At 35.5% G+C, this 60,948-nt stretch overlaps 1 protein-coding gene across 1 annotated transcript; it reads left to right on the top strand.

Annotated features, from left to right (window-relative positions):
• The first annotated feature begins 714 nt into the window (after positions 1-714).
• LOC125664611 (neurogenic locus notch homolog protein 1-like) lies at positions 715-45,344 on the top strand. Its single transcript, XM_056142087.1, has 16 exons — positions 715-1,039; positions 13,788-13,898; positions 17,140-17,247; positions 21,104-21,214; positions 22,138-22,245; positions 23,227-23,337; positions 29,620-29,727; positions 31,313-31,423; positions 33,610-33,717; positions 33,882-33,989; positions 35,120-35,227; positions 36,155-36,262; positions 37,681-37,788; positions 38,069-38,824; positions 40,169-40,216; positions 45,065-45,344. The coding sequence occupies exons 1-16, from the start codon at positions 715-717 to the stop codon at positions 45,256-45,258; spliced, it is 2,631 nt and encodes an 876-aa protein (XP_055998062.1). The 3' UTR covers positions 45,259-45,344.
• Positions 45,345-60,948: the final 15,604 nt, after the last annotated feature.

Raw genomic sequence — 60,948 nt, 5'->3', positions numbered from 1 at the left:
CGTGTAAGTCCTGTTTATCTTGCAGAATAGTTTTTGTCTATTGTATGGCATACTCTAACAAGGATTGAATGAAAACCAGGGAATAATGTGTTTTATTCTGGTTCAGTTTGGAGATAGATGATGTCAGAGCGTTTGTTTAACATTGGATAACTGCTAGAGTGAGCTTGGCATGAATACATTAACTCGTCGTTATGTCACAATATTAAAAAAAAAGTTACACAATTGGCTGGACTTTGACTATTTTCACCCTAAAAGAAGACACCCCCCCCCCCCCAAATATCGAAAGGTTGGATTTTTATAATTTATATTTCTTGAAACGTAAACTTTGAAACTCTTTTACAAATTATGTTAGAGTTTCAAGAAATTTATAAGGTGTAAACTGGAATATATAATTATGTTAGCTACAATTTTATGAAGACTCTAATATTTATATATATGTCCAATATAAAACTCCATGATGTATAGAAGGTGAAGAATCCTCTTTAGAAATGAAAGCATTTAACAATGAAGATATTTGGTGACAAAAGTATTAATCTTTGTTATCAGAAAATTGTCAATATTCATGTGTCAAATTTGAAATGCCTTGAATTATTAAATATCCTTACTATTGATATTTAAAATGAAACAATCATTAAATAGATGTCTACGTACTTTCTGTCCTTATGTAGCAATCTTAGATAGTAGCGCATGGTGAATATCTTTAGGCGGAAATTGATGGACCAGGCTGAGAAAATGTGTTTGAAGTTTACAGTAACACTCGCTGTAGTTTTTATAATATTCCCGTGTGTATCCTCAGCGTCACCTACAGGAATATGTCGTAACGGTCTCTATAAGTTTTGTGAATGGGCGAATTGGTTGTCCTGGAGTGGGTGTTCCAATCTCTGTGGAACCGGCATTCGCACCCGAACAAAGATGATCTGCTGCCCCAAAGATATTAAAGAAAGCAACATCAGCAAGTGCGTGGTGGACTTGTGCAAGTTCTCGATGGCCCAGTACTGGGAAAATACTACTTGTACCTCTACCAAGAATTGTCCAACAGGTAGGTATTGCTGTATGATAACAGTTCAAATTAGTCCGACTTCCAAAATCTACACAATTATCATTCGCTTGTAGTGCCAGGTGATAGAGGGGAGAAGTAATTGATTAACTATATATTAAATAAATAGTTCTATACAATATCACAAAGCCGATTGAATATACCCAACTACTTTCTTTCTTCGTCAGGAGTATAATATCATATATCATAATTCTGATAAAGAAAGAAACTAAAAGTATGTATGTATGTGTGTGTGTGTGGGGGGTGGGGGGGGGGGGGGGGTGGGGTGGATGCGTATGTATGTATGTATGTATGTTTGTATGTATGTATGTATGTATGTTTGTATGTATGTATGTATGTATGTATGTATGTATGTATGTATGTTTGTTTGTTTGTTTGTTTGTTTGTTTGTATGTATGTATGTATGTATATATGTATGTATGCATGTTTGTTTGTATAGACTTAAAATCTCAAATACCTTAAAACTGATCAAAACATTATTCTTGTGATATTGCACTTAGAGAAGGAAATTGTACATTATTTCTTGGCTTTTTTAATTTTTTGTTTTTGTTTATTCTATTTCATTTAGATTATTATTATCCATTTTCCCCTTCTTTAAAGTTTTAGACATTTCGGGTATTTAGTGTATTCATTAAAATGGCAGATCTTGTCAACAGTTGATGCTGCTGAGGAAAAATAAGTCGTGTAACGTCTACACGAAGAACATTATTAAAATATGAGGAAGTAAGTAGCGTATAATTGATGTGAAATTTTAATTGACAGGTCCGAAATCTTCCATATTAGTCTGAATTTCGTTGCTGTCATAGGCGAGAAATGTCCTAGTAAAAATAAACAAGTGAAATCGAGAGAACGATGACGTATATCTTTGTTATTTTCAGAACCAGCGACTTGAAATTTGGCATGCAAGTAGTTAAAACATTAATCTATGCAAGGAAAACGACAAACTACGCATAGCTTACCTAGTTTAAGATTTTTTAGGCATTTGAAGCGAGTGGTTAGTTTTTTTTTTATCTGTCAGAGTTAGACCCCTTTCTATATTTATGGTATCAGAGAGTTCGGGCCCAAAACGGGCTTAGCCCCTGTGAATCTCCTATTATGAAAGGTGAAGATAACGAAAAGTGATCAATCTCATAACTCCTACAAGCAATACAGAATAGAGAGTAGGGCAAACACTGACCCCTGGATTAAACAAATAACGAGATATGCACAGGTTTGCATTCCCAATGGTTTGCGTTTGATGACTTTACTGATTAAACTATTAACCATTTCCTCATGAATGTGAACGATGTGCGTATGAATCTTGATAAATATAGTACACTTGAAGATTTTTGCACCTGGATTTTTGGCAATGTCAATGTTTTAAAAGTGTATTTTTGATTTCTACATTGAAGGAAAATTAGGAAGTTAAAATAGAGAAACTGGGGTCACAATACTTGTTATTGAGCTACAGTGTTTTAAAGATAACCTTTTTGCACTTGAAATTTACTCATGATTTATTCGTTTAAACTTGATTTGTCTGTTGGTGTCAACAAAACATAAGCAACACGAATCAATCATTGCAGAAAATAGACACATGATCACGTCTTCTAACAATACAGATATACGATGTTTAATACTAGTAATGGGAATATATATACATTTTTTGCATTTGATATACGGAAAAATGCATGAGATCGAATATCTAATTTGAGAAATCAGGAGTAATGTCCATTTTTAAATGTTCGCATTTTTTTTTAAAGTTCTGTCTTGAAAATTAATAGGGAACTAAAAATTGGTTTATAAATCAAATTGTTGAAAATCATTCGCCAAAATACTGAATTTTTATATAAAATTGTGAGTAAATTAGTCTTGATCGTTTTAAGATTCGGTGTTCTGTTCAGGAAAATGTTTAACCAAATTAATAAACTACATCTGAACTAGTCTAATCACTTGTATCGTAAATTCGAAAACTAACATACACGTATAGGGGTAAAGAATAAAAGATATATTGGATGAAACAGAAACTGTGAAATCATACAAATTTGGAACTGTTTGATTAATCAATCCTTCCGCCACAAAAGATAATCTCGGCCAAACCCTTTCAACATTTAAATTGACACAGAATTTTCAGCTGGATAGGGTTCAGTAATAGATGTGTAATATGTTTGCACCACTGAGATCAGTATTGAACAACTATATACTTAGTTATATCATCCTGCGCAGTTGTGCGCAAAAGCTAAGGAGCTAACTTTCTGGGGGACAAAAATAAATTTAGTAGCTGCAGGGATTGCCAATAAATGAATAAATAAGAAAACAAAATAAAATAAAAATCCGGTTATGTGTCAAGTCTCTGTAATTTGCTAAGTTCAAGGTCCATTATTCTACCAACAACAAGTGCACAAAGCTCATACGTAATCTGTACATGTATCCCATTGATACACAAGTTCGTGCGTAAAGAACAGAGGCTACGGATAGCCAATTTGGCCCTGTAATATTGAGTAAAGTGTGTTCATTCCAAAATTTCATCACAGTGTGGAAGACCTTATAGCATGAATACATTTAACGTTGAAATGCACATACATGTAGCTAATTAAAATAAAACGTTATGTTCGCTCGTGCTTTTAAAGTGAATATGACATTTCATTTTTTCAACATCGGACCAAAATGAATTGGGATTTTCCATGCTAACAATATTATCGATAAATATTTTTCGTCGTCAAATAAAAATGTGTGATACTGTCATTTATCACTTTTGAGTAGATCTTGCACTCTATCACTTTATCGTCTAGAACCCGGTTTAGATGATTGAAATCATTTAATTTTATATCATGAAATGAACGCCTCCTCACAACAGAGCCTCTCTTACGAATTCTGTCTCTTCGGCAATACTCGGATTATTTCTCTTCGAGCGACGCGGCACGTGCTCTCCGAGTGTCTTTTTTCATCTACAACAATTGTGGGAGCTATAGATCTATAATATACACGGAAGGTGAAGATAACGATTGATTGATTGATGTTTCCGCCACACCCAATAATTTTTCAGTTATCTGTGGCGCCCAGTTTTTGTTGGTGGAAGAGAGGACCCAGATACAAGTACCTGGGAAGAGACCACCGACCTTCCGAAAGTAAACTGGGAACCTTTCTCACTTACCGGCGCGAGCGGGATTCGAATCAGAGCCGACAGAGGTGAGAGGTGTGATTTTGAGCGCAATGCTCTAACCACTCGGCCACGGAGGCCCCTGAAGTTAACGAACGGTGATCAATCTTATAATTCCCACAACAGATACAAAATAAAGAGTTGGGAAAACACGGACTCCTGGATATACCAGAGATGGGTCCAGGTACATAGGAGGAGTAAGCATCCCTTGTCGACCGGTAATACCCACCGTGGGCCCCTTACTTGATCATTTAAACGGAATTATCCGTAGTCAAAATCGGTTTGCCAAGAACGGCCTAACAATCGGTATGAAACACGTAAGACAGCATCTGACCCAATGATAGGTTGTATTGGCAAATTGGAAATTACGAAATGCTGATTTTAAACGAAGCTGTTGAAAGCCCTGCACCATCAACTTGTTTGTCAGTAGGTCATTAAGTAGTGTGAATGAAGACAATGGGTGTGGTTTATGACGATCGTACAATGAAAAACACAAGTTTAAAATGCTTGATATTGTCAATGAATTATTTTGATATGAGTAGGTAATGTTGAGTTATTTTGATATGAGTAGGTAATGTTGAGTTATTTTGATATGAATAGGTAATGTTGAGTTATTTTGATATGAGTAGGTAATGTTGAGTTATTTTGATATGAGTAGGTAATGTTGAGTTATTTTGATATGAGTAGGTAATGTTGAGTTATTTTGATATGAGTAGGTGACCTTTGTTTAAGTGTTGCATTATGTTGATATTAGTAGTCGGCCTTTGGGCAGAAATTGACATGGAATACATGTGAGGAATATATTATAATTTGGTAATGATTGAATTAACAGATGAGGTACCGGGCGTTAGGATAATTTGTTAATGATTAAATTAACAGATGGGATATCGGGTATCAGGATAATTTGGTAATGATTGAATTAACAGATGATGAGGTACCGGGCCTTAGGATAATTTGTTAATAATTGAATTAACAGATGGGGTACTGGGTGTTAGGATAATTTGATAACATTTGAATTAAGAGAAGAGTTACTGGGTGCACAGGGACTTCTTATCCATTTTGTTCTCAATCTATATATAAATATCTAACAAGGGATGACACGAAAATAGGATACCGGTTGTAAACAAAGCTCAAAATCACCTTAGTTCCAAGAAACATATCGAATCTTCCTATCCAAAGGGTGTTAAACATCTCATAATACAAGTCCAACGTAGTCCGATCCTTTCATATTTAATTAAATGAGTTTTATTAACGAAAATAATTCAAGCTGTCTGCGTTGTCGTCGATCACGAAAATGTCTTACACAATACAGTTGGCCACACTGATGCTCTGTGCCAAATATCAGGGAGTTCCCCCATGTGGTTCTTGAGAAAAGTGTGACAGAAATTTTTTTGCTGTAAAAAATTCTAAGTCCCGGCAAACAGGAAGTTGATAAGCGACATATTCGAAAATGTCTTACACAATACAGTTGGCCACACTGATGCTCTGTGCCAAATATCAGAGAGTTGCCCCATGTGGTTCTTGAGAAAACTGTGACAGAATTTTTTTGTGACGACGACGACGCCAGACGACGACGCAGGACGACGCAAGACGACGGATAGTGATCCCTATATGTCGCCACTACGTGTAACGCAGGCGACACAATCATCCCATAATAGACGTCTATGAATAGACCCACGCGCGTCAGGGGAATCCCAACATGATGTATTAAATCATACGCAACTGTCTAGTTTTAAGGCTGAAAGAGCGTAAAACAACGAATTACTAAGAGGTATTTGATATTTTTATTTCTATTAAACTTATGGTACGGTAATGTTATAACAAAATACACAGCTTTACACAGATAAGACCACCGATGATCTGAAAGTTTGAACTGGTCACGTGACTATCACTTGAAATGGCAGAGTGACGCGGTTAATTGTAAACATCGATTTAACGTAGTTCCACACTCCTGTGAAGTCATAGGATTTTGCAAAGTCAATGATTTAATGATAGGAACATAAATTTTGTTGGAATCTTTTTCAATAGTTATTAAAATATTTCAAAATTCTTAGTTATATTTGAATAGTCAATGATATGTTTCAAAATATTGAATCCAAGGACAATAACTCTGTTTTCATTCAATTATTTATCAAGTCCATAATGCGATAGATTTCCTTTATTTTTGACAAACATTTTACCAAGGTGATAAGGAATCATTATCTGTGTCTTTTCATGAAATTACATAAAATTTTAATCCCGAGTGATTTTAAATAGCTCAGCTGTATTGTGTCAGACTTCAGTTTTTGATGGGGGTATACATAATCTGGAAGCTATAGATTTGAAATTATTAAGGAAAGGTATGGATTTTCGAATCTGTCGCTTATCAACTTCCTGTTTGCCGGGACTTAGAATTTTGTACAGCAAAAAATTTTTTTGCTGAAGATTTTATTTTATGATTAACTGAAGGACAATATTTTTATGTACAAAAGGACAGTATTTGTAATTCCCATACTGAAGGACAGTATATTTGATTTCAGAACAGCACTAATTATGATTTTTCTTGAGAAACAGTAAATTGGATATATAAAAAGACAACAAGACAAAGCAGTAAACCCAACAGATAATTACTTATGGTTATTACCATTGTCTTGAAGAGCACAGTAACAGGTTGATACATATTTTCAAACATATGTTTTCATTCAGTCTACATTTAATAAATGTCTTAATTTCAAACAGACTCTCCCACAAATTCCATTGCATAATAATGTCTCATCTTTCAATTTCAATTAAGTTATCGTTAAAGAATGTTTAGTAATTCTCAAAACCTTTAAAAGGAGTATTAAACTGACAAAAACCATTTGAATAATTTACTTTTTCAACATTATACGTGATATATTACATATAGAATCAACTAGCAGGCGACACATGTCTTCCGGGGAAGACTTAATACTGCGTTTATATATGTAGCCACTATATTTACTTTCTAAATAATATTCTCGCTGTTTTCTTTTACATGCAGATGTTTTCAAGCATGTAATTAAGGGAAAGTTAATAACTTTATAAAGTAATTAATCTGCTTTAAAGTAATTATGTACAAAAATAATACATGAACATCAGGTCATACAGCTTTAATGCTGGTATACATGTAGTGTGAAAAACCTTTTGATTTAAATGTTTTAAGATTTTCTAATTAGTGCCTTTAATACAGGGCATGTATGTAATAAACGGATCATTAGACCGCCCATCTCTGATAAGTACACGTGACAGTCATTCAATCTGAACGGGCTAAAGTTTTTAAACAACCCTGCAGAAGGGAAATATGTAACTGGTGATTATGTTTACATTACCCCGAGCGAATAAAACAACACGCTGATTTGTCGAAAATCAAGTACCGCTAAATTTTGAGGATGCCTAGTAACTGACTAATTTATCTATCTATAGTCTAAACGTTCTCCTTTGTCTCTATGACTTCAAATGTATTCTTCGACTGAATGCATTCTACCGTCTTAAATTGCAGAGACAAGCTCAGAGAGGATTAGAATTGACTGTAGAATCTTTTCAGGGACAGTTTTGTTTTGAATTCAGATAGTAATAATGTTTTCTGAAGCATTCTTTCTGATTCAACAAATACATTAATATTCCTTGGAGAAATTGATTTTTCTATCTAAAATAATTCATATCTGCAAATGACATGCTCATTAAATATCCACGTGACATTGAAATACGTGATTTTGCAATAGTATATTTGTGTGAGAGAATGTCTATGAATCAATAAAAGTCAGATTTATGATTTGTGTGGAGGTAAGTATTGACATTTGGCGACTTGTACGAATATGGAAGGCGGGGTGTTTAAAGCCTGTGTCATTTTGTATTGACGAAGTTGATGTATGAGGTAATAAATTTTAATAATCACAGCAGAGCGCAGGACCCCCTACCCAGACACCGAAATGCATTTAGTCATAAGATACAAATATAGAAATAACATGCAATACAATTTGGCAGATAATAGGGGTACGCCCTATGTTAATGAACGTTTGACAGGTTTTTTTTCTTCGAAATTAAGTAATGAGGCATTGCCTATCTTCAACAATACCTATTTATTTTAATTTTTTCTTCGTATCAATTAATGATCGGCACAGTTAACAACACTTGCTACAAACTTTGTGATTACATTAATGTAGACGACAAGTTTCATCTTATTTTAATATGCCCTTTATATGGTGACCTGAGTAAAAATATACACGTTAAGAAATTTCATTGCAAAAAACCTAGTGGTTTCTAAACTTATTAAATTACCTAGTGTCAAAACTACTGTAAACGTATTAAATTTGGGATTGTTTTACAATATGTTGCAAAATGACAAAACTCTCACAAATTATGATATCGTTTGTTTAATTTAGAAATGCGCATTGTTGTAGCATTGTTATTTACTTACTCTTCACAACATGTTTGTTTATCTACAAGTAATTGTATTCATGTTTATCCGATGAGCACGTGGCTCAAGGAAATAAAGCGATCTTTAAATAAGGAATCATGAACACTAAATTTATGTTTTTATAAGTAAAAAGAATACAATTTATCGTGCGAAATGTACATGCAATTTATTCCCATCATTTCTCAATGAAGTCTAAAAGAGTGAGCAAATTTTGCATGAAGTTATGCATGTATAAGGAGGGGTAACATATCTTAATGTTGACCATTATAGGTCCCTCAATTTTTAGGAGTTTCCTACGCCGAACTGAAGCAATAAAAAGAAAAAGAAAAGAAAGAAATCATTGATACTGCTTAGTACTGATGTTATTTCTGTTGCTACTGTGAATGTAGAAATCATTGATACTGCTTAGTACGGATGTTATTTCTGTTGCTACTGTGAATGTAGAAATCATTGATACTGCTTAGTACTAATGTTATTTCTGTTGCTACTGTGAATGTAGAAATCAGTGATACTGCTTAGTACTGATGTTATTTCTGTTGCTACTGTGAATGTAGAAATCAGTGATACTGCTTAGTACTGATGTTATCTCTGTTGCTACTGTGAATGTAGAATGGGCACACTACGGCACTCTACAAACAATCACTGTGTTCAGCACATGGGCTTCGTATCCATTGGTATGGAAGGCGTGAAGGTCTGGACATCTATATTACGAAACTGTTTTTGGCTTTAAATCCATGTTTCTCTGAATCCTGCTAGAGAGTTGCGGAGAGTGCAATGTCTTGTTTTTTATTCGTCCATCAGTCAGTCCGTCAGTCCTACTCTTGTCAGCGCAACCTCTCTGAAACTGTTTAATAGAATTTCGTAAACCTTTGTACCTGAAAATGACACTGTAGAAACGAACTTGGGTAAAATGCGTTACCCTAGTCCAAGATGGCGACAGGCAAGTACGCTTCTGTTATTTTGCACTTGATATACAAATATAAGAAGTATGTATTGTAAAAGTGGCGGTTAATGTTGTAGTAGTCTAAATAGTAGAAGGTAAATATTCCATAAAACTTGCATGATCAGCGTCTGTTACAGCGATACAGTGGTTTTAAAATTTGACCATGATTAGGGTAAAGCAAATTTACGACTGGGGTAATGGAAACTTGGTCAATATTAATGACTAGGGTAACGCATACAGAAATATCTTAGTGAATGAGTAAAATATTGAATTAATTGGTTGTTTCAAGGTCTACCCTAATATGTTACTTTTGTGTAAAATCTTTGGAACAATCAGATGTCGAACCAGGGCTACCCAGGTCGATATGAACTACAGGTATTTGGTAATGTTACTATAATATGAAATCTAAGCCTATTTCGGAGATCATACAAACTCTTCATGTGGAGCAGATGAAAAAATAATTTTGGAGAAAATGTCAGAAACTTCGTGAATGTCCTGAAACATCACAAAAATTAAATTCTCCTTGTGTCGGCAACTTTAACATCACAAAAATTAAATTCTCCTTGTGTCGGCAATATTAGCATCACAAAAATTAAATTCTCCCTGTGTCGGCAATTTTTAACATCACAAAAATTAAATTATCCCTGTGTCGGCAATTTTAACATCACAAAAATTAGATTCTCCCTGTGTCGGCAATTTTAACATCACAAAAATTAAATTCTCCCTGTGTCGGCAATTTTTAACATCACAAAAATTAAATTTTCCCTGTGTCGGCAATTTTAACATCACAAAAATTAAATTCTCCCTGTGTCGGCAATTTTAACATCACAAAAATTAAATTCTCCCTGTGTCGGCAATTCTAACATCATAAAAATTAAATTCTCCCTGTGTCGGCAATTTTAACACCACAAAAATTAAATTTTCCCTGTGTCGGCAGTTTTTAACATCACAAAAATAAAATTCTCCCTGTGTCGGCAATTTTAACATCACAAAAATTAAATTATCCCTGTGTCGGCAATTATTAAGTGAACACAATGGCAAACTCAAGCAGATAGTATATCTTATATAATTAAACAGTGTCTGGAAAACAGTGTACAGTTGATAAGAATGCAGCGAAATATGTATACTTTCAAACATCTATAGATCTATGAAAGGTGAAGATAACGAACAGTGATCAATCCATGTCTCATAGCAAACATTAACACTTTTGAACCTGAAATGCCTCAAGATGTGAAACAGAATCGAAGAAAAGCTGTCAACTATTGATGAAAACGAGGATAAAGAGCATTTTTCAAGTACACGATACTAGCCATGACTTCTGGTCTGTTGTATACAGGATGCCCCATGGTGTTTTAGAGGGACTTTGTCATTTCATAAAACTAAAGTGAAGCTAATGGTATAAATATACAGTAATACGATCCTCAACTTAGCAGGAATGGTGAAATTCTCCGCCTTCATCACACCAGAACAAAACTACTTAGTGGTTAACAAAATTCATCTGCGGAGTACTTATTTCGCCGGGTTGAAACACAGCTTTCATCGGATCCAGTAACGACTGAATCGGGGACTATATTACAAAAATATCTGTATATTGAGAAGAATTGCGTTAGGCTGCATGTACTAGTAATTTGTTGAGAAGAATTGCGTTTGGCTACATGTACTAGTAATTTGTTGAGAAGAATTGCGTTAGGCTACATGTACTAGTAATTTGTTGAGAAGAATTGCGTTAGGCTACATGTACTAGTAATTTGTTGAGAAGAATTGCGTTAGGCTACATGTACTAGTAATTTGTTGAGAAGAATTGCGTTAGGCTACATGTACTAGTAATTTGTTAGTCATCGTAATGGGATTATTCATGGAAATAAAAGTATTTTTTTTTTACATTCTCTAGTTAGAAACATAACGCATATACACACTAAAATTATAATACAAATATTTTTAGTTTGAATAAGAAAAATGGTAAATATGCAAGAGCAAAGTTACAAATTGCGAAAATTTAGATAGATAAATAAATAAAAAATAAGTAAAACAAACTTAAACTTCTGTAAATTTGATTAAATAAAATTAGAATATGCAAATCATAGTCGTCCAAAGTATAGTAGAAAGGGGCTAGGTTCGTTGATCAGGACACTTTTGGCTGAAAAATGAACGTAATGGGAAAATTCGTGGTGAAGATTAAGCCCCCCCCCCCTCCCCAGTAGGTGGGCATGCTAAAGAACCCTCACTGCTTAATGGCCGTAAGCGCCGAGCAAAGGCCTTATTTTGAAGCCCTTTACCGGTCTTGGTGACGTCTGTAAATGAGTGAAAAATTCTCGAGAGAGACGTTAAGCAAGATACATGTACAATCAACCAACATGGGACTGCATTTCATGATATACTGAAAACAAGTTTATTTCGTTCGAGATTTTTTTTCCACTCATATTGAGTTATGGGTGAAGTACCTAGTCTACATGGCCTATGCCTAGCGCTCAGAGCCGTAGTAGCAGTAACTTGCCAACTTGTGCCACAAACAGGGCCTCCAATTTTAAGGTCATATCCATAAGATCCGTGATTTTGGCGAAGGAGCAATCACTACCTTAGGTTTAACGCAGCCATGACACGAGTGGGACTTGAACTTGAAGCTGTAACACATCTCACTGAAAGCTTTGTAGCTTTCTTCGAAAGCCATGTTTTTCTATGCTCCCGAAGACTGGAAATTTTCAATCGTTGAATATCGCAGTAAGAAATGGTGAAACGCCCGATCGCATAAGGAAGCCGATACACCTTCCAGCAAAAATATCAGCGTTGTGTCCCACGGGAGGTAAAAGAAGTTCGACCGACCGTGGGTTTCCGACGGTGTCATGGGGCGACTATTTATTGATATCAAACTTTGACAATTATTGGCGTGTCGTGGGGCGACTATTTATTGATATCAAACTTTGACAATTATTGGCGTGTCGTGGGGCGACTATTTATTGATATCAAACTTTGACAATTATTGGCGTGTCGTGGGGCGACTATTTATTGATATCAAACTTTGACAATTATTGGCGTGTCGTGGGGCGACTATTTATTGATATCAAACTTTGACAATTATTGGCGTGTCGTGGGGCGACTATTTATTTGATGGGAGACTTCTAGTGTACAGTTCTTGACGTAAGGTAAGCCATATCGAATGACAATACAGTGATCGTGATTTAAAGATATCGTCGGCGTATCCCCCCCCCCACCCCCCAACCCACCACACACACACACACACACACACAGAGATGAATGAATTTCAGATTGGTGATATGGTAGACCATAGTGTGAGGATGTTATGAGGGAGATAACTCTTAATAAGTGAATATTACTGAACAAAAGTTATTGTTCTTGACACTTTAAGATCACGTGTATATGTATAATTACATAATGATTGATTGATTGTATATTGTTTTACGTCCCTCTAGAGAATATTTCACTCATATGGAGACGTCACCACTGCCGGTGAACTGCTGCAACATTTAGGTCTATGCTCGGCGCTTATGGCCATTGAGCGGGGGGGGGGGGGGGGGGGGGGGTCTTTATCGTGCCACACCTGGTGTGACAAGGGACCTCGGTTTTGCGGTCTCATCCGAAGGACCGCCTCATTTAGTCGCCTCTTACGACAAGCACGAGGTACTGAGGACCTATTCTAACCCGGATCCCCACGGGATAGTGTATACCATATTTGTATGATAAAGCACCTTCTAGTTCTACAGATAAAAGTGTCAAAGTGCTATCATTAACACGGTATTTGATTTTGATGCTCAAGGATACAATAGTGTTTGGTCTGTCCGTCTGTCTGTTTGTCAGCAAAAACTTTAACCTTGGCCATGACGTTTGAATGGATGGTGATAGGACTTGCATATCGTACATGTGCATTTCTTGTCAAACGACCTTTATTTGGGTATCACCATTTTTGACGCCATGTCCTTTCCGTTGGGGTTTGACCTAGTCTTGACAAACTTTAACCTTGGCCATGACTTTTAAACTGTTGGTGCTGGGTCTTTTATATTTCACGAATTTATTCCATGTAACGATACCGTTTAGTTTTTGACATCCCTATCTTCACTTTGGGTTTTAAGTTACTTTTGAAAAACTTTGACTTTGGTCATTATCAATTTTGCTGCCATAAGTGTTTCACAAATATATCTGGTTAAAAAGAGCATTATAGGAATGTATCCAAAACAGACTATGTTAATAAAAAGATTACGAATTAGTACTACTTTTTCAGCCGTGATTTGCAGTCGAACAAGATGTCAAAATGGTGGCACATGTAGGGATACCAGTCATGGGTACCAGTGTAGCTGTCCCCCGGGATTCAAGGGTCGCAATTGTGAGAGAGGTGTGTTTGTAATACGCAATAAAAATAGGAATTCTAATGATTTAAATATCAACCTATTGTAATTTTCTGTCATCTACTGAACCTGCCTATTGTTATTATATCATTTACTGAACCTGCGTATTGTTATTTTATTATTCACTGAACCCGCCTATTGTTATTCCATTATTCACTGAACCCGCCTATAGTTACTCTATCATTCACTGAACTCGCCTATTGTTATTTTCTGTCATCTACTGAGCCTGCCTATTGTTATTTTATCATTTACTGAATCCACGTACTGTTATTGTATTATTTGCTGAACCCTCTTATTGTTATTCTATTATTCACTGAACCCGCCTATTGTTATTGTATTATTTACTGAACCCGCCTATTGCTATTTTCTGTCATTTTCTGAACCCGCTTATTGTTATTCTATCATTTACGGAATATACTTGTATAACTCGCCTATGTTATTCAGTAATTTACCGAAGAAACGCTTTAATAAAGTTTGTCTAGGCTCGGCATAGTTTCCAAACGCATCCGTACACTTTTAGTTATTGACAGCGCGAGAATCGGTGCACTTTTTATTGTGTCCATTACGTCCATCTTTAATATGTCCTTAGTGTAACATCCACGTGTAATATTCCTATCGCTATCTAACAGTCACGTGTTTTATTACTGTCCCTATCTAACATTCACGTGTATCATCACTATCCCTATCTAATAGTCACGTGTATCATTACTATCCTTATCTAACATTCACGTGTATCATTACTATCTCTATCTAACATTCACGTGTATCATTACTATCATTATCTAGCAGTCACGTGTACCATTACTATCCTTATCTAACATTCACGTGTATCATTACTATCCTTATCTAGCAGTCACGTGTATCATTAATATCCTTATCTAGCAGTCACGTGTATCATTACTATCCTTATCTAACATTCACGTGTATCATTACTATCCGTATCTAATAGTCACGTGTATCATTATTATCCTTATCTAACATTCACGTGTATCATTACTATCCTTATCTAACAGTCACGTGTAACATTACTATCCTTATCTAAAATTCACGTGTATCATTAATATCCTTATCTAACATTCACGTGTATCATTACTATCCGTATCTAATAGTCACGTGTATCATTACTATCCTTATCTAACATTCACGTGTATCATTACTATCCTTATCTAACATTCACGTGTATCATTCCTATCCTTATCTAACATTCACGTGTAACATTACTATCCTTATCTAAAAGTCACGTGTATTATTACTGTCCCTATCTAAAATTCACATGTATCATTATTATCCCTATCTAACAGTCACGTAAATCATTATTATCCCGATCTAACAGTCACGTGTATCATATCTATCCCTATATAACATTCACGTGTATCATTACTATCCTTATCTAACATTCACGTGTATCATTACTATCCTTATCTAACATTCACGTGTATCATTACTATCCCTATCTAACATTCACGTGTATCATTCCTATCCTTATCTAATAGTCACGTGTATCATTACTATCCTTATCTAAGAGCCACGTGTATCATTACTATCCCTATCTAGCATTCACATGTATCATTACTATCCCTATCTAATATTCACATGTATTATTACTATCCTTATCTAACATTCATGTGTATCATTACTATCCTTATCTAACATTCACGTGTATCATTACTATCCTTATCTAGCAGTCACGTGTAACATTACTATCCTTATCTAACATTCACGTGTATCATTACTATCCTTATCTAATATTCACGTGTATCATTACTATCCTTATCTAACATTCACGTGTATCATTACTATCCTTATCTAATATTCACATGTATCATTACTATCCCTATCTAACATTCACGTGTATCATTACTATCCCTATCTAAAATTCACGTGTATCATTACTATCCTTATCTAACATTAACGAGTATCATTACTATCCTTATCTAATATTCACGTCTATCATTACTATCCTTATCTAATATTCACGTCTATCATTACTATCCTTATCTAACATTCACGTGTATCATTACTATCCTTATCTAATATTCACGTGTATCATTACTATCCCTATCTAACATTCACGTGTATTATTACTATCCCTATCTAACATTCACGTGTATCATTACTATCCCTATCTAAAATTCACGTGTATCATTACTATCCCTATCTAAAATTCACGTGTATCATTACTATCCTTATCTAACATTCACGTGTATCATTACTATCTCTATCTAACATTCACGTGTATCATTACTAACCCTACCTAACATTCACGTGTATCATTACTATTCCTATCTAATCTTCACGTGTATCATTACTATCTCTATCTAACACTCACGTGTATCATTATTATCCTTATCTAACATTCACGTGTATCATTACTATCCCTATCTAATAGTCACGTGTATCATTACTATCTCTATCTAGCAGTCACGTGTATCATTACTATCCCTATCTAATAGTCACGTGTATCATTACTATCTCTATCTAACACTCACGTGTATCATTATTATCCTTATCTAACATTCACGTGTATCATTACTATCCCTATCTAGCAGTCACGTGTATCATTACTATCCCTATCTAACATTCACGTGTATCATTACTATCCCTATCTAAAATTCACGTGTATCATTACTATCCTTATCTAACATTCACCAGGGCCGTTAACCTTCAATTTGGAGGAGGCAGGAAATTAGGCGGGGGTCTGGGGGCCGCCCAGGCCCCCAGACGCTGAGCACATTTTGTGCACACTGAACACGTTTCGTGCAAAATCCTTGATTCTAGGGCCTTCTAAGATGTTACTTGACTAACTCATTCTAAAAGAAAGATTTGGAATGCTTTTTAAGGGAGGTATCATGTTCTTAGTTATTGGAAACAACATAAATTCTAATGAACTTTAAATTTTATTTTTTTTTGGCTCAAAAGTTGGAGGAGGCAGCTGCCTCCTCCGCCTCCATGTAATTTACGGCCCTGTTCACGTGTATCATTACTATCCTTATCTAACATTCACAGGTATCATTATTTTTGCTATTGTAGCCTCCACGTGTATCATTATTATTGCTATTATAGCCTCCAAGTGTATCGTTATTTTTGCTATTTTAGCCTCCACGTGTATAGTTATTTTTGCAATTTTAGCCTCCACGTGTATCGTTATTTCTGCTATTTTAACCTCCACGTGTATCGTTATTTTTGCTATTTTAGCCTCCACGTGTATCTTTATTTTTTCTATTTTAGCCCCCACATGTAGAGATCACCCCTGTAGAAGTGGTACCTGTACAGACACTGGCCATGGAGTTCAATGTGACTGTGGATCCAAACACACCGGTCGTTACTGTGAAACAGGTATTGTTTCATCAAGATTTCGTCTTCCATTCAAACCTCTATATAAAGAATCACTACAAAAGAATTTGATGCAAACTTATGTTACATGTAAACAACTCACACATAGTGTAGAAATGATGTCCTACTAATAATGAGATGGAATATTAGCTTTAGGGATGGAAATTCAGATTTATATTCTCAATGACCAAACTATCACAGGTATTTTTTTTTATCTAGATCAAAAGTGTTCAAGGTCAGTAGGTCAGCTACTTCTTCAGGATAATATCATATCAGATGCAATATTGCATGTACATCACTCAAAAGATGTTTCTTTGACTAAAGTATGAATTATTAACTTCGGAGATTATGACATGTCATATTCAATATAATTCTAAACTTGGCCAAAATTTATTCCAGTACATCTTGTAGAAATAAGATGACATGTTGAAAATTCTTGTTTTTATAACATCGAGCAAAGCCAATCTTGATAATGACCGTCACTCTTAAAGATTCAAGGATTCTGTTGTATAAAGTGGAGCATTAGAATTTATTCTAGTGGAGAGTCCATTTGAACAAAATTTAATTCAGCTTGGTAATTCCTAGTTATGGGGAAATAAAATACAATTTTTCGTGATGTCGAAATTTCTTTACTTACATGGAAACCACCCCCAATCATATGCGTATCCCAGAGATACCTTTTAGTGATTTCATACATTGTATCGTGTTGTCTGGTGATCGCTGATCTTCTATGTTGCTGAGAATTGTTATATTTAGATTGTTAAACATGATAAGGAAATGCATTTATTCCTTTTTGCAACTTCTTTACATTTTACACCAGTGTTGTTTCCCAATATTTTGGGATTAGGGATCGGAGCCCTTAAATTTGGAAACAGCGACAAAACAAGAAAATTCGGAAAATTAATTTGTGATATTCATCCATCATACAGTTAGACTGAAGCGTCTTTAAGGTATTATTAATGTATAACAACCATGTTTCATATCTATTGAATACCATTACTGTGACAGTGTTCATTGTACAAGAAATCATGAGGTTTTCGTTATCGGAAGTGTCATAATAGATAAAGTGTACACAATATAAACGTTTTGTTTAGATACGTCATACAAAGAATTTTCGTGCATGATCTATGAGAATTTTTCGGTCAGATTTTGGGAGAATTTCAGGGAATTTCGGATTAGGCCTGGGGCGGATATTCGACCCCATATCAGGCCCAAAAGAAGCACTGTGCGCACAAGTACTCTTTAGTCGATATAAAGAATGCTGGAGTTCTTCATTGATCATATCTTGTCAATCTTTACGCTATGGGACTAGAGAGGGGTCATAGCATGACTTCAAAATTTTTCCTGGGAATAAATAAGGTAAAACATCTTTTAAGATATTTTTACTTTCAAAGAGCAGATACAAGGTAACTCAGGCTTGCGTTATGACCCTTGAGCCTTTTGTTATAAGATACATACCAGGCATATTCAAATGCATGACCAAATTATTAATTATAATCATTCTATTCGTTATGCAGTTGCATTAACGTCGTTTATGCGTTATGCTTTATCAACTTTCCTTCTTAGAAATTATTATGTTAATCGTCACTCAAAGGGCATTCAGGGGCGTAACAGTGAGGGTTCTTTATCGTGCCAACGCTTTCCGTAACATCGTACTTCCATGTTTAAGATCATGCCTGGAAGATCCCCAACTTCCCCTCCACTGCTAGACGTTTTGTGGAGCGATCATTACCTTTGTTAAAGGTCTTAGTTTTGACGCGGCGTGTGGACTACACCCGCGGTACCTTAGTGACTGCTTAGTTTTCTGTATCAATACCAGATTATATTGAACTAGATGATTGGTAATCACACAAAGGTATTCATAGAAGATAAAATCATACAATAATTGGTACTTATAAGGCCAATACTATGCTTTAGGTACCAGATTACAGCTTTAGGTACCAGATTACAATATTCACCAAGCCGGAGGAGGTGTTAATAGTTTTACGATATGATGTAATATTTCATAACAACTTATACTGGCTACTAAAGCGTAAGAAGCGACAGCTAATCGGTTATCTGTCTACAGCTAGCGTGCAAGACTTAGTCAAATTAGATACGTAACACGCCTTTTCATTTGATTACTAAACATGATAGCTAATTATCAATTTGAAAATTTTGGTCCAATATTTTAAAATCTGGAGTTATAAGAATTTCGTTAACGAAAAGACGAAATGAAATGATTTGTCTTCTGAAAATTCTTATCAACGCTATATATAATTTTTATTTATACATTACTTTAATTTATTTTAAACAATGTCTTATGCACACCATAATAAGGATTAGGAAGCAGACCGGGTGTATAAAAACTTTCTACTTACTGACTTGAGTTTGACAATGCCTACATATATGAAGCATGTATGCTCTTCTTTGTACTATATACATTATTTGGAAATGTTACTGATTTTTTCATCGGCAAAATCAATATGTTTCAAAACATGTAGATCCTATATGACTTAATTTCCCTTAATATGAACATGTATGTTAAATCTTTACTGTATACATAATGAGATGTATTGGTGACTATTTTTGTGGATCCCTCCTCAGAGACCTAGAGAAACAATTTGAAGGCCCTATGGCGACTCTCTAATGTACATTGTTTAAGGGATGAATTTAATTATTTTCACTTATTTTATACGATATGAATTGGTTCAGGGCAGTTTACTCTTATACCGCGAAGTGATTTATAAAAGGCGTAAACTGTCCCAAACTAATTTATATCGTACAAAATAGAAAAAGAAATGAATTCATTCATTTCAACACTTAAAGATGCAAACACTTTCTATTTTATTTCGTAAACAATAAATTGAAATTGATTCGCTAAGCAGTATATTGACGAAGTGTCGAAAGTGGAGGAAGCCATCTTGGCTCCTCGCATATGGCAGCATGTAAGAGCATACGAGATTTAAGCTACAATATCACTTACCATAGCATGCAGCGATTAAATCCGATACAGTAAATGTAAGCAATTCACAGATAGCGATCCGCATGTCAATCGATGAGACATGACGTCAACTGTTACATTGTGCAAGACATTCCTGACACATTTTATGCTTCGATAGGCGAATCAAGCAATCCCTCCAAGTACAAACGTAATGGAACAACAATTTTGCAAATACATGTACTTAATATACCGTTTTATTAACTTCACATATAACATCATTGTACATATCGGAGTTTCTTTTCTAACTTTTACCGTTAATGTTTTATGTAGCTTTGCTTGTAAACAGAAACTGTACGTTTTCTTTGACAATAATGGGGGTGGGGTGTGGGTGGGTAAGAAATTACAAAATTCCATTGTGCACGTTTAATTCCGTTAGTTTTCAATTTCATAGTTCGAAGGCCTATCAATGTAACAATTCTCCATGATGCAATGTAGAATTAGAAAAGAGAAAGTAATGCCGTCTTGGTTGTCAAGGGTGTGTGTCCAGATATAAACGTATTTTTTTAAGCGTGCTCAGCCAATCAAATTGCGTGTTAAAAGTAAAATTGAATTATTGACGTAAGGTATGTCCTATTGGTAATTCCTTTTTATTACGTATAAGGGTGGTGCGAAGATACTTCTTCTATCGGGTAAATTGTCTGTGTTAACGCTCTTGATATCATTAGATAGAACAAATTCGAATGTCTTCTTACATAAAGTATGCAAGTATAACATTCACATATGCATACTTATTAGCTATACGAATAAAATGAACATGACTTTGAGAGCAATTTGCATCGTCTGCATTCAGTTAAAAATCCAATAAGGCAGCAGAGCTATCAAAGGAGAAATGTGCATCGAAAACACTGATTCCTAACCTGTACTCTCCTTTTTCAGTCGTGAAGTGTAGCCCAACACAATGTCGTAATGGTGGCACATGTAAGGATACCAGCCAAGGGTACCAGTGTAGCTGTCGTCGGGGATTCACGGGCCACAATTGTGAAAAGGGTGTGTTTGTAATTTATAAGAAAAGTAGAAATCGAAAAAGTTTAACTCAAGCGCAGTCATTTACTAATCAAACTCAAACAATCCACCAATGGTATTCTGTTCAGGCGCGGATCTTAAAAAGTTCTAATAGGGATGCCCTGGAAATACCAAAGCTAGGAGGAGTAAGGATACTCTGTGGAACGGTTTTACCCGCCGTGAGCCCTCCGTCTTGATCGGTAAACGGAGTAATTCGTGCCAAAATTAGAATGTAAAGAATGACGTAACAATTGGTATATGAAAATCGCAAAACAGTATTCAACGATTGACAGGCTGTATTAGGAAATCAGATAATTATGATGACAATAGAAATTCTAAAATGCTGATTTTAAACGAGATGGTTGAAATGCCTGTAACATCAACTTACATATATGTATTTGCCAATAGCGTGCCTCGATTTAAAATTGATGATACTCAGAACATGCTCTCGCGTATCGAATCAGTAGATATAAATACTACGTGAAGGTGATAATGGAATATCGCTACATAAATATGAAAGGTTGAAAATGAAAAGCTGAAGCAATCTCGTTAACTTGTCATACAGTCTAGTTGGTACTTTGGCGTTAAAGCCTGTGTAAAATGCAACCCCACCCCCAAAAATCCCCTCTAGATTCAACACTGCTTCTTTTACTGCAGAAACATTGAATGCATTGCGTTTCATTGGTGAATCATTTGCCTACACAAAACCATTGCGATTTCCTATATCAACACAAAATTAGTTTCAAGTTGCATTTAATATTCTTAACTAATATTCTACACAAACGTTTGACATGGATATTGGATGTTGATGGAGTTTTCAAGATTTTCAAAGTGATTAAATGTGACAATTACAAATGGTTGGTTACATGTATCAAGGTCATCACATAGGTGAATATTTGTTATATCAGTTGCAACCTGCAGAGATAATCCGTGTCAACATGGCCGCTGTCGGGATGCCGGAAGTAGATACATCTGTACGTGTGACCCGGGATACGCGGGACTGAACTGTGATAGGGGTAGGTTTAATTTATGTTCATCCTCGAACTTAAGGTATACATTGCTACATGGACATTGCATCTTTGATTTGTTTACATTCACGAAGAACGGACAATAAAAATGGATAAATGAATTAATCAAAGAAAACCTTCAATGCAGTATTCAAACATAAATTCATCATCGGAATTCTAGTCTGCACATGTACATTTATCTGAGCTATCTCGTAATTGAAGATATCACATGATTCTTTCATGTTGTAATGGTAACGACCACATCAAACTTTTGTACTGTAATTCTACATTTCGTGTCAGTAGTATCCAAATGTCCTCAATATTAACCTTATTGTAGATGCCTGTGAATATAACTGTACTATCATAGTCCTTGACTTCCATGTACTATCGATACTGTAGCCTTAACGTGCATCACTTTTGTAGCCGCTACCTGTAGTGACCACCCCTGTGGAAGTGGTACCTGTACAAACATTGTTCATGGAGTTAAATGTGTGTGTGGATCACCGGTCATTACTGTGAAACAGGTCAATTGAAGAATGTGATTATTCATAACAGTATCACACTATTATATAAATAACTATCTGCTGTTCGTTATCTTGGCCTTTCTATGAAACTTAGCATGTAAACTGTGCATGACTAAGTAATGTTTCATATTGCTGTTGTTGAAATTCATCGGATACGAGTATCATGTGTTAGGATATTGTTTCCAAGTACCAATATAAAATAGTTAATGCAATTCAAGCACACAATAGGAATTACCCGCTTTGATCACTAAACCACTCATTGAAGCTGAAATTGCATATATTTTATGTCTTGAAATTATATCTATATCAATGTGTGGAAATGGAACAGACGTGCAAGTAAATATTACTTTGAAAGGAAATTACATCGTCTGTATTGCGTTGAAAATCTGCCGAGAAACAGAAGCTATATAGAGGGTGGAGATGAATGGAAAACTCTGCTTGCTGACTTGTAATCACTGTTTTTCAGTCTTGAAGTGTAGCCCAACACGATGTCGTAATGGTGGCACATGTAAGGATACCAACCAAGGGTACCAGTGTAGCTGTCCCCGGGGATTTGCGGGTGACAGTTGTGAAAGAGGTGTGTTCGTATTTCACGAGAAAAGTAGAAATCTTGAAGGTTTAAATGATATTCAAATATTTACTGTTTAAATTCTGGTCGACACGGGGTACTTACTCCTCCTAGGCGTCTGATTCCATCTTTAGTATGTCCAGTTGTCCGAGTTTGCCCAACGCTCTATTTTGTATTGCTTATTGGAGTTATGAGATTGATCACTGTTCGTTATCTTCACTTTTCACTTAAACAGTCTATCAATGGTATCCTGTCTTGGGTGCGGATTTGCAGAATATTCAAAGAGGGATTGATTCAAGTTGTTACTTTTTACCGTACCAAAAGGCGGGGTTGACAAATAGTGACAATCCCAATAATTCTATAAAGAATGAAATATGAAGAGGTCAAATATGGACCACTGGAAACACCAGAGGTGGGATTAGGTACCTATTAGGAGTAAGTATCCCCCATTGACCGGTCACAACCACCGGAAACGGAGTAATCCGTGGTCGAAATTAGTATGTAAGGAATGTCATAACAACTGGTATGAAAAACGTTAAAGATTATACAACCATTGATAGTTTGTATCGGGAAACGAGTTCATTACAATGAATATAGAAATTGCGAAATGCAGACTTTTGAAACCAATGTAGCATCAACTTATTGGTAAGTAGGCTTCCTCGATTTGAAAATTTGTGATACGCAGACCATGCTCCCGTGTATCGAATCAATTGGGAGACATAAACACAATATACAGGCGAAAATGGAATATTACTACATAAACACCGCATACAGGTGATAATGGAATATTACTATATAAACACCGCATACAGGTGATAATGGAATATTACTATATAAACACCGCATACAGGTGATAATGGAATATTACTATATAAACACCGCATACAGGTGATAATGGAATATTACTACATAAATATGGAAGGTTGACAATGGAAAAGCTAAAGTAATCTCGTTTGCCATACATTTGAGTTGTTGGTTTGATGTTAATATCTAAATACAATACAGATAAGGAATATTCTGTGCTTTCCTGAATATCGAGTTGGAGTGAGATATATCGAATCGACTTATGAATGAGAGTGATTATTGTTAATATAAATGTATATAAAACGTCATCAATGTATCTAAATGTTGAGTGGAATGTCACAGAAAAATATCTGTTCTTCTCGTGTAGATGTGTTAGAAAACATTTTCATGAGAGTGCAAAGTGAAGACCTGAAATGCTCGGTTTTTTTTGCTTTCCGTTGTTCAAAATTCCCTCTAGATCCGCCATTGCTTTCTTTTTACTTCAGAAACATTGAATGCCCTGAGTTTCATTACTAAATGATTTGTCTACATCTAAACCATGTGATTTTTTGTATCCACACAAAATTTGTGTAAAATTGTGTTTGGTATTCTTAACTCTTTTTTTGGCCTACGCAAATGATTGACACGGATATTGAATGTTGATAAGGTTTTCAAGAATTTCAAAGTGATTAAATGTGACGATTACAAATGGTTGGTTACATGTATCAAGGTCATCACATAGGTGAATATTTGTTATATCAGTTGCAACCTGCAGAGATAATCCGTGTCTACATGGCCGCTGTCTGAATGCCGGAAGTAGATACAACTGCACATGTGATCCTGGATACGCGGGGCTGAACTGCGATAGGGGTAGGTTTAATTTTCGCTTATCCTCAAACTTAATGTATATCTTGCTACATGGACACTTTATATATATTTAAATTGTTTTCATCCACATAGTACGGTAACAAAAATACTAGTAGATAAATGAATTAATCAATAAAAACTTTAAACTTTGTATACGAACGTATATTCATTATAAGAATTGCATTCTGCAGATGTAGATTTGTCTGAGCTGTCGTCATTGAAGGGATCAAAAACACTAATAGATAAATGGATTGATCAATAAAAACTTTAAACTTTATATACGAACGTATATTCATTATAAGAATTGCAGTCTGCAGATGTAGAATTGTCTGAGCTGTCATCATTGAAGGGATCAAAAATACTAGTAGATAAATGGATTAATCAATAAAAACGTTAAACTTTATATACAAACGTATATTCATTATAAGAATTGCAGTTTGCACATGCGGATTTGTCTGAGCTGTCATCATTGATGGGTTCACATGTTTCTTTACTGTCGGAATGGTTCCGACCACATCAAAGTGTTATACTGTAATTCTACTACACTTCGTGTCAGTAGTATCCAAATGTCCTCAACATCATCATCGGAAACCCACGGTTGAATACGCTTCGTTCCTCTCTCCATCATCCGTGGGTCCATTCATTCCTACTCGCTCGTTCTCATAAATATATACTTAAAAATATAGTCCAATCAAAGTAATCGTTATAGTAACGGAACGTTTATGTTTTTAAAGGTAGCATCAATTTAACTTTGCTCAATCGGATCACGCGCTCGTCCTTTTCCGTAGCCAGTGACGGAAATAGCCGAGTAGTTACGATTGAATTTTGCTATCACAAAAATTGTATACTGAAATTGGGCTGAAAGCGTTTTGTTGACTGGGCAGATTCGCTCAGGGTATACGATGAGTGCCCAATGAAATTTCCTCATTAATTATTCATGAGAACGAGCAGGTAGGAATGAATGGACCCACGGGTAATGGAAAAAGGAAAGAAGCGTAATCAACCGTGGGTTTCCGACGATGCCTCAACATTAACCTCATTGTAGATGCCTGTGAATGTATCTGTACAATCATAATCCCAGTCTTCGATGTACTGTCGAAACTTTAATCTTAACGTGCATCGCTTTTGTAGCCTCTACGTGTAGCGATCACCCCTGTGGAAGTGGTACCTGTGCAAACATTGTTCATGGAGTTAAATGTGTGTGTGGATCAAAGCACACCGGTCATTACTGTGAAACAGGTGAATTTAAGAATATGATTATTAACAGTATCACACTATTATGTCATTAGGTATAAACTTCACATGCAAACTTTGCATGACGAAGTAATGTCTCATATTGATGTTGTTGAAATTCATCAGATATCATATCTTAGGATATTGTTTCCAAATATCAATGTATACATATGTATGATACGTAATGCAATTCAAGCACCTAATAGGACTTTGTCGTTTCTATCAATAAGCTGAAATTGTATATTTCTGTTTAGAAATTATGTCTATATCACTGTGTGGAAATGGAATAGAAGTGCAAGTAAATATGACTTCGAAAGCAGGTTACATCGTCTGTATTGCGTTGAAAATCTGCTGAGGTAAAGAAGCTATAGAGAGAATGGATAACTCTGTTTACTAATTTGAACTCACTTTTTTTAGTCGTGAAGTGTAGCCGAACAAACTGTCGTAATGGTGGTACATGTAAGGATACCAACCAAGGGTACCAGTGTAGCTGTCCCCGGGGATTTGCGGGTGACAGTTGCGAAAGAGGTGTGTTCGTATTTCACGAGAAAAGTAGAAATCGTCAAGCTTTTAATGATATGTAATTATTCACTAATCAAACTCAGGTCGACAGGGGATACTTACTCCTACTAGGCCCCCGATTCCATATTTAGTATATCTAGGTGTCCGAGTTTGCCCAACGCTCTTATTTGTATTGCTTATTGGAGTTATGAGATTGATCACTGCTATTATGTTTACCTTCACTTAAAGAGTCCATCAATGGCATCGTGTCTTCCTGTCTTGGGGTGGATCTGCAGAAATTTCAAAGGGAGATTCGATCAAATTAGGTACCTTTTCTGTACTGAATGGCGACAAACAGTGATCAATCTCGGTAATTCTAAAAAGAATGCAAAATGAAGAGGAGAGTAAATCTGGAGCACCAGTAGTGAGATCATGTTGTTATCGGGAGTAAGCATCCTTATTGATCGGTCGCATACGCCGTAAACGGAGTAATCCGTAATTGAAATTAGTATATAGAGAATGGCCTAACAAATGTATGAAAATCACCAAAGAGAATACAACCATTGATAGTTTCTAATGGGGAATTAGATCAGTATAATGAACATGGAATTTGCGAAATGCAGACTATTGAAACTCCTGTAGCGTCAACGTATTTACAAGCAGCCTTCCTCAACTTCAAAATTAGTGATACACAGAACATATTCTCGTGTATTGAATAAGTTGAGAGAGAACACACCATATACAGATGATAAAGGAATGTTGCTACATAAATATAGAAGGTTGACAATGGAAAAGCTAAAGTAGTCTAATTTGTCATACAGTTGAGGTGTTAGTTTGGCGTTCACGATGCAGATAAGGAATACTCTGTGGTTTACTTCATTTCGAGTTGAAGTGGGATACATCGAGTCAACTTATGAAAGAGAATGGTCATTGCTAATATATATGCAGATAAAACGCCGTCAATGTTTCTAAATGTCAAATTGAATGTCACAGAAATACACTTGTTCTTCTCGTGTAGAAAGGTTAGAATATATTTTCATCAGAGTACGAAGTGAGGACCAGAAATATTCGGCTTTTTGTTTTGTTTTTATTGTTCAAAATCTCCTCTTCATCCATCACTATTGTCCTTTGGTACAGATACATTGTATGCGCTTGAGTTACCGTACCTATACTGGATTTTTAAACTTCATAAAAACCTTTACAGAGAATAATACATTGCTGGATCCACTAAATGTTCTACCAAGCTCCTATATTTGCTCCTCATGACAATATTCATAGCTGTGACGGAGGAATTTCAAACGTACTGTGCAACTACGTATGCTCGAAGTGGTGTAAATGAAATGTGGATTCTAAAACATTCTAAAGAACTTTTAGTAAACATGAAATCGCAAAACTTTTCTTAAATCAACAACATCATAACGTATGATTTTTCAACACTTTATACGATCATTCCTCACGATAAATTAAAGACTAGCCTTTTTTTTTTTAATTTTTACATCACAGACAGTTGCTTCTTCAACAAAAATGGAAAACGCAAATATACTTTGTTAAACGCCACTCTGATTCCACGCACACGTTGACGTTGAAATAAGAGATATGCTGCAGTTCCTCATTGACAATATATTCGTTGTCTTTGGTGATCAGGTCTTCCAACAGTCTGTCGGAATTCCCTTGATATCGAATTGTGCTTCTTTATTTTCTGACCTGTTTATGTATTCATATGAAGCAGATTATATTCAAAAACTTCTACCTGAGAAGAAAAGATATCTTGCTTTGGCCTTCAATTCGACATGTAGATGCATTGAGGACGTATTATATATTAACAATAATAACTTTCATTCATATGTCGATTCAAAATAAAATACACCACATAATCGTCCACTTCTGCTGCATACTTAGCTATGTTGTTGAAAGTAGATATTAACGACAAACTAACAACTTCGCTTTATGGCAAACGGGATGATTTCAGCTTCTTCATCGTATATTTATGTAGCAATGTTCCATTATCGCCTGCATATGGTGTTCTCAGTTGATTCAATACGCAAGAGCTTGGTCTGTTTATAGTAAGGTTTTAAATCGAAGCCGTCTATTGATAAACAAGTTGATGATAAAGGGGTTCCAACTTTTTCGTTTAAAGTAAGCATTTCGCAAATTCTATGGTCGTTATAACTATCTAGTTTGCCAATACAACCTATCACTGGGTCAAGTGCTGTCTGACGTGTTTCATGCCGATTGGAAGGCCGTTTTTGTCACACTGATTTTGACTACGGATAACTCCGTTTCTCTGATCAAGATATAGGGCTCATGACGGGTTTGACCGTTCGACAGGGGATACTTACTCCTAGTCACCTGATCCCTCCTATGGTTTATCCAGGGGGCCGTGTTTTCCCAACTCTATTTTTGCATTAGTTATAGGAATTATGAGGTTGATCACTGTTCGTTATCTTCACCTTTCATGCATTGATTTTCATTAGTAAATTATTTGTCTACATTCAAGTTATTTCAATTTGTCGTATCCACAAAAATTGTTTAAGATAGTGCTTGGTATGTTGATAATTCGTTGTATGTTGTTTAAAGTCCCACTTGAGAATCTTTTACTAATATCGATATCTTCCCCTTTCATCGATACGTCACTATTACCGGTGAATGGCTGTCAAATGCATGCCTATGCTCGGCGATTACGGCCCTTGAGCAGGGTGCTGACGATTTATTCTAACATGGATCCCCACAGGACGAATTCCTATGGAGTTTTTAAGATTTTCAATGTGATTAAATGTAGCGATTGCGAAATGGTTGATTACATGGATCATGATCATCATACAGGTTGATATTGTTTATAGCGATTGTGAATATTTGTTTTAACAGTTGTATTCTTTTTATATGAGTTGTGAATATTTGTTATATCAGTTGCAACCTGCAGGGATAATCCGTGTCAACATGGCCGCTGTCGGGATGCCGGAAGTAGATACATCTGTACGTGTGACCCGGGATACGCGGGGCTGAACTGTGATAGGGGTAGGTATAGTTGACGTCCATTCTCAAAATTAGATACATGTCGCTACATGAATACGGTATTTTATCTTATTTACATCCAAACAAAACAAAACAAATAAAATAAATACATCAATGACTAAGTACTACACTAATTTCTCCTCTTCATGCATCTAAATGTCCAGTCTCCGAATGTACAATGCACTTGCAGACGGCCTTTAAATTGTTCTGTTCATATTGCAATCCCCTACTGCTTCAATAATATCCAAAATGTAACATAATAAGTACTGTAGACTCGTTATTTTACGAGAGTACTTAATATCACTAAATTACTGATAAACCTCAAACCACGAAAACTTTAATTCGCTAAATTACTTATAAACCTCAAACCACGAAAACATTAATTCGCTAATACACTGTAGATGTATAAATACAAAAATAAAAATCATTAACAGAGTGATGCTTTTCGCGACAATACGCGATATAATACATTTCTTGTGTATACTTAGGAATTTACAGTATGTGTCCTATCTAAGACTAACACGTAGCTCCAGAGTTGCAGACCGTGACATTAATCTTTAGATTGATCTGTTCTGATTGTAACCTCCCTACCACATCTGTAGTATCCTCATTGCAGTATGTATATATCCTAGCTTACATGTAGCTCCAGTGGTGCCTCTGCTTAGCTATTCTGAATGTTGTATACAAACGTATATTCATTATAAGCATTACAGTCTGTACATGTGGATTTGTCAGAGATGCCGTCATTGAAGAGTTCACATGTTTCTTCATTGTTGAATGTGATTGTAATGTTGAAATCGTAAAGCTAACGACCACATCAAACTTTTGTACTCTAATTCTACCCTTCGTCTCAGTAATATCCAACTGTCCTCAACATTAACCTCATTGTAGATGCCTGTAAATGTAACTGTTCTAATCTAATCCTAAACTTTAATGTACTATCGATACTGTAGCCTTAACATGTATCGCTTTGTAGCTTCTACATGCAGCGACCACCCCTGTGGAAATGGTACCTGTACAAACACTGGTCATGGAGTTAAATGTGTGTGTGGATCAAAGCATACCGGTCATTACTGTGAAACAGGTATTTTTTTTAATTTGATTATTCATAACAAAGGTTGAACTCAAAGATCGAGACAATTAAAGCAAACATTAGCAATCAAACGTCTAATGAACACTTTCTATGACGAAAGAATGTTGGTTTCCGAGCATCAAAATATGGTAGTTAAGGCAATTTTAACTCGAAAAAGGAACGGTCTAAATCACTAAGGGATAACCCTTTGAAGCTGAAATTGCATATGAACTTTGAGTCTGGAAATTATATACTTGTATGTTTATCAATTTGGTGAAATGGTATAAAGGCGCAAGTAAATGATAAGAGAAAATAATGAACAGTGATCAGTTTCTTAAATCCTACAAGGAATACAATACAAGGAGTCTCACATACATATGACGAAAGTATGAATGAAAGGACTTAACATCGTCTGCATTATTTTGTAAATAATCTACTAAAACAAAGAAAGTATAAAAAGGAATTTGGAGATGCATGGAAAATTCTTACTGCGAAGTTGTACTTACTTTTTTTCAGTCGTGAAGTGTGACCGGGCAAACTGTCGTAATGGTGGCACATGTAAAGACACCAACCAAGGGTATCAGTGTAGCTGTCCCCGGGGATTTGCGGGCGAAAATTGCGAAAGAGGTGTGCTAGTGTAAATCGAAATAGTTTAAATCAAGAGTAATCATTTACTAATTAACCCCAAAACCCCGCCAACAATATTCTGTCCAGATGTGGATCCACACTTTTCAAGGGGGTGGGGTACGATTCAAATTGGTACCTTTTCCATACCAAGAGGGGTGATTGAAAGCTCCTAAATGAAAATATGAACATTTCAGTGAGCAATCTACGTAATTCTATAAGGCATGCAAAAGTTTGCAAAGGGCAAAGATGAACCCCTGGGCGCATTAGAGGTAGGATGAGGCACCTAAAAGGGAATATTGCTATATGAATATGAAAGGTTAAGATGGAGGAGGTAAAGTAATCTCGTTTTCATACAGTTGAGTAATTAGCTGGGTTTGTTGTTTGGCTGTATATTGTTTAATACTCTGCTCGAGAATGTTTTACTGATAGGGAATTGTTGCCATTGCCAGTGAAGGGTTACAAAATTTAGGCCTATGTTCGGCGCTTACAGCCTTTAAGCTGCGAGGTATCTTTATCGTGTCACACCTGTTGTGACATGGGAGGTTTTGCGGTCTCATCTGAGGGACCGCCCCATTTTGTCGCTTCTTACGACAAGAAAGGGACATTGAGAATCGATTCTTACGCGGGTACGTTAAGGCAGGTTATGAAATTTTTACTGGGATAAAATCCGCAAAACAATGTGACGTCATAATTGAAATAAGTAAATCACTAAGTATACATTAAATTCCGATTTTATTTTTTATTTAAGTTTTATTTATGCATAAAATAAACCATGCAGCTACTAAGATCCAACGAAATTCGAAATGCTATACTGCTGTTGTGTAATTTCTGTCTGATCGATATGAAAGTAAACTGATGACGTCATGACCATATATCGAGTGACGTTGACACATGTAAGGAATTTATTTATGTGTGCCATGCAAATATCGACAAAATGTGGAGTATTTGAAATATATGACATGGGATATATGGAATATATATGTGAAACGCTGAGAATTTATTGATATTAAGAAGGTATGTTGATATCATTCAATGACAATTTTGTTTAACGGAAAAACATTCCATTTAGCATGTCGATCCGATTTTCCTCTGTCACACACTGAAATAAAACGACAAAAGTAACACATTAGGCCGCATACTTTTAGAGACTTTTTATACACCGTGTGGAAGGTCATAAACTAATATACACGGCAATTACTGATAGAATCGGCTGTTAAGAAAACTTTTAAAGAAAACTGCATAGCATCAGTGCAAAATGTAAAACATGGACTAGATGGTTTCGTGTTTAAATGTTCAATAATTATTTCTTACTGAAAGTGGCAGGATTCTGTCAGTAATTCTGATATACTATGAATATTTTACCGTCATTATCGCCCGTTATACCAATATTTAAATCTTGGGATACTGTTCTACTTTTACATTTTCTATTAAGGTACCTCCATGATCTATTTATAACAGTCATGCAATGACGTCATACGGAAGCGCATGTTTGTCATGTTGTTATGATACAAAATGTTCTCATGTAAACCACCAAAATAGTTTTTAAGAGTTAGTAACTCCCTCTCTCTGTGTAAGACAGATTTTAAAAATTATGCAGTTTACGTGCATAAATGAAGAATGACCTGCCTTAACATACCCGCGTAACCGTTAACGTCTTTGCAAATATAGTGGCGGTACGGAAGAACTGCGGTTTACCCCTACATCGAGTTTGAGTTTGATATATCGAATTCAGGTAGGAATGACAGTTATTATTGTTAATATGTAAAACGTCGTCAATGTGTCTAAATGGCAAGTTAAAGGTCACTGGAAGAGATTTGTTCTTCTGATGTAGAGCGTTTTGAATGCTATACCATATGAATACAAAACGAGGACCAGAAATGACAATTTTTGTTTTAAATTGTTCAACAAGTGGAGGATGACGAAAACCTTCTTTAGATCCACCATTGTTGTTCTGCACATTAGTAAATGATTTATCTACATTTAAACCATTGTGATTTCTAGTATGGATATGATATTTGATTAAAATTTGGTTTGATATTCTTAACCCTTTCAATATCCTACAAAAATGTTTGACATGTGAATTCAATGTTGATGGGCGTATTCAAGATTTTCAAAGTGATTAGATGTTATGATTTATTGGTTACATATATCATGTTAATCATATATATGAATATTTGTTCTATCAGTTGCAACCTGCAGAAATAATCCTTGTCAACATGGCCGCTGTCAGGATGCCGGAAGTAATTACACCTGTACGTGTGACCCGGGGTACGCGGGGTTGAACTGCGATAGGGGTAGGTTTAATTTACGCTCACCGTCGAACTTAAGGTATATGTTACTATATGTATTTAGTTTTAACTTATTATAGATGCATGAATATGAAACTACTATCCCAATCGTATTCTTAGCATGAATAAGTAGTATCAGCGCTGTAGCCTTAACGTGGGTCGTTTTGTAGCCTCCACATGTAGCGACCACCCCTGCGGAAGTGGTACCTGTACAATCACTGGTCATGGATTTAAATGTGTATGTGGATCCAAGCACACCGGTCATTACTGTGAAACAGGTAATTTTTCATAACAGTAGTACACTTTTATGTTGAGGTCAACGGTCAAGGCCACTAGTGCACACAGTAGTGATGAAACTTTGCATGTGAGTGAACTTTCTATGAGTAACGAATGGTTCATATTTCTGATTTATTATGAGATTAATCACTGTTTTCCATCTTCACCTTTCCATTGACCATACCTCATGTGTTGGGATATGGTTTCTGAGTATGAACACATGCTATCTAATGCAATTTGAGCTCCGAAAGGAACCGTCTGATTTGACCCTTTGAAACTCAAATTGCATATGAGATGTTTTACGGAAATTTTGGAAATTATAAACCGCTATGGTCATCAGCATATTGTATATCGTTATATATGTAAGAAATTGTATTTAAACTTAGTTTTATACAAAAATAGCAAAGGTGTATTTGAATTTTGTAATACGTGATATTGTGCTTTACATGTCGTGCTTCACAATCGCCTTTGCGCATTTCTAAATGATATATGTTGAATTTCTTAAAATTGATTGTTTGCCGTTAACGTCTATTACCAGTGAGATATCTAAATATGAAGCAGATATGCACGACTTTGTGGACTCTTTTATTTGGATTTACTTGAAATATATGGAATCAAAGTATAGCTGAAAATGAATAATGTTAAGATAAAAACGTAGATATATTTAAATGTCGAATGGAAGGTCACAGTTAAAGAGTCCTACTTCTGATGTAGAAGGTATTGAATAAATTCTGCCTGATAAGAATACAAAAAAAACAAACAAAAAAACGGGTCGAATGATATTGGAACATAATTTGTGCCCATGTAAAGTGCATCAAACTGTTGGAAGACCATATCTCCAAAAACTACTGCTTGATTATGAGTAGACGATATTAGTCACTTCGTAGAACGAGCGTTATTTAACGTAGACAAAGGTAGACATTTATAAACAAGTAATAAGTTCGGAATAGTAAAATACAGAAGTAGCGAGTTGTACTGTTGATCACAAAAAGAAAAACACACATCAGATATCATGCCTTCTCATAAAAGACGCATTCGTTGCGCAAGCAGCACGCACCTCCTCTGAACTACTTCTGTGACCTACATAGTGTACGGCTCCTGATATTTGTTTTCAAATTCAATACATTTTCAGTGGTATCCTGTAGTGACAATCCCTGCCAACATGGCACCTGTAAGGATTCACCGGTTGGATTTACTTGTACATGTGACGTCGGCTACAGAGGGACCACATGTAACAATCGTAAGTTAATCAACAAACCATCGGCAAATTGGATCATTTGTGTTCACTGACACGTCATCCACTGATAACCGTCAATTGAGTACTTTAAATTTACTCACCACATACAGTTTTTGTTGTTTACCAAAGGTGTACAGTTTCGTTGGAATGTAAGTTTATGGATTTGGTTTCTATGCATTGAAACAGTATATCAATCTTTCATTTTGTTATATGTCTATTGTGGGGTAGGGGTTCTCACGAAACCCACAAAAATAAGCCGCAACAGGATTTCATGACTCCAAAGATTGTTGTCTTTTTGTAGAACACATTACTGTCACGCAAAAGATAAAAACTAGTAAAATTATCGATAAAATGTCGATGATTTGCACCACATAGAGAAAATATTCAAGTTGATGGTACAGGGATTTCAACAGTCTCGATTGAAGTCAGCATTTCGCAAATTCTATGGTCGTTATAACGATCTAGTTCGTCAATACAACCTCGCATTGGGTCAAATGCTGTCTGACGTGTTTCATACCGATTGTTAAACCGTTCTTGGCACACTGATTTTGACTGCGGATAACTCCGTTTACCTGATCAGGATATGGGGCTCACGGCGGGTGTGACCGGTCAACAGGGGATGCTTACTCCTCCTAGGCACCTGATCCCACCTCTGGTGTGTCCAGGGGTCCGTGTTTGCCCAACTATCTATTTTGTATTGCTTGTAGGAGTTATGAGATTGATCACTGTTCGTTATCTTCACCTTGCATCAATAATTCATTCCATCAGGATGACAGTAAGATAGAATCTACAGTTTAGGAATTATAATAACAACTTGACGCTGATTGTATCTTCTTTAATGAGAAGAATATTTCACTCATATGGAGACGTCAATATTACCGAAAAAAATGTGATATGTAGAGTTGATTTTCCTCTTTCAATACATTCCAGGTGTGACATGTAAAGACAACCCCTGTTTACACGGTACCTGTACAATGAGTGGTGGTGGTTATTCCTGTCATTGTCAGGAACTCTTTACAGGGACGAACTGTGATGTCAGTAAGGAAAGTGTTCTGTTAAACAGAACTAGTTACATATACAAACAATACCAGGCCTATAAACGATTAACCCTACGACCCAAAAGATTTAATTTTCGTAATTGATAATTTTTCAATGGTAATTTGTTAATATATTAAGGACATAGCGTAAATTTTATGGTCGTTATAACGATCTAATTTACTCATACAATCATTGGGTAAAATGCTGTTTGACATGTTTCATACCAATTGATGCCGTTCTTTACACACTGATGTTGACTACAGATTACTCTGTTTACCCAATCGAGAAACAGGGTTCACGACGGGTGTGACCGGTCGACAGGGTATGTTTATTCCCTTTAAGAACCCGATCCCACCTCTGGCATATCCAGGAATCTGTGTTTACCCTACTCTTAATTTTGTATTCTTTAAAGGGGTTGTGAGATTATATTTCATTAACTTCACCTTTCATACAAAAATACAAAATTATCAGTTTGCCCCACATGCCCCTTTCCTTTTGTCAAAAGTTTAACTGGAGATACACCCCCCCCTCGACTCCACATCAGGTTCAATTGACATATCTGTTTTCGTCCGCAACAAGACCATGACGGCAAATTCAGCATTTGCTAATAGATATGACTCACGGGATCCTTGTTCTTTTACGGATTTATGGATCTGTCAGGCAGTTATTCAGTTATATGGGGGACATACACGGTATTGATTGTTGGGAATTTCAAAATTTTCGTGCTGTTTTAATTGAATGTTTCAATAAATGAAATTTGAAGAAACCTTGACTTCTTTTGAAGATGGTATTATCTGTATTAATCAAAACCTATGTCAAAATAATAGAAAATATGAACAGTGGATAAATAAAACTTAGGTGTGCGGTTAGAAACGTTGTCTAGCATATCAAGCTCTTCAATGCGGAATCTAGAAAAGATTTGACAATGCTATCAAATTATATTTGAAGGAATTTATGTTCTAACTTCGACCGCATTGTTATGAAATGCTCTGAAGATAACCCTTGTCATCGAGGATCTTGTAAAGATACACCAAAATGCCTGCATCCACATTTGTCTTTCTAGTTCTACTGACAAATGAATACGATTTTTTTTGGAAATGAAATAGATTGGTGCATTAATATTGTCGAACAGTGCATAAGATATATGTGATTTAAGATCAGATAACAGGAGAATTAAGGCATGCCTCTACCTATCACGCATAGCCATAATTTCAATACAGTTACGAGTGGTACTCGGAGAACACATAACGAAGCCGATATTTGATATATTTAGAACACACATTATAACATTTTCAAATCCATCTTCATTTACTTGAAGTTCACAATCACTGTATAAGTAATTTGCATTGTAAAATGTCCGAGCTTATGTACAGTCTTATAGCGAAATGGTAATAAATTCCCAGTGCTTTTTTCTGTAGTGATCAAGTGTAGCAGTCTCCCTTGTCAACATGGTACATGCCGAGATACACCACGTGGATTTCTGTGCTTGTGTAATCATGGATACAGCGGACACAAATGTGACAGTCGTAAGTTAGGTTTTTCAAACAAGCGTATTTATAATCAATTAGAACATTCTATGATTTGTTTGACTTCCGAAAATAAATCATACATCTTAAATAATATCCTTTTGTCCCTTTGCACTTCAGTTCTGCAATAGTAGCCAAGGTATCTAAATATGGCAGAAACAAACACTAAAATAAAAAACAGACCACTTAACGTTTCTCTTGTTAGAAAGGTGTACGACATTTATTCTCGACAAATCAGTCACTAATTTATTTTCGATTGGTATTCTTTTCTACAATTTAGGTAATATCACCCAAAGTCCTTCATCGGGAAATGGGCACGGTGTGTCAACAGTAAACACGCATACTGTTATACCAAACAATGGTCATCCTCATGCGCAATCAACATCGCGCCAAGGCCCCACCAGTCTTGCTGGGATACACTACACTTTTCAGAAATCACAAAATGGTCACAACATCGTGGTTTCCACAACACAACAGGGAATTAGTGCGAAAACAGATGGAATAAGAAATTCAACATTTTATCCAAATCAAATTAATAACAATATGACGTCTACTCAGAAAACATTTGGTCAGATCAATACCGTACACAGCCACATAGGAAGCGTAAGTAAGCAAATAACAACAACAGGATACACAACAACAACACCACAACAGAAACAAAAAACAACAAAAGAAACTCTCCCTGTCGTTCCTCCCAGTTCAGTTTCTAATGGTGGATATAATGGGATGAATAATAAAAGTACATCCGGGCAATTCAAATCTACACCTATATCTGCAAACGGTCTACCTGGAGTAGGAAATTCAATTCTTTTACACACAACACAGCCATCTAAAAGAACCACGAAAGACAACAAATTTGGTCAAGGACATACAAAATATCCTTTAGCAAACAACTTCAATCAAAATACAATGGGTTCCACACATCAAGTTATCGCCGGCAACTTGACTGGGTTGCATGGAAGCGGAGGAGGTAGCTATAGCGGAAATGGACTTATGGGAGGAACTGGTATTGCAGGGAGTGGATCCGGAAGTGGTGGTAAATCACATAAACAGACAAGCACAGTAGGTCAGTAGTTATATTGATGGTGTTTGTTTAACTTCACTCAAGAATTTTAACCTGATATTGAAATGCTACCACATTAATCGCAAACCAGCTCACAAGGCCGCATCTCAAACCTTTAGTAATGATACAACTCGGGACTTTTCATAACCAAATATACACACAGAGCTTAAAATAAAAATTGATTTGTTTGATGTACTCCGACCGACCCGTGAAATTTGCCCCGACCCGATCATTTTTTCCGCACTTGGAATTTTTTTTATTTGCTCCCTGGAAAATAGACATTCTTCGAATTAGTATTAAACTTGATGCCATTTTTTTTATTTGGACTAGTTGTTTTACAGAATTCTAGTTATCAAAATGTCCTTAGGGCGTCTTTCGGTTCTACTTTCACTTTGATAATGACCATTTGTTAATCCGGGAACTTATCAAACACTTTTCTATGTGAACGATCAAATACACCGCATCACAGCTGCAAATCACCACATTATCTACCAACAAGATAGAACAAGGAGCTACGAACTCCCCCGTCGAGGCCTGATCGAATTTTTATGTACAAAAGTTTGAAAGCCATGTTATTTAAATGAAAAATCACGTGGGATAGCGCACCAAAATTATGGCGGACCACGAGTCGGCGTTTAAGTTGATGGTCTATATTTCTGAAAAGGCACGCATATTATTTTGATCTTGGATTATTTAAATGTTATGACGATTTAATATGTGAACAACATTTTTAATTTGCTCTTAAACTGAGACACACGAATGGAACACGATCGTCGCAACAATTCGAACGATGCGGGAAAGTCGGCATTAAAATGATCATAAAATGGGTAATATTAAAACTTATTGTAAATTGCTGTCATCATGCAATTCACTTGGATATTCATGGATCACATTAAAGTGTTTAAGACTGCTATTATGAATGTTGGAATCGACCGGTGGTAATAAAAAGGAGTGTTTATTTATTAACAACTGTTGAGGTCCTCATCCGTGACGAATGCAAAACGTCCTGAGTAAATATCAGGAGACATTGGAAGATTTACGTGTTTTATATACAATTTGTACAAAATGAATGTTCTAAATTCTATTCTGTCTGGCAGCATTATGTGTTTAATGAAAACATAAGAAAATTTGTAAATCTGATTTTCAAAAATAATAATAATAAAAAAAAAAATACCGACCTACCTACCCGACTTGAAAAATGTGGGTCGGAGTACATCAAACAAATTTTTTTTTAATGATAGCCCAGACAATATTTATATGTGATATTATATATAGAGATAATTCTATTCATATTTGTTTTTATTTTTGAACACATAGGCCCTGGTCAACGTACACCCAAAGGAATGAAAAAAACCTGGCCTTTTGGTAAGTTATAGTATACTTTCGGACCATCTGCAGGTAGATTTGTTAACGAAAGTAAAACCTTTAAACCGTATTCATTTTACAACGATTAACAAGAAAGTTCTACAAATGATATTAGTATTACTTGTTGGTTCGGATACGTAAGCGAAGGGGTCGTTAATGTGGGAGGAAACCGTAGTACATGTAGGAAACCCCTGTGTTCGAGGTCACTCTTCCAACAATGCCCAAGTTCTTGCGGATTCAGAGGTTGGTGGCTGCGCGTATGTCTATCTAGCTTGTCCCATAAATATTCAATTCGAAGGCATAGCGGATCAATGAAGAACGTTGAAACCGTTCGGTTGAAGAATTTGAAGTTAATATTGCCATGTATACACTAAGATTGTCCTGTTGAAAAAGTAATGCATTACTTTGTTTATGCTACTGCATCAATGGTACTAACAAAGGGTGCAGGATTTGGTTTATATATCAGTTGGCAAGTATTCAATAGGAGAAACTGTAAGTGAAACTTCGTGTTAATCGCACACCAGACCAAAACAATACCTCCGTCGAATCTGTCATGTTCAAGGGTACACAGCGGTAATCAGAAGCCCTGACGTAAGTATTACTAATGTCAAATCGGTACTCGTATGAGAACAGGAGCCGTCTTCAGTTTTGGTGTTGATTCATCCTTCTAATTCACTGGACTCTGTACGTCAGTGATGCTGATTATGTTGTAACCCTTTACAAAAATCTTCTAAGGTGGAACTCAGTGTTTCAATATTCTGGATACTGTTCTAGGATGAATGAACCTATAATGATGCCTGATCGTTCAGGCTTAGGGTTAGGATTAGCCTCGCCTTAGTCGTAACAGTAGTAAACGTTCGCTTCTTGATGTGGTGTTGTTATCAATGCTCAACCAGGTCTTTTGCGATCATCTATAAATCCTGTCTGGCAATACTGTCGCAACAACTGACGTATATACAGGGATGAACATCAAAACGGTTTGCTACATGTACCTCCCCTTGAATGAACTAACACCTACTTACAAGATACTGATGGCTTGACAACCCATGGCATTACTTTAACGCGACATAGTGTTATTGTTATATTTAATGTTGATTTTGCCTCTGCAATTAAGAACAGAATTTTTTTTTCGATGAAACACCATGTTAAGGTTTTGAAAGTTTTGAAATGCCCGGAACATGTCGGTCAATGCTACTCGGATCGTGCTCGTCATGAAGGCGGATACAATAGGTGATGAGTTAAAAAAAAACCCAGCCTGATGTATGCTGATTTAAGTTTATGATAAGTGTTATAAAAAGTTTTGAAAACATATGTAGATCTATTACGCTTTCAAAATATGTTATAAGCTCATCACAGAAGGTCATTTTGTGTTTAACCGAGGGCTGTTCAAGGATTTGAAATATGAAATGTTATATAACGTCATGGTTTTCATCTCACCTGCTTAAGACAGTGACATATGGCTCATGCATGCATCTACGTTGTAGTATGAAATTCCACGTCACAATAATGATAGCTAATGCACACGGAACCCTAAGCATACAGGGGGTATATGGATTGATTGTATATCGTTTAATTTCCCACTCGAGAATATTTCACTAATATGGAGACGTCATCATTGCCGGTAAAGGACTGGAAAACTTATGCTTATGCTAAGCGTTTACGACCTTTGAGCAGGAGGAATCTTCATCACTGTGACACGGGACCTCGGCTGTTGAGGTATCATCCGCAGGACAGCGCCATTTAGTTGCCTCTTACGAAAAGCAAAGGGTACTGAGGGCCTATTCTAACCCGGGTTCCCACGGGATTATTACATAGTTGGATTCTGTTTATAATTCCGATTAGCTGGTCAAGATGTATATGTTTTTGACCACAGAACTATCAATTTGAATTTATTAAACTTACAAGAATGACGTCGATTCGTTACGGAACAGAATAAAAGATCGAGTCTTCTTAAATTAAATCAAGACAAGACTGAACTAATTCTATTTTCAAAGAAACAAAACTTACACTGCACCCCTACGCTACATCTTAAAGGTGGCCCATACTATCAAGAATATAACATGTGTGAAAAATTTAGGCGTATTTTTCAATCAACATCTTACAATGGAAAAACAAATAGCGTGAGTCGTCAAATCATATCACCATCAGATTTTTAACATCGGGCGGATAGGACACTACTTAATTGCATATACCAGAAGTGGTGTAAATCGAGTGTAGATTATAAAAAATTCTAAAGAACATTAAGTAAACTTGAAATAACAAAACTTTTCTCAAATCAACATCAAAACGTATGGCTTTTCAACACTATACACGATCATTCCTCACGATGAATTAAAGACTAGATCTTCAGCAAAAATGGTAAACGCATATATTCCTATCTAGTGCTTATTCATCCAAAATTGTTCTGATAAACGCCACTCTGATTCCCCGCACAGGTACTAAGTTGAAATAAGAGTTCCTCATTGACAATATCGCCGTGGCCTTTGGTGATCAGGTCTTCCAATAGTCTATTGGAATCTCATTGAGTACGAATTGTGCTCCGTTGTTTGGTGACCTGTTTTATATTCCTATGAAGCAGAATTCATTCAAAACTTTCTAAGCGAGAAGAAACAATTTCTTGCGGCTCTTGGAGATGACGTTCAAAACGGATGTCCCGTGTCACAGTAAGTGTGAACGCTAAAGAACCCTCACTGCTCAAAGACCGTAAGTGCCGAGTAAAGGCCTAAATTTGAAGCCCTTCACCGGTCTTGGTGACGTATCCATATGATTGATAAATTCTCGAGAGAGAGACGTTAAGCAAGATGCAATCAATCAATCAACATTCATATGTCGATTGGATATATCCCAGTGAACTCGAAATAAAAGATACCACAGAGTCGTCCACTTCTGCTTCATACTTAGATATTTTATTGAAAGTAGATATCAATGACAACTCTACAACTCGGCTTTATGACAAACGGGATGATTTCAGCTTCTCCGTCGTCAACTTCCCGTATTTATGTAGCAATATTCCATTATCACCTGCATATGGTGTTTATATTTCTCAACTGATTCGATACGCAAGAGTTTATGTTTATGATCAGTTTTTGAATCGAAGCAGGCTAACAAATTGATTGTGTAGGGTTTCCAACAGTCTTGTTTGAAGTCAGTATTTCTATGGTCGTTATAACGATCTAGTTTGCCAATACAACCTATCATTGGATTAAATGCTGTCTGACGTGTTTTATACCAATTGTTAGGTCGTTCTTGGCAGATTGATTTTGATTACGGAAAATTCCATTTACCTGATCAAGATATAGGGCTCACGGCGGGTGTGACCGGTCGACGGGGGATTCTTACTTCTTCTAGGCACCCGATCCCACCTCTAGTATGTCCCGGGATACGTGTTTGCCCAACTATCTATTTTGTATTCCTTATATTTTAGAAGTTGGAAAAAAACATTGTACAAGCTGCAACGGATGCAGAATACTGCTACTCGTCTTGTTACGAGGTCGCCGAAATGGGTGTACATTTGTCCGATTCTGGCAGAACTCCATTGGCTTCCCATCCATTACCGACCCTAATTCAGGATTTTGACCAATGTATACTGTCCCTCTTACGGATCTGCGCCGTCATACATTGCAAGTCTTCTAAATGAATAGAAGCCAAGTCGACCATTTTGGTCAGAATCGAAGTCGCGATTTGTGCTAAAAATCAGAAAACAATACGGACAACGCCAACTCAGCTGGACTGCAACACATCTCTGGAATGACCTTCCAGATGACATCAAGAGGTCAACATCCATTGAAATTTTCACAAGACGTCTTAAAACTCATTTTGATAAATTAGCTCTTTTAGATTCTAATATGTATAAAACAGTAAATGTTTTAATTATCAAACACCAAAAATCAAAATTATAAAAAGGGCGGCGGGGGCGGGGGGGGGGGGGGGGGGACTAAAACAAACACAAACACCCCCAACCCCAGAACTCCCGATGTTAGTAATAGTGTTTTATTTGAATAATTTTACAGTCATAAGACCTTATGTCAGACTGTCATTTAGTTTCGTTTCATTGTTTTATTGATATATTCCTCTTCTTATTCTTGTAAAGCGTCTTAGAGTAGTTTGTCTTATATAAGGCGCTATATTTTATTATTATTATTATTATGATCATTATTATCAAAACATAAGTTTTCATTTTGTGTTCTTGTGAAAATATTTAACAAATACAAGTTTCAATATTTACTGTTTTTAGTATTGAAAAGTAATAAGAATAGGGGTCAAAGGATGAAAGGAATTTTTCCAGTAAATATGCTATGGATATTGTATATATGTATCTTAGAGTGAGCAAGACACAAGTAATGTCATACCCAGATGTTCGTTTTCGATCGGATTGTTGCTTAATCTGCACCTTCTTCAACACATATTGACGCACAATGAAGTTCATAATCATACAGGGATTTCAACAGTCTCGATTGAAGTCAGCATTTCGCAAATTCTATGGTCGTTATAACGATCTAGTTCGTCAATACAACCTCGCATTGGGTCAAATGCTGTCTGACGTGTTTCATACCGATTGTTAAACCGTTCTTGGCACACTGATTTTGACTGCGGATAACTCCGTTTACCTGATCAGGATATGGGGCTCACGGCGGGTGTGACCGGTCAACAGGGGATGCTTACTCCTCCTAGGCACCTGATCCCACCTCTGGTGTGTCCAGGGGTCCGTGTTTGCCCAACTATCTATTTTGTATTGCTTGTAGGAGTTATGAGATTGATCACTGTTCGTTATCTTCACCTTGCATATATAACTAGACGTCCAATGTTTGCAGAAGAATACATAACATCGTGATATATTTTTTACACCAGGCATTTTGACGACAGCAGTGGGCGTTGCTCTTGGTCTGGCCGTCCTGACTACCACCTGCATTTGTTGCTTCTTTCTCTTCAAGCGTTGGTCGGATGAAAAGAAGAAGAAAAGGAAAAAGTTCAAAAGATGGGACAAGAAGATTCGACCACTTCCGCCCACTCGACGACCCCAAAATAGCCACCGGTTTTACTGAGAACGAACCATAACATTATCTACATTATGATGTTTTCTGTTTTGCTAATTCTGCTGACGTTATTGCTATTAAACAATATTTCCTTGCTTCTTGTCTTTATTCAAGGTCCTGTCCAAGTCAAACTGACTCGTTTCCCCCTACATGTTCTAGTCTACTTTTCAACGTTCTGTAACTGTCAGACATACATGTCACACAACAAGTACCTATGTCTTACTTTCGAAAACGGAAAAACACATTTATCAATCAACTTGACTTGCACATGTATGTGTCATCTTCTAAATAATGAATGAACTATATGTAATTTAGTCTTTCTGGACCCCTGTAAAACTTTTAATTTCGAAACTATAAAATGGCTGAATATTCATTTTTATTTCATAAGGGATCATGTCCATAACATTTTCACAAAACATGTTTTTAATATTTATTAAAAGTTTTTCTGGAAAAATTGTAAGTCACCTGAACCTACTTTGTTTACCTATTACTATCAGCCTACGTTCGTCGTCGCCCATTAACAATGGAACATTTTCAATATCTTGATAACTATCCTACCAATTATTTTCAAATTTGGTATGATATTGGCACCTGATCCCGTCTTTAGTATGTTCAGGGGTCTGTGTTTGCCCAACTCTTTATTTTGTATTCTTTGTATGATTTAGTAGATTGATCACAGTTCATCATCTTTACCTTTCATGGAGCACCTATGGGACAAGGATTCCTGCACTTACGGGGCTATAGTCATGTAGGGCAACGGTACCTTTTCCACAATTGTAAATTTCATCATTCCTGCGGTAGAGATTCTGACTCTAGAGTGGGACCAAACTTGGCATAAAGTCTTCATTTTTAAAATATTCAATATCTATGATGCTACCGATACTACTTGAATCTACATAGATACCTAGTAGGAACAGATAGTCCTTTCCCAAAAAGTGAAAATTTATAAAAATAAATTATTTGCATGATTTCAGGTGTTGGTACTTTGGTAGGGTCAAAATAGTCATTGTGATAAAATGTGTGCGTTTAAATCTGAACGTTATTAAATTCTTCTGGATGACTATCCTTTTAGTTCTTTTCAAAAGTCGTCTTGATCTTCTGAGACAAAAATTTCAATTGTAAATTTTTAGACTTTTGCGTCCCTTGGTGTCTAAAGGACAGTTAGCAAACACTGCCAAAAATCATTTACAACCACACCATCTTCGTTAGTCAAGGGTTTGCTATTCTCTCTGCTTCTCGACAACCCTTAGCTGCGTTAGCACAATTTTCGTGTCAACAATTCCCTGCATATGATTGAAGGCAGGCCAAGTCTCCTGCATCTACTCATATAGCGTGTTACGTTACACCACGTGGAAGACGATGAAATGTATAAACATTTATAGTCATTATCTTCAAAACACTTCCATTTGATAAGATTTTCATAGAGTCTCCATACAACATGGTGGTGTGGAGACTGTGCCATGAGTCTTTGCATATAAGAGCATGTAACTCACTGGGCACAGCCATTTTTATTTTTACAACACACAAAGTGTAGTTGAAAAACGCATTTTCATTGGTTGAACACAGAGTTTGTTTTCTCCACCCGCTAGAGGACGCCACTTAAAGCTACGAAAATCGTACTAACGCAGTCAAGGGCTATAGAGATGCGGAGCGGATCGTAAACCCTTGGCTAGCGAAGTTGCAATCGTACATGTTTCAGAAAATCTAATTGCATAGTCCTATAAAGCAGGTATGAATAAAACTCCAAGTTGTCCGATATGTAACGAGGAACATGCCGTAATTCATTCTAACTATAAAATTCATGTAGGAGAACAACGCTTTTGACCAGGTGCCCTGGATTTTAGTTTTGATAGAAACCTCTGGGCTTAGTTTTACTATGTATTTACTTGAGGAAATGACCCAAATATATTCAAGGAGACTGGCTTTTGTACGACGTATGATCACTCCTCAAATTTGAATGTATGTGTAGAAAAAATGGTGACGATAAACTGGAAAGTAATTTCATCCACATTGTTTTTATTATGCAAAATGAATTTTCTAAACGATACTTTACGGACGGAGAGGACTGGAATGATTTTGGTATACGTCATTTTATTTACTCCGAGGACTTATAACTACCACATATTAAAATCCACCGGCCCAAACACAATATTCATACAATCCATATATCGCTTAATCAAACCTAAAGTATAGTGAAAACAAATATAAATATATATCAATCACATACAAAGCGGTGTCTTTTATCTCTGATATACGGTACGGCTTTAAATTCAATTTTCTACATGCATTGAACTACAGGGATTAAAAACCAACTCTCTACAATCTGACTTTACCTGGTTCTGTACTCCGACAACCTCTACCATGAACAATAGGGGGTGTTATAAAACATCGCCAGAGGGAAACATTGTCATCGTTTGTTTGGCATTGCAGATACAGTGGAATGTACCTAGTTACCATTCAATAAGTTTGAGTACAGACTTAGTAATTAAACAGTGCGACATTTAACTCTGGACACGACAAAAGTCCGGAGTTTCGCCAACCCTTTTATTAAGGATACAAATAAACCCTTTACAAAAAAAGATGGGATTTTATGTCCACAAGACATGCACCAACATTTACACTTGTAACTATTGTAGTTTTTAAGATATTTCACCTGAAATCAAAAAATCCCATGGGATTTTGGAGGGATTTTTAATCCCACTTGGGGGATTTTCACTCCTACCAAAAATCCCATGGGAGAAAAAATATAATTTCTCCCATAGGATTTTAACTCCCATATTTAAATTCAAAATGGGATACAATGTCCCATAGGAGGAAATGTCCCATAATGAACATGAAATGGCAGTGAATATCCTATTTGAGCATGAATGGGAATAAATATCCCAAATAAAACACAGGATGGGGACTTTTATCCCATGAATATAGTAATAAAGCAGAAAATTGTATCTTAAAGAGTGTTGTTTGTCATGATTCTTAAGAATTTACTTGCAAGCTAAGGAATGACATTAACTTTATATCTAGTAATTACATTCCTAAATTATGTAGCCCTATACATGTGTTAATGGATAAATGTCTAAACAACATGAGAAATTAAATTATATTAGAGCTCTGCATTACTAAACTCTTTCCCATGCAATTTCAATTGTATACATATAACCCTATCACAAAAATATTAGAATAAAATTGAACGGTATTAAATTATGCAGTTAGAACACTAACTTATTTACATGCAGCTGTTCACATTCTCTATTTACAACCCTTTACAGGTCGTCAGGTGTGAATATTCACAGGAACCGGTATTTTTGTCTGTAATAATAATAGTAGGCCCTATGGTACCATCCCCAATGAAAAAAATAACCCAAAAGGAATGGCACCATTTCTTACTCAAAACTTCGCTTCAAAATAATTCGAAAATTCTGCTTTTATCGTCCCCACCCCAATTGTCATTCTGATTCAGTAATCCCAGTGCTTTTATTAGGGGTGTGTGGTATATACCCCTACTCTTATCATTATGTACAGGCTAAATTACCGGTTCCTCTGATATGTTGTGGAATTTTGGAATAGCCTGGCTTACAGTTACAATTTGTTTACAATATATTAAAATTAGTGTTAATTAAGTGCTTACGGGGAAATCTGCTACTGCTAGATGATGCTAAGTTGTTTCGTGAACCGAATCAGACATCTCCAACAAGATTCTCGAAGATTTAACAACACAAGAATCATTTTACAAAATGCATGCTTCGGTCCATCATTCTCCCTCTGACAATCACATTCATTCTGAAGTCAAAGTACTTTCTCCTATACCTGAAGCGTCAAAAAGACTTTGACAGGTAAATACGAATAAACGGTTAACAGACATCTCGACCCTAAGAAAGTTCAGTCCTGGATGTTCTAGTCCAAAAAGAAGTATGATCCAATCTTATGCATTCATTTATTACATTTCCGGTTGAGCAACACCCAAATCCTCTAGAGACATTGTTTACAGTTATATGACATTACCTAAATGTGTGACACAATATTAATCCACCCCTGCTCAAAGGGGCATAAGCACCGAGCATAGACCTAAATGTTGCAGCCCTTCACTGGCAATGGTGACGTCTCCATACAAGTGAAAAATTCTCAAACAGGACGTTTACGTTTTTTTTTGTTTGTTTTTTTTTTATTTTGTTTTCATTTTTTTAAATGTTAAACATGAAAAGTATAACTGAATCTGTGTTCACAGCCAAAATTTTAACCTTCTGGATGCAGGAATAAAAACAATATTTTAGCCTTCATTCTGTGTTATGTAAACAAAGACTGGAGTCTTTTTATGTTTACATTTAAGGTGGCTCACTACACCGGGAAATAGTTTCTCAAATCAGTACAAATAGATTTAATATTTTAAAAAAGATCTGATGATATACAATAAGTGTGTATGCCAAAAACAGCAAAAAATGCAAATTTGGATAAAAACATGATTTTCAAAAATATTATTTCAACACATGAACAAAAGACTGGTGGATTTGAGCTCAAGATCTGTAGTTCACCAGCCCAATGCTCTCTCTCTCTCTCTCTCTCTCTCTCTCTCTCTCTCTCTCTCTCTTACCCAATGCTTTATTAATTAACCACTTAGCTATGGTGTTATAGACGAATAAATCGATCAATACAAATACTTTCCCAAAACATTTAAATCGCCATCTTGTAACATAGTGTCATAAAGCTTTAGTGTAGTGAGTACCTTAACAAACCAGTGAAATGTTTAATTTTGTAATTGAATTTTCAAAGCATCTTTACTTTTGCACATACAATTTTACAAAGATTATTCAATAAAGGGTAAAAAAAAAAACAACACTTAAAATACTTGTTTTTGATCCACTGTAGATTTTAGGAAAATATTAGATTCCTGGGTCAGAGAAATCTAGACATCATTAAATGATAATGAAGTATTGTATAAAAAAAAAAAAAAAAATAAAAATTCAAGACTCTGCAATATGTTTGCAACTAGGAGAAATGGTCACAAGCTATTTTACACCCGTATCCCTCTTGGATCGAACCACTATAACTTTTAGGATAACAATAAATCCTCTCCCAACAATGTGCACATCTGCAAATGGCAATGATGCATTGTACAAAGTTTCAAGTTTATCAGATAATCCATACAGGAGGAGAAGCATTTTAATGCACAATTTAAGACTTTGTGACAGACAGACTTACAGATATGGACAGAAAATACAAAAACCATATAATTATATGAAATGATTTTGCATGTAAAAAGTACATGAAGTGCACAATTATGATTTAAATGTAATTATCATTTTTATTAGGAATTTAGATGTCTCCTCTTTTTGCAAACAATTACACATCTATATATGAAGATGACATATATAGTGAGCATATAAAACACTCCTACCAAAAATGTAAACAAATATGTGCAATGCAAGTTTGAAAAATATGTATGTCTTAAAAAGTGATTGACTAGATATCAGGAAGCAAGCAAGCTCACTCCATGTTACTGTGCTACAACTAACTGAAATTCACTACATTATCCAAAATCCACCCAAAAAGAACCAAAACCTACCAACACTAAATACCAATATATATCCATGTGAGGTCAAGGTTTCAGGAGTGAAACAATGTGTTTTTTAAACTTTAAAATCATTATGTTTTACTTTTGTAGGATATTCATAATGTTGAAATTGATTTAAAGCAATCAATTTTCAATTGGAGATACAAGGTACATGTATGCACATAAATGTACCACCCTGAATCTCATATCATACCTTATTATAGCTGGCAAAATTATGAAATGAAATTTAATGTCACCACAGAATTTATAATTTCCGTTTCTTTCTCTCAATTCACATGGAGACCTCCTTTTTTAGAGTCTTATTTTCTTTTACTTGAATGTTCTAAATTGAAATCTAAGGAATAATAATCTTGGAAGAAAAATCTACATGAAAATATTTTCTACTTTGAGAAACAAAATGACAAACATAACTGTTTTAAATGTAAGTCAGAAATAGAAAAATAATTCAATTTAATGCACTTACATATGTAATTGAAAGAAAATTCCTTTGAGTACATGATTTTAGAATGAAAATAAGATTGATTAATATTCAATAAAGTATTTCAATTTCTTCAAAACTTCGATCTTCAGATGATTTTCCATCCATTGACACCCCAAATGTATGATCACACACATTTAGCAGGAACATATGTTCCTCAAATCTCCTTCACATAACACTTGACTACTTTTGAAATGCAATTTAAGTCTTTTTAGAAATTAACAAAGATGAGTGTTCAGATCCATACCCTAGCTGTTGATGATTGCTAAAACTGATCACTACTCAAAACTCTGAAACAAATCTTTATGGATTTTTTTGTATTTCACACACACACGCACACATACACGTACATGCATACACACATCAAAAATATCAACAAGACACTGACCTTAACTAAATACCTGAGTTATTTAGTTAAAAGTATTACTAACCTCAATATGAATGAAATCTATATAATACAGTAACTTTTCTTGCTCTAGGCATGCATTTATATGCTAAATTCTAATATTCAGTAGAAGTATAATACATGTATAAGGTGTAATTCATTCCCCCAAAAGCGTCTATACTGATGAAACATTTTACAATTATAAACTTGATATACACTTTTAACACTATTTGGATCTGACCTTGAATCAGAACCCTGGAGTTGCAAGTGTCACAATTTTTGTACATCTTTCTGTTTTTCTTGACAATGCATCCATCATTTATAATATTCTAGTGTCAACAAAATTAAAGAAGGATTCTTTTAAATCATAAAGACATGTAATTACTATGACCATTTTTGGTTCCATCTATTTTAAAGCTAGTATCAAAACCTTTAGATTCTAACATGTATATATAAACTGTGTTTTTAATTATCAAATACCAAAAAAAAACCACCCAAAAAACCAACCAACTTTTAGCCATTAGTGTTTTATTTTGATAATTTAATTTACAGATACATGTATAAGTTGTCATAATGTCATTTAATTCTATTTTATTGTTGCATTCCTCTTCTTGCCCTTGTAAAGCACAATCTCATTAAAATAAGATCTTTGATCCGCTCCGTTATTGTTATAAATAAGATCTTTGATCCTCTCCATAACAATAACGGAGCGGATCAAAGATCTTATTGAAACGACATAACAATAACGGAGCGGATCAAAGATCTTATTTTAATCAGATTGTGTAAAGCACCTTAGAGTAATGAACTGTTTTATATAAGGCTGCATGTATATAAATTTTATTATTATTATCACTGATAGAGGTCATGAAATTTACAATTACCTGTTCCTTCTTTACCTAAAAGTATCAATAGCATTAAGGAAGATGTTATCTAAATTTAAATGTTTTACACATAAACACTATATATCAAGTTTGGTTCCTCCTGGAGTCAGAATTTCTACCCTAGGAATCATGATATTTTCAAGCTTGATGTTTTGTTTACTGTCACAACAGAAGCTGACCACTAGCAATAGGTCACATGAGAGAATCAATTGACCTAAAAATCTATTAATTAACATGATTGAAATGTTTTAATCTTTATATCCATGATAAGATATTCTTTATATATTTTATATTGAATTCAATTGGTACTTTGACCTCTTTATTTTCAAAATAATTGGAATTATGTCTATATACACACATGTGAGAGTTGGCCTCCATGTGTCCAATGAAGAAATTATGAATAATGGAATGACAAATTAATGATTGTCTAATGCTTACAGGGATGGATCCAGGAATTTTTGAGAGAGGGGAATTTTACCATTAATTTTGGTTATCAAGGGAGGGGGGTCCACCCTCAAAATGTGTTATTTTTACTTTATTTTAGCAAAATTTCCTGAACCAGCACCCCCTCTGGATCCACCACTAGGTTATCATTTACTCCTTCATTCTTGATTACAAACCTAAGGACAATAAATTGTAATTTCACATTTTTTTTTAATTTGACAATATTTCATTATCACACAACAGCAAAATTATGAAAGCATATACATGTACGTACAATAATAGCAAATTGATTGTTCTGACATATCATTTGATATACATATATATTCATAAGAAAATTTGAACTATCATGCATATTATAGATTATCAGTCATCAAGTTTTTTGTTGTGTTTTTTTTTTTTCAAAGTAATTTCACATTTTGAATCTTGCTTATTAATTGATATGTTGATATGGAATCAAATGACATGCATGCACGCAGAAGCTATGTGAAAAATGTCAGATCTTGTGTAGCAATTTGTAAACCCAATGATTACAAAGCCTATTAGTATTCTATATCAGTAAAAGAAAATCCTATTTTAATTCATATTTTGCAATAGATATGATAAAAGGAATAAGCATTTAATAATAATTATCAAAATCTATAGTATAAAATTGAAAAACAATCTCATAAAAATATAACATATATTTTACACATGCATTTTTGTAAACTTTACAAAAGGAACAGATTTCCCCCCTGAATTTATATAAAAATCAGTATTATGTCCTGTGACATTTTGTTATTATGCTTTAATAAACTTCTAATATTGACTTTGTCCTTGCATGGTCATTTTGTCCATTTTTTTTTTTATATCTGTACCCAGGTTTTGTCTGGTGAATTTTACCCCAACTAATCCCTTTGTGTATAATACACATGGGATGTTCTTTACAGCTCAGCAAGCCCCTGACTTTGTTTCTCATTGTTCCTTATCTACAATTACTGGGTGAATGACTTTGTGAGGTTGTAATTTGCCATCTAATACTTTTATAAGCATTTCATATCATGATCAACATATCATGCTATTTCAGTCAATATTATAAATAATTCATTTGATACATAATATGTAATATTGTAGGCTTATATGGTGATATTTGGAAAATAATGGCAAAGCAATTCTCAGCATGAACATTGAAAATTATGTTGCAATATACATCACCCAATACAAAGACAAAGGATACATTTTAATTTTTACGTTTAAATTCATATGAAATATTGTGAAATTCATAATCATGTGAATGCAATAGCTGCAGAACTGTAGCTCTCTGAGAAAATATTAATTGGTACAGATCTGTCCCAATATTTTCTCAGAGAGCTACAATTTTGCAGTTAGTGAATGTGGTTAACTTATACTACCATTAAGATATGTAATCTCTTTCTAATATTTGTTTAATTTGTACCTTTTTCATATTGTACAACAAAGTATAATTTAATGCACATTAATCCTCGGATTATAATAATTTTTTTAAATTATTTTTTTTAGGCTTAATTTTTTTTTAATTTATTTGTACAAATAGAAATTAAGTGCATCATAATATATACTTTTAAAGGTAAGATGTACAATTGATATATAATCACTCATACCAACCATTCATACTCCACTCAAACATTTCAAAACTATGGATTATAAATTTTGATTAGTGCAAAATTTGTTAATTTCTATAAGGTCATCTCAAATCTTTTAAAATCATTTTAGTGACTTTTTGGGGGAAAACACCTGAAACACTTTTATAGCCAATTTAAATGGTCCAGGTCAAGCATATTTTGCTTTTAGGCCAAATCTTTGTAAGATCATTTGTGCACTTTGACAATTATTTCTAAATATTCAGGCTAGTATAATGAAGAAGTATGGATGTTTCAATTTTCATTAACATTTAATACCAAAACCATATCTCCTTTGCTTGACCAAAAAAGCCCCCCGCCCTCCACACACACACAGTGAGGTCTAGATCCGCCACTGTTTAATCTGTGATTTTGGGGCAAAGTTGGATCAATTTCATTTTATAAACAAGTCCAGTGGTACGATGGATTTTTCATTTTCAAGACAAATTAATAGAAATAGAAATTGTTAGCCAGTAAAAAGAAGTAATGATTTAAATCAGATACTTGGAACAGTGTTGATGTTAACAGGGACCTATATACTAGTTAGTATATAGGTCCCTGATGTTAACTTATGAAATTCTTATATTGTATACAAGATATTATCCAACTAACAGATATACTTTTGCAATTATATCTTATGCATTATGAACTGTAGCTAAACAATATCACTATTAAAATCTTATGTCCATTTCCATGTAGTTGGGAATCAATTAAGCTTTCCTGGTTCCGATTTTGATTTAATTTTTATTTTGTGAATATAAATCAATATTTGTCTAATCACAGGAACCGGTAATTTTGTTTGTAATGATAATAATGAGAGTCTATACGATACCACCCCCCCCACCCCCGTGTTTTTATTAGGAGGTGGTATTGAATACACCCGTAAATACAGGGCCGTAAATTACATGGAGGCGGAGGAGGCAGCTGCCTCCTCCAACTTTTGAGCCAAAAAAAATTAAAATTTAAAGTTCATTAGAATTTATGTTGTTTCCAATAACTAAGAACATGATACCTCCCTTAAAAAGCATTCCAAATCTTTCTTTTAGAATGAGTTAGTCAAGTAACATCTTAGAAGGCCCTAGAATCAAGGATTTTGCACGAAACGTGTTCAGTGTGCACAAAATGTGCTCAGCGTCTGGGGGCCTCGGCGGCCCCCAGACCCCCGCCTACTTTCCTGCCTCCTCCAAATTGAAGGTTAATTTACGGCCCTGAAATATCATTACAGACAAAATGGTAATATATTTACAAGTGCACTTTACGTATTGTTCTCCACGGGCAAGGGCACAGGCACCGGAAGTATGGATACATGTATTTAGAGATTGGCCTTCTACTGGTATATAATAAAATGAATTTTATTATACCGGTAGAAGGCCAATCTCTATACCGGTAGAAGGACAATCTCTAAAGCTTACAAAAAAAAAAACGTGAAACGATTACATGAATCGAAGAGGGATGAAATAGACTACGAATTCATACACTTCAGAGAAATTATTCCCATAAAAAAAATATGAAAAAAAGTTGAGGGGGGGGTAGTAATATCCATATTTAAGGTGCCTGTGGGCAAGGGCGCATCCAGGAATTGTTTAAAGGATGAGCGGATTGCGACCCAAGTTTGTGCCTATTCCGCCCCGGCCCCAAAGATGGGTGAATATCGCAAACTGGTAAAATGACCAGTTTTGTTTAAAACTATGGAAGTAAAGTGGAGTGACTACAACCCTCTCGATCCGCCACTGATGAACAAGAACTACATTACGGGGATTAGGAAGCACAGGGTTCATTTAGAATAATTGTAATCTTTAAGGAAATCTTCGTGGAGCACATTATCGCAAATAGTTGCTGAAATTGAACCTTACCATAATTCCGCCGGCGAGGATTGCAGCTATTTTCACTTTCACATCGCAGGAGGTGCGTTTGATGAGCTATCAACTTATACAGACAGTATCTCCTCATATCTACATGTACAGGGGCGGATCCAGGAATTGTGGTTACGGGGCGCCACTTTATGAGGCAGTGGGTCCATGGCGAAGCCCTGGTTGGGGCCCAGGGGGCGAAGCCCCCGGAAACTCCTGGGTTTTACAAATTTTATGGGGCTTGAAATATTTCTCCTATTTAGTCATTTGTACTACATGTATTTTCTATCAATTTAATAAGGTGAAATTAATAAAATGACCCAAATTTTAAGGTTTTTTTGGGGGAAAATATTAAGTTCTCCCAATAAAGTAATTAAAAAAATTAAAAGATTTTGTCATTTATTTCTCCGCCTACGCCCCCTCTAAATCCGCCACTGATGTATATTGCAATAATCTACCAGAATACACTGACACCTTATAGGTGATACTTCATTAGTACAAATGGACACCACCACCATCCCTCCAAAGGGAGGGGGTGAGACTAACAACGAAAGGGGAAAAACACATTCCGTAAATTATAATATACATGTAACAGGCTGTCTTTGCATTTAGTCCGAGTGTTTTCAGTTATCTTTTTAAAAATTCTATATATTGATTGCAACACAAACATCCTATTATAATTACATGGCGATGATAAAGTCTCAGTAAGTTTCCACAAAGCTGAAAATTGGTATACACCATATTGTACAAACTGATACAGAACTAAAATATTGCGGAAACTTATCAAAACTTTGCGGTAGACTATCAGTATAGCAATGTGCATACTAAAACAGAACAGTTTCTGCAAACCGAAATTTGCGCAAACTTGATCAGCTTTCAGCAAATTGTCGTTGCGGAAACTACTTGAAAACAACGTAGATATATCAAGTTTCAGCAGGACACACCAAGTTTTTGCAGGGAGAAAGCTATCAAGATGAAAAATGAGTGCGGAAACTTGACGAAAACCACTTGTACACCTAAGTCTATGTAGTGAAATTTGTATTTTTCATCCATTTGTAAATTCCATGTTTTTAATGAAAAGAACTTATAATAATTGACATTAGTAAATACTATGTAATATTGCAGGTAAATTTTGTAGGGTATATAAGCGAGTGGGGGGGGGGGGGGATTCAGACCAGTTTTTAGTGTTAGGAATTGCATGCTTTAGTCCCAGTTTGTGTTACTCTGAAGTGAAGTCCCAATTGGTTATTAAAATGCACGTACAAAGATCTATACATTTCCATACACCTATATTCAGTGCAACCACCCCCCCTAAAATTTTCAAATTTAAGGTAAATCGCGGTATCTTGTTTAGAAAAATGTACTAAACGATAAAAGAAGCAATAATTTCTTCCACTCCCGGAGAAATAAATGACAAAATCTTTTGATTTCTTGCATTACTTTATTGGGAGAACTTAATTTTGTTCTAAAACCCATAAAATTTGAGTCATTTTATTAATTTCACAAATGACTAAATAGAAGACATATTTCAAGCCCTGTAAAATCCCGGAGCTTCCAGGGGCTTCGCCCCGCTGAACTCCACCAGCGCTTTGCTCTGGATCCACTGTGGGCCTCAAGGCGGCCCCCAGACCCCCTGCCTCATAAAGTGGCGCCCCCTCCCTGTAACCGCATTTCCTGGACCCACCCCTAATATTACGAAGTTCATACAGCCAGAATCATCGAAGCTTAGACTGGGTATTTTGAATTGAAGATTTCCATTTGTAAAGCATAAGATTCTCCCCCGCATAGACTTTCCCTCCGGAAAAACGGGCCCGGGATAGACATTCCCCCCGGAAAGATGGGCCTGGAATAGAATTTCCCCTTACGAAGAATTAACCCGGGTCCAACCCAACCCCCCTTGGAAAAACCGTCCCAATATAGAAATTCCCCCTAAATGACAGTACACCCCCATTCTTACATTTTAGCTATGTATCTGTTTCCATTTCTATTACTAGAATTCTCTTGCTTATTTAGACCCAGTAATTCTTCTGATTATTTTTGTGTGTGTGTATCGTGAACAATCATCATCTTATGATTTTTTATAAAAAGGAAATTGCTCAAATCGTGTAATGGTATATCAAAATTCATTCAGACATCTTAAAAGTCTTTATCGTTATTTACTAGTATCTAACATTTGAATTAGTAAAGTTGGGAAGAACTTAAATGATTTTTTAATTTAAATAAACGAGAAAATTTAATAACTTTTATTTATAAAGTTCATCTATTTTACTTTTCAAATATTTTAATTATACATCTTATAGTCGATTTTTTACGAAAAATCCTACTTATATTGACCATCGTTAAAGTCTTTTGGTAAGCATATTGTATTTACAATATGCATTTCAAAGTTTTCAGCGTGTAAATCCAACTTCATCATGTCAACAACAAAAAATATTCGTTTGTTTTATGAATATCGTAATATTAATGAGCGCATATCTATTTCCTTAAACTATTATAACAAATGAAATCCGGAAACAGGGGGGGGGGGGGGGGTCTATATATACCAGGGTGATTTTTCCGCCAAAGGGGAGACTCTTTACTGACTTTGTACATAGGGGGAAATTATATGCTGGGGCGCAATTCCGGGCCCGTTTTTCCGGGGGGGGGGGGGGTCTATGATACAACACCGGATCCCCACGGGATAAAACATATCTGATATACATATTACATGTAAAAGCCCTACATTAACTGGATACTGGATATTGGACTACAGGGGCTTTGCAATTGAGGACTAACCAAATCACGGTTAGGGTGGTTCGGGAGGGGTTGTCCCCCTCCCTTACGGGAGAAAATATTGAAGCAGAGCAATTTCAAGCACATTAAATTCTTATCTTTGAAATGATGGGGGGGGGGGGGGGGGGGGGGGTGCGATCTCCACACCCCTTAATTCCGCAAGTGAGACTGTTAGTTAACTCTATGGTAAAATTTAGAAGATATAAAACAGAAAGAATTTTGATACAAGTAAAAAGTTTCATATATTTTTGGAAAATTATCTAGATGTGCATTATTTAGGATTAAGCTCAATAAAAATCCGAAGTATGTAACATTTGATAAGGGTAATTTTCGCATGGGGCGCCTCTATGCCGGCTTGATTAGATCGCGTCGTATACGTACATTTAATGACAGAGTGAAATTTCAGTGTTTTTATTGAAGAAAATATGTGGTTGTCATAGACAAAAAACTCCGCACTTTTATCGTGTCCAGAGTTAAATGTCGCACTTTTAAAGGTATTTTGTTGATTAGGAATATGCATTGATTGATCACTATTTTACGATCAAGTGTTGCATCTATATATTTTGGAAAATGAACTATACGTGATGGCTGGTCGAGGGGTTGGGGAAAGGGTGGGTGCTTTGATCAGTCCGCTACTAAAGTTTTCCTAGTAATGAAGACAGTATTAGTTCTTCATTGTAAAATCTATTTCCAATATCAACCGTAACTATTTCAACTCCAGTAAAGCTTCCACCAAAAATTACAACAAACAACAAATCATCAATACATAAATGTTCGAGATTATGTCTCTAGGTAGTGTCAAAAATAACAACGAAATCTTTCTTTGGAAGCGGAAGACCATAATGATAACAGAGATAACAATGAGGTCTTCAGTTGGAAGCGGAGGACCTGAATTACAGTAATCAAAAAACCCATATATACTAGACTAGATAGGTTAGGGTCAATGACTTATGATCTCGTATCTGACGAAGCGTAACGTGTAGAATTTAATAGGGTAGTTTGTTAATTGGGAATACAAAATGACTGACTAGTGGGACCACTATTTTTTAAAATTTTATTATTATTATTTAAGTAGTGTCAAGAACAACGGAATCTTCCGTTGGAAACGGAAGACCTTAATGATATCTTATTCAGGTTTCCATTTGGGAGCAGAAGACCTTAATTACAAGACTTGTTCGGTTAGGGTCAATCTGTTATGTTGTCGTGTCTGACGAAGCGTAACGACTAGGATTTAAAAGGATAGTTTGTTAATTGAGAATACACAATGACTGACCAGTTGGGCCACTCTATTTTTTTTTTTTATATCCGTGTGATTATTTCCTGTACATATAGTATTGAAATTGTACATTGTATAGAATATCAGGGACTAAGTAGAGTGATTGATCAGTATTTTCCGTTCAAGTGCCATTTCTATCTGGTCAAAACGAGCCTTTTGTCAATTTTGGACAATAAATCCTGCAGGAGGAGGGGTGGCTTCTGCTCCTCCGCCGCTAAAGTTTTTTTTTTTTTAAATTTCAAAATATTCAAAAATAAACACGATTATCTATTCTAAATATTTAAATTATTCAAAATGTTAACGTTGTCTATTTCAACTTCCAATATAGTTAGGAAACTAAGTGAATAACGCTGAATATTATCGCAGATATCCATTGACTTCATTTACCTAATTATTATAGATCAACACAATTA

This window comes from Ostrea edulis, chromosome 1 (genome assembly GCF_947568905.1).
Source record: "Ostrea edulis chromosome 1, xbOstEdul1.1, whole genome shotgun sequence".
In the NCBI taxonomy this organism is placed as follows: domain Eukaryota; kingdom Metazoa; phylum Mollusca; class Bivalvia; order Ostreida; family Ostreidae; genus Ostrea; species Ostrea edulis.
Note: the sequence above shows the minus strand (reverse complement) of the source record. Positions and strands in the feature narration are given on the sequence as shown.

What these genes read in the sequence shown, in the direction of transcription:
- LOC125664611 (XM_056142087.1), top strand. Translation starts at nt 715, where the DNA reads ATGGACCAGGCTGAGAAAATGTGTTTGAAGTTTACAGTAACACTCGCT. An exon ending in GGGCGAAAATTGCGAAAGAG is followed by an intron (nt 31,424 to 33,609) that starts GTGTGCTAGTGT and finishes TTGTTCTATCAG; the next exon opens with TTGCAACCTGCAGAAATAAT. An exon ending in CGGACACAAATGTGACAGTC is followed by an intron (nt 37,789 to 38,068) that starts GTAAGTTAGGTT and finishes TCTACAATTTAG; the next exon opens with GTAATATCACCCAAAGTCCT.